Source organism: Electrophorus electricus, chromosome 12 (assembly GCF_013358815.1).
Source record: "Electrophorus electricus isolate fEleEle1 chromosome 12, fEleEle1.pri, whole genome shotgun sequence".
Lineage (NCBI taxonomy): Eukaryota > Metazoa > Chordata > Actinopteri > Gymnotiformes > Gymnotidae > Electrophorus > Electrophorus electricus.
The window spans coordinates 20,938,076-21,010,164 of NC_049546.1; the positions used below are offsets into that span (position 1 = coordinate 20,938,076).

At 37.7% G+C, this 72,089-nt stretch overlaps 4 protein-coding genes across 8 annotated transcripts; all 4 read right to left on the bottom strand.

The window, feature by feature from the left end:
• Positions 1-32,770: 32,770 nt before the first annotated feature.
• Positions 32,771-35,084, bottom strand: LOC118242257. Its single transcript, XM_035531977.1, has 4 exons — positions 34,877-35,084; positions 34,258-34,593; positions 33,779-33,895; positions 32,771-33,563 (listed from the first exon to the last, which is right to left on the bottom strand). Exons 1-4 carry the CDS (start codon positions 35,082-35,084, stop codon positions 33,364-33,366), a joined length of 861 nt encoding a protein of 286 aa, XP_035387870.1. The 3' UTR covers positions 32,771-33,363.
• A 981-nt stretch (positions 35,085-36,065) lies between these two features.
• On the bottom strand, positions 36,066-41,238 carry LOC118242290. 4 transcript variants are annotated; one of them, XM_035532345.1, is made up of 6 exons: positions 41,139-41,238; positions 40,626-40,973; positions 39,805-40,140; positions 38,477-38,593; positions 37,879-37,913; positions 36,066-37,755 (listed from the first exon to the last, which is right to left on the bottom strand). In XM_035532345.1, exons 1-6 carry the CDS (start codon positions 41,194-41,196, stop codon positions 37,633-37,635), a joined length of 1,017 nt encoding a protein of 338 aa, XP_035388238.1. In that variant the 5' UTR covers positions 41,197-41,238; the 3' UTR covers positions 36,066-37,632. The 4 variants fall into 4 exon arrangements, 3 of the variants coding, with proteins under 3 accessions (XP_035388238.1, XP_035388237.1, XP_035388239.1); XM_035532344.1 differs by having other exon boundaries at positions 37,870-37,913; XM_035532346.1 differs by having other exon boundaries at positions 37,705-37,755; positions 38,477-38,618.
• Positions 41,239-43,756: 2,518 nt separating this feature from the next.
• On the bottom strand, positions 43,757-46,579 carry LOC118242258. Its single transcript, XM_035531978.1, has 4 exons — positions 46,342-46,579; positions 45,440-45,778; positions 44,242-44,285; positions 43,757-44,118 (listed from the first exon to the last, which is right to left on the bottom strand). Exons 1-4 carry the CDS (start codon positions 46,577-46,579, stop codon positions 44,071-44,073), a joined length of 669 nt encoding a protein of 222 aa, XP_035387871.1. The 3' UTR covers positions 43,757-44,070.
• Positions 46,580-52,100: 5,521 nt separating this feature from the next.
• On the bottom strand, positions 52,101-56,795 carry LOC118242289. 2 transcript variants are annotated; one of them, XM_035532342.1, is made up of 6 exons: positions 56,777-56,795; positions 56,227-56,638; positions 55,573-55,920; positions 55,093-55,209; positions 54,841-54,878; positions 52,101-52,850 (listed from the first exon to the last, which is right to left on the bottom strand). In XM_035532342.1, the coding sequence occupies exons 2-6, from the start codon at positions 56,612-56,614 to the stop codon at positions 52,701-52,703; spliced, it is 1,041 nt and encodes a 346-aa protein (XP_035388235.1). In that variant the 5' UTR covers positions 56,615-56,638; positions 56,777-56,795; the 3' UTR covers positions 52,101-52,700. The 2 variants fall into 2 exon arrangements, with proteins under 2 accessions (XP_035388235.1, XP_035388236.1); XM_035532343.1 differs by having other exon boundaries at positions 56,227-56,603; positions 56,777-56,792.
• Positions 56,796-72,089: the final 15,294 nt, after the last annotated feature.

Genomic DNA, 72,089 nt, shown 5'->3' on the forward strand with positions numbered 1-72,089 from the left:
AACGTCAATAAAGTTTATGCTTAATTAGTATGATTATGATAACTCTTACTTTCATGATGCGTTCTAAAACGTTATTTTCGGTTCTTCTCTAATGTATATTATGTGTGCTGGGGACATTTTTGCAATCAAAATTTAATCTTTAAATATTTGAAATCTTACCAAGGACCCTCTCTATCTCATCTTCATAAGACAGTGTTACCAAGGACCCTCCCTATCTCATCTTTATAGAATAGTGTTACCAAGGACCCTCCCTATCTCATCTTCATAAGACAGTGTTACCAAGGACCCTCCCTATCTCATCTTCATAAGACAGTGTTACCAAGGCCCCTTCCTATCTCATCTTCATAAGACAGTGTTACCAAGGCCCCTCCCTATCTCATCTTCATAAGACAGTGTTACCAAGGCCCCTCCCTATCTCATCTTCATAAGACAGTGTTACCAAGGACCCTCCCTATCTCATCTTCATAAGACAGTGTTACCAAGGCCCCTCCCTATCTCATCTTCATAAGACAGTGTTACCAAGGCCCCTCCCTATCTCATTTTCATAAGACAGTGTTACCAAGGACCCTCCCCATCTCATCTTCATAAGACAGTGTTAGCAAGGACCCTCCCTCTCATCTGCAGCCTAGAATACAGGATGCCCCTCAGTTTACTCCATCTGTCATCCATCTTTGCAACAACATATTGCTCATGTTTGGGGATATAAAAAACAATTAAAAAAACAACAATAATTTGCACAAGTCAATTTTGGTTAAGTCCATGGACATTCATTAAAGGTAGTTTCATTAAAAATGTCATTATTTGGGGATTAAAGGTAACATATCACAGTACATACTTAACCCCTTCTAGTTATTGTGTAAAATCAAATCCAGTATTCTAGTGTACTGAACGTGCCTGAATGTCACCTGAAATAAGTTGTTCTAGACCACATATTTTCTGTATTCACATTTGCTGGGCTAAAATAAAACACTTCCTGAGATACATGATGACTAGTGGACTATTTAGTGTGTGTGTGTGTGTGTGTGTGTGTGTGTGTGTGTGTGTGTGTGTGTGTAACTGGTAGCCCCTTCAATAACTTCAAAAGCATAGCCCATAACACAGAATGCCATGCATTTAACACAGTCATTTTCTAGCCATGTTAGCTGGCCTTAAGCATGAACATAAAAGATGTAATGATACCAACACACACAGATTCTCAAAACCATTTGGTTAAAAAGATAACCCTAATAAGTCATGTTATTGGAGCCAAAAGTGTTTATTGTTTTATCTCCCTTTGGATTGGTTGGTTTACCTACCAGAGAATGCTGTAAGCTTCCAGCTTCCATGGTTACATTTGAGCTCCACTTAATGTATTGGTACGAAATTGTAAAATGTAAACAATATTTTCTAAAATTAGCATGCACATTTGTTTAATGTATATTTAGAAATGCTCAATTAAATGGCAGTGGTCAGATTATTATTGAGCTTCTGTGAAATGGCTACATTTATAATTATTATAATATTTATCCAGAAATAATTGCTTTTTGGGATATGTCTGAAAATCTCCCAGTTCATCTTATACATATACATATACATATACATATACATATACATATACAACAGAGGCTACTAGATTAACATACATGTACATATACAACAGGGTCTAGTAGATTAACATACACAAACATATACAACAGGGACTATTACATTAACATACACAAACATATACAACAGAGATTAGTAGATTAACAAACATGTACATATACAACTCAGACTACTAGATTAAGATACACAAACATATACAACAGGGTCTAGTATATTAACATACACGTACATATACAACACAGACTAGTAGATTAACATACACAAACATATACAACAAAGACCAGTAGATTAATATGCACATACTTATACAACAGGGTCTAGTAGATTAACATACACGTACATATACAAGAGACTAGTAGATTAACATACACGTACATATATAACAGAGACTACTAGATTAACATATGCATACATATACAACATAGACTACTATGTTAATATACACGTACTTATACAACAGAGACTACTAAATTAACATACATGTACATATACAACAAAGACTACTAGATTAACATGAATGTATGTTGATTTGCTTTGTTACAGACAAGAGTTGTAAATCAGGCCATGTGTTTATGTATAACAAAGTGTTAAAACCAAACTGATGACAAATTACAGGTGAATACTTTAAACTGAAATAAAATTGAAAATGGATTGCAATCCCAACCAATATATTTTAAAGATGTAAACAAATATAAAATATGCAGTTTAATATATCATGCATTGAAATATGTTACACAAATCCAAGTTTTCTTTTCCATTTCTCAATATGATACGTATTGTATCTTAGTATGATTAGACAGCTGTGAATGACAGTAAGTATGACTACTGTAAAAACAGAATACAGCTGTTTATGTCTACATAAACACTAGAGCAATGTCCATACAGAAATGGTTATTGTTACTTTAGGTAAATATTAAAAAAAGGTTTAATCATTCCATAATGAAACCATTATAATTAGATCATGAACACTGAACATTAAAATTAAAAATGAAAAAAGTGCTATAGCAACACAAACCCTTAAGACACTCACATACACTACCAGATGCAGTGCAGGATTAGTGCTGCAGTAAATAATTCATTTATAATTATGAGTCTAAGATGTCTAAGTGGTTGCTATCATGAGCACAGTATTAGCATATTCAAAACTCAGTAGGTAACACTCAGTATATCTTGATTTTCTTCTTTATTTATTTAGATATTTTAATTGGCTAATCTCAAAACAACACTTCATTTGTTTCCACCCCCATGTTCACACCTCCCACTCACTATTAACCATCCCTCCTCCACGCTCACAGGTCACACTAAACTATTGCTTCTGCTCCATGCTGTGTATCGTATGTTTGATTGTTGGATGGTTATTAGAGGGTCTGACCATTTGTCTTGAGGACACACTTGATTTGCCTGGACCTGTTGGACATAGATCTGTAATATAATCTAGAGTCTTTGTAATTAGCACATGTGTAAAGTTTATGCACACACAGCTTTGTAAAGTAACAAATACTCTCATTACACAGTATTTTTGTACAATATTTTAGGAAATTGTTAATTACACAATTTTCACATCACGTTCATCATTCAGCGTAAGCCCATCTTATTTCAGATAAAATGACACATCTGTGGTCTGAAAAGGAAGCAAATTATTATGCTTGATTATCAATGGCTTAATTTTGAAATTGAAAATCTCTCTTTTAAGCTACATTCTTTGACCAGAGACTGTTAAGTGAACCACACAATGTGACGCAGGATAGAGCTTCAGCTTTCGTATTGCAAGGTCCTGGATGATACATAATCCTGAAGTTAAACCTGGAAAAGAACAATGACCAACGGGATTGGCGGGGGTTCAGTTGTCACAGTACTCTCCCCAATCTCCTGGGATCCAGGCAGCAGTTTGGGACTTCTTCCTCTGGGAAGTCCATTAGTTGCCGAGGGAATAGCATTCTGTGGTGGTTGGTCATTGAGTAACTTTGGTGGCCCGAGTGCCGATGGGCACGGAGCAGGTCACACAGACCCCTCGTCTGTGAAACCCTAGAAAGCTGGTAGGAGGTTCTTTGATAACCATAAATCCACAGTCAGGTAAGTTTATGTCTACTACCTCAACATCTGATTTAAGATATGTTAGGTATGTATATCCAGCCCATTGGCAGTTGGAATCTTTAACCACTCTGATGTTGTCTATTCTGCCCACAGAGATTTTCTCTGAAGAAACTCTCAACAATGCTTCTCACATGATTACCAGTGTCTAATATGCAGGACACTGCTACCCTACCAATTTTTAGATCCACAACTGGACATTTCCCTACCACACGTTGAAGCAACCAGCTGCGTCTCATTTCAGTTTAGATGGACATCGAGGTGTTCACTCACATTGCCTGGCTCACAGCAGCAGGGGCGGATCATTTCCCTGAGCTGTTGACACTGGAGAGGACTCATCTTTCAGTGCATGGGGCCTGTGAGTATACTTTAACAATGTCTCCTGCTTCTCTGCACCTACAGGCTGCCCATTGTTAGTGGACCAATGCTGTGCTCTTGACCTCTCACCTGTTCCCCTTCCTTCATTTAAAAAAAAAAAAAATTTAGGGTAAGGTCACATACTGCACTGGTCAATTTATCAATAGCTCCAATAACTTTGTTCTGCTGCTGTTTGAAAATTACATCTTGAAACAGTGAGCTTTAAGGAGGCGGATGCATGTGCGGAGAAGAGTGAGATTTATTAGGAGAAAATCCAAAGTTGTAGTCGTCAAAGTAGTTTACCGATCAGTTTACCGGTCAGTTTACAGATACAGAGAGTACAAGGACACATGATAAACAAAAGCACACGAGGGTAAACAGGAGAAGCAGGCTATAACAAGGAGGCTAGGAATTACATAAACAGACATGAATCAACAAAACAATGGTTCTGCTCACCTACATACAGATACAGACTTTCAAAAACATCCAAACATACATCCATTCAGACATTCAATGAACAGCCAAGACACAGGGAACAAGATAGGGTTAAATACATGAACTTAACAAGACTAGAAACGAGGAACAGGTGTGGAAAAAATGAGGGGCAGAGAAAATGAAAGTATGGGATGGAACTAAAATACACAAGACAGTGAAACCATGGAAGCGAGGAGGGACCAACCATGACATCTCTATTGTCACATCCTGTTTGTCAGGTATGTGGAGCACTGGGTGTTCTCAGGTGATGTAGTTTCAGTAGCTTCTACTCTTTACTTTTCTGTTACTGGCTTTGCAGTCCTCAAATGACCAAGTCATTTGGCTTCATCATACCCTTCAGTGAGAGTGGATTGAGGTTTGCCTCTGACAACCTTCAAAGCTCCCTGTCTAGGAAAATTGTATTTACACCCTGTATGAATTGATCTGAGTAGCAGCTGAGTATTTCACACTACATCTGGTGATTGCTTGGTGACAGAATTCAGTATTTTTGACAAAGGAGAGAACATGAGAATTGTCATGGATGGCTTCGTTTCCATCTTGCTTACGAGCACAGAACATGCACAGCAGTCATGAGATACTACACTTGTCTCTAAATCTTAAATAAGTGATCATTTGGCTGTTTAGACTCATGTGTAACCTCAACTATTCTAAGGATGGACCCCATATCAACGAGATGAACAAATCATCATGATCATCCATAGTCTCTAACCCCCAGAATGCATTCCACCTCCTTAATGAACTCACATACTGACCTCCCATCCATAATAAGGTCACCACTAAACGGTTGAATATGGCACTCTCTAGGTACATACACATTTCACGATGTTGACCTCTGACTTAAATTGACATTTGCTGTCATAATTTCATTTTGTTTTCTACTCAGCTCCTGCATTTGTGTTTGCAAATCATCCACTGAACCTTCAACCTGACCACCTGCACCATCTAGAGCATCACTCTCATCACCTGATCCTTGTGACATTGCGTAAGGTTTTCAGTCCAAATTTACATTTCTTTAAGACCTTAAGAAATCCCACAGTTGTTCAAAAACAAGTTAGAAGGGTATCCTGGTTATGCTGGAGGCATACTCTTGGTTGATGGAGAGATGATTAGAAGATTCAGATATGCAGATGGAACCCAGTATGAAAAAATCTAAAGGAGCACAAGATCTTTGACTTGTAATTAGAACACAAACTGTCTGCTCTGATGTCTGTGGACACCCTGCAGACCTTTGTCCTTCATGTCTGAAATATTGATCTTCACCAGTTCTGTATTTTCATGAGATATTTTGATTTAACTATCCTAACTGGCAGACCCCACTCCTGGTAGCAGAATGTGTAAAGCAGTAAACGTAGCCAACACAAAATGAGAAATTAAAATTCTGCACTAAATCAGTCTAATCTGGATTCGATCTTAGCTCAGTGCTATGTATATGAGAAAGTAGAACAAAAAGTAATAGAATGTTAAATGAAATATAAAAAAAACACAGCAGTAGCTATTAGTGTATGTGACTGCAAACACTATGTACTATTCGCTCACCTGGTAGAAAGTTCTCCTAGAGCTGTTACTGCTTTACTGTAAGTATTTAGACATAGAATTCTCATAAAATAACATTTCTGAATGTTCCATTTTTGAACATTTTACATTATAACTGTCACTCTCAATACAATTCATCAGCACTCTGACCTAGACCTAAAACATGAGTAATATGTATCCATAGGTGCTTATGTGGATCTACTGTTGAAAATGTCAAGGTAAATCTTAATGTTCAAGAGAATAAACACAATTTGTCATCTGCTGCAGCAAAACGGCATCTTAGCCTCCCCTTCAATGTTCTATATGATAGGCACATGTATTTTATGAAGGAATTGCCTTATGCAGAAAAATCTAGTTTAACCATGTAAAGGACACTAAGATAAATTAAGAGTGTAGAGTGTTGGTTAAAACTTTGTTATATATGTGTAATATTTAGCAGGATATTAAGGGTTATACACATCGGTCTACTTTTGTACAACACTGTCTTCATTATGCATGTCTGTTGCATGCTGTAAATATTCACTACCACCATGGTGTGCTGGTCATTAGCATGGGTCTGGCACTGGCTGTGTCTGTAGTCTGGAATCTCACTGTTTGCTCCAGCAGCTGGACAAGGAAGTGCTGCAAATGTGAATTAATTCAGGTCAACAAACCTGTCAGTGATTTATCACTTGGTAGAATATCTGACATCTGTTTCCCTTTTTCATGACTTTCAAGGCAAAACAACCCAGTCAGACAACATCAAAGAGGGAGAGAGACCACGAGGCCAGGTATGCTACTGTATGCTTGTTTCACTGTACCTGGGTCAGTTTTCATTTAACCAAATTCACCCAGTTGAGTTGCACTTTTTTCTTTGCTACCTACTGGGCTGCAACACAACTTCCCTTGTTTGTGTGAAAAGGATCCTGGTACTAAAGAGGTCTGTTATGCTGCATTACAGGTCTCTGAGGACAAGATGCAGAAAACAGGGCATCAACAAAATGAGTACACCCATGTGAGATTCTGGCCTGTTTGAGTGCAGGCCAGTTATATCACAAAACAGGCAAACTCATTTGGTTCACTGATAAATCAGTCATTCTCAACTACACCATCATTCACAAAATCAAAGTTCTCAGATGGAGACACCTGTAATTCATCCTACAAAATCAGGCCCTGTTCAGACACACCACACTCTCCCGTCTGCTCTGTGAGAGAGAAAACATTGTCTGTCTGTACATGGCTCAGTTCAACAACAAACACAGACATATGTCCAGATAATTTGTGTTTACACTTGATGTATATGTGGATAATCCCTGTCTCTATTGTCATGCATGCCCAAGTGTACTTAGGTTGTACGACACAAGTGCCAACACAAGCCAACCCCTGACCCTTATGTTTCTATTCTGATAATAACATGGCCAAGTTTTCAGAGTAAAGGTTAAGGGCCTGTGAATTTGTAAATATTATTATTAATCTAAATTAACTTTATTTGAATAACTTGTGTGTCATTTTCTAAATTAATGAATATTATATGAACACACACACAAACACATGTATGAATGTGGGCATAAGGTAAGTTAGCAAATATTAATTAATTTAAAATAATAATTTATTAATGTAAATAGCCTTGGAGAGTTAGAGATCAAAATAGATTTTTATGAGAAAGGCTGTTCCTTTATAAAACACTTGTGGCTGTTATAGAAGAGAAAGCTTCTATGATGATCACTTTATTTAAAGCAAAGAGGCACAAAGATACTTGCTTGACTTGGCTGTTTTTGGGGTTCCTGACCCTTTTCCACTACTGGTAGGCTCTATTGGGTGGAACTCTCCATGTACAAAATTGCTCAGAAGGTTTCGTTTTATTATTATTATTATTCAGTTTTCTTTCTTTCTACAGCTCAGATTGTTAATGGTAGTGTTAGAGTGGAGTGGACCTTTTTATAGCCAGTAGCAGAGTCACTCAAAAACCAAACCATGCCAGATGGTATGTGATTGGCTAATGCTGTAACACAGTGGGGTTCACTATTTTATGGAACACTATTGAAAATATGACAACAGCCAGACTATCTTAAAAAGGTTTTATTGTGTATGTTGTCTCATATTTAATTTTAAAGTAAAAAACAAAACAACAAGAATAATATTCTGGGATTATGAACTATGAAAGTCTATGTTAGGATTATGAATTGTAGAAGTCTTTGTAAGATCTGTTTTGCTGGTCCCATCTGTAACTCCACAACATCTTTGTGGAATTTTGTTTTAGAATCTGTAAACTAGCGGCAGCTGTAAAGGAATTATCAGAAGTATCTGAAAGGACTAATCAGTGGTTGTGGATGAGGAGAGCAGGTTAATTGGGGAAATAAATAAACGTGGAATGGCTGAGGCCTTACAGTGTTTAGAGCAACATTTTCCCAAAATTTAGCAGAAACAATTGCTGTTTCAGAAACATATGTTGTGTAAAGTATTAAAAATCATATAAATAAATCAATCAGATCTACATTAATAACAGGGATGAGGAATTAAATATTACTAATTCAATATAAACAAAAATGATAAATTGAGTTCTTGAGGGAAAGAGGAAGGTGTCACGGTATGGCCCCTCCCCCCGAACGTCTCTTTGTGTGGGTGTGTGTTCGTCAATGTGGCCACGCCCTCCCAGTGTCTCACACCTGCTCCTCATTGTGTCATTAGTATACGTGTATAAATGGTTATCGTTTATATGTCTGTATTGTTTGAACCCAATAGTCTGCGTGATATGTCGAATGTGTTATATGTGCAAATAAAACGTGTATTCTTGTTTATGCGGCTCGTCTCTGTATCCTGCTGAACCACCTGGTCACAGAACCACCGACCGACGTAGGATGCCTGGGAGAGGAAGTAAACAAAGGAAGGGTAGGAAAGGACAGAAACGCCCTCCCACAGCCCTCACAGGGAAGCCCTCCATATTCCTGGGAACACTCCTGACTCCCACAGCAGGGGAGATTGCCACTGGGGGAGTTGGGGGGTGCCCTGGGTGTGGTCCAGGTACGGACCTGATGGGGTCATACAGACTCACGTCGGCCTAACGGGACTGGTACAATGATGATCCCCCAATGGAGGTGGAGGAGGTCCTCTATGGGGATTCACTCACTGCATGTGACATTCAGTCTATTGTCTCTGGGAACGACGAGCCTCCGGCATCTATGATGCCGCCCAAGGCTCTGCCCAGGAGGTATCACCTAGGCTCAAGCAAGCCAGCCCACGCAACATACCTGCAGGTGACCTCATTCGAGGAGGAAACTCCCTTCTGTAGGGCTCACAGCCCTGGAACCCGTGTACCCGTACCGAAACTGGGAGTGTATACATCCCTTTGAGTATTGGTTTCCTCTAAAGACTCTGCCTTTAATAAATTGTCACTGCCAAGCAGTGAGACTAAAACATTATATTGTGCTTTATGAGATGTACACTATTCACAACCTCTGGGCAAATAAAAAGAAACTATTAAAGAAAAACAATGTTAAACAACATCATAACTATGTGTATACTAATTATTAGATCTGAGCACCACTTCTAAATGTGATTGGGGCCTGATTTGCTGTTGGTTGTTCTTGCTACTCTATAGGAAATAGAAGTGCAGATAATGATCTCTCACCCGAAACAGGGTGGTGGAGGGGTGCTGGTTGGATTATATTTGGCCAGAGGTGCTCCACTCAAACCACTAAACCAGTTCTATCACCTTATTGCGAGAACGCAGTTTTAGACCGTGTGGTCACTGTGAATATAGACATAGGAAAAAACCCACAAGTTTAGACTGATAGTGTCTGATAATACACTTCCTATAGGCCAATACAGAGGTGAAACTTTTTTAACCAAAATATTCTAATGCTCAGTGTTATGAAATACATACAAAAAGAAAACAGTGCTACAATAATACATTTCCAGTAACATGGGAGCTCCTATATTAAGCTTGTACTAGCAGACACCAAAATGGCTGTAAATGACAGATACCAAAAAATTCTGCAAAAACACTATGACCCATAACAATAAAAAATAGTAAGCACACTTACAAGGAGATTGAAACACAGCAACATAATCTGCCTAAATAATCTTGTCTGTGTAATATAGATATTACATTATGAAGACACTTATACTCTGCTCCTGACAAATGTGTTATTAAATCTTGAGTGCTTCAGGCTCACAAACCTTAGAGCTGTCACAGCAAGAGAGTCATGCACATTTACTCACACACACACACACACACACACACACACACACACACACACACATACAAGTAAGTATAAGTAAGTAACATGAGTCTCATCCATGTTTCTAGGAGTCCTACTCTGGGTTGGATGAGTGTAAGTGTGTTTAAAACCTATCTGGCACAGAAGCAAACCAGGAAAAGTCCCCCAGTCAGAATAGAGCTTCTCTTTCTTGGGAGGAGGGGCATAAAAGGGGAAGTGGTCAGGATGTGGGAGGAGCCACAGCCACCAAAAGTAACTGAGAAATACACTACAAATTTGTCCAGACTCTTTATGGAAAAGGTACGGCTTCTCAATGGTCAAAGGTTAACAGAGCCCAAATGACCTCTGGTGGCCAAACAGATTATAAAAGGGGAAAAAAAGACCTGGGCCTTTTGTTAGTTGTGTTCTAGCGATTATTCTGATTTCCAAGATATAACTTTTAATTTTTCACTGCCAGCTTCATCCTGGTTCCTTAGGTTATAATTCCACAACACATGTAAGTTATTTTCTTCAGCCACACCCAGCCCCACTGACACCATTAATGTGTGATCAGTGCCACCAGTTCCATGTGAGCTCTACACTCTAAACCTCCAGCAAACACAGTGTTACTCTACATACATTTAGCTACTGTACTGCCCCCATGCAGCCAATCACTTCATAAACTATAAAATCCATCACTGGTCTCCCCAGAAACTAAAGTCATACCCAGCCACACTGACACTGTTAATGTCTATTCAGTGCTTACTGTTTCATATAGATGTGATGAACTACACCACCAAGTATTCCCAAACACAGCAGTTCCATGCTGGTCTCCACAGTGACTAAGGCCTTGTGCAGCCTCATTAATACATTTAATACATGTTCAGTGGCACTGGTTCTATTTGCATTATGCATTTCCCTGTCTAGCCTGTACTCTCCTCACCCACAATCACTGACTAGTGTGATGGAAATTATTATTCGATCATGTATTATCATGTGATTCATATATAATCATGTTAATCCTTTCTCTATGTAATCCTATATGAATAGTTTAGTCTGCACATTCTGTCTTTGTATATTGTGTGAACAAAACGACTGCTGAATCAGCTGCTTCGTGATCTTGCATGTGTCGTGCGACTAATGCTGATAAAGAGGAACTAGCAAACTGTGTCTGTCCTGGTGCAACAGAGCATCCTGGTATGTGCAAAAGTGTTTAGCGCGATAAAGAGCAGGAAACGGGTAAATAGGATGAAAGGACATCCCTTCCGGGATGTGAAGTTTAGGTATAAGGAGCAGAGCCAGTCTACCCCTTTAGAGCCTTTGCTTTAGAGCATTAGCTCTCACACAGTTGTGTTTTGTATGTCTTATTTTCTTTATTAAATTACTCTTTTAATCACATCTGACTTGCTGTTTATTCAAAATTCCACCACACTAGTCCTTTCAGCTACTTCCTATAATTCCTTCACAGCTACATTTAGTTTAAAAACCCTAAAACCAAATTCCATAAGCAAAGATGTGGCAGTGAGATGTTGCAAACATCTGTGGTACAGCATTATCCAATCATGTTCCACCAGGTCCAAAAATGCCAAAAAGAATCTGCATTCAAATAATCTGAACTGTATAAAAAAGAAAAAAATAAATAATAATAATTAAAAAAAAGATTTAGAGCAAATTTAAATACTATAAACACTATTCTCAAATCACCCCTTTCTTTCAGTGGTGGTCTGTTACTTTAATTTATATAGACGTTGGGCTCAACATGTTTTAAAGAGATCAGACACTGCAGGTTGCCAAAAAAGGTTGTAAGAATACAGGACAGAACAGGACCACGTGACTTTCGCCAGCCAATGAGGCTTTGAGTCATGAGACCTGAAAGCTCATGAAGTTTAATTAGTTTGTCAGTTGCTTTTTTTCAAATCGTCTCTTCTGAGGTCTGAGCGTTACTCTGCAATAATGATACCAGTCTGGATACTTATATTTTTGAGCTACAAGACATGTACGGTTCCAAATCTTTACCAGTGTTTATAAATACATCTGTTACTGTACTTTATGATGTTGGATTAATAATCAATATACATTATTTGCTTTGGATGAACTTTTGTCCACATTTTTTTCATTATTGACTGGTTTTAATTTTATAGGTCCTATTCAAACTACAAACGCTGCTAAACAAGAAGTCATAAATTTACCTGGGAAAAATATCACTCTTAACTGTACATTGAAAATGATATCCAGTGATGCTGTTTACATTTGGTACAAGCGAAGACTGAACCAGGAGCCTCAGCAAGTAGGAAACAACTCCAGATTTACTATCACATGGATTAATAGCACAAATGTTTTGACTATTCAAAATGCTACGACACATGATGAAGGAATTTATTTCTGTGAAATACCAAATGCAACAACGGTTCACTTTTCCTCTGCTACATTTGGCTGTGTAACAGGTAATTAAATGTTTTATTTTAAACTTCTTAACACTGGATTATAACTAAAGCACCAAGCACTTATTGTTTTAATATCAAAACTACAGATGTTTTATGAAGAAGCGAATTAAAATCCTGAATAAACACGAAGAAATTTCAGTCAATAAAGTGCAAAGTGATATAAGATACAAATTTTATAAAAGCACCTGCTAATTCTTTAGTTGTGAAGTTGTTCAAGCATGTGAAGGAACCCAAGATGAACTAAGAGCTGACACTGTTTGTGTTTTATTGATGAGGACAAAAAGCCAAACTAACAGAGTCTGATTGTGCAGGACACTGCAGGTTGGATTCCTCAAAAACAGACCAGTCAAGCAAGTATATTTCTTTTATCTTTAAATAAAATGATTATCAATGTTTTTTTTTAATATCATTCAAGTTTCTGTACGATAGTCGCAAGTCACAAAAATCTAGTACAATCATCCGAATATCACCAAGAAAAACTAAGATTGTACAGTATTTGTATTATATTCATCAGCCTATCAAGAGTAATCCACATTAGTGTGTCAAATTTCAGCATTAGAGTCAGTTCCCCAAGGAATTGTCAACTCAAGGCTTATATTGGAGAATAATTATCTGAAAAAATAAAAAAAAAACAAAATTATTATATATAACACTTTAATTTCACTTTAATTTTATATTCAACTTAATATTTATAAAAAATATTTTACAGTAAATCTTGTAGTGATCTGTCTTGGAGCAGTGCTGGGAGTGTGTGCAGCTGTTATCATTGCTCAAGCTATAATCATTTGTAAGATGAAAAACTCTGAACACGGCAATGGTAAGTGTTCATAAAGGGTAGGGGGCTCAGCCTATTCTAATTCATGACTTCATACTATTTTTATCTTTAAGAAATATTGAAATTATTGATAAGAATTTTGCAACAAACCTGGCATACAGGTAATGTTCTCTGATCCAATAACATTTAATTCTGTATTCTTTCCCTAACCACAGCGAGACCTCAACAAGGTAGTGTGATGGAGAAAACCACCAGTCAGGTACAACTTATGCACTTGTGTTTTCAAGCCATTAAATATATAAATATAATGCTTAGCAACTAGCCAATCATAGACATGACAACAGTAGATGTTACATTAGCTACTTTTTTTAATTAGCATAAAATGACATGCACCCCATATTAGAAAAGTCCAGATTTGAAAGTAAGGATTTCTATTTAGTGATGTGGGTCTACCGTGATAAAATATGCTGTATCTCACATTATGAATATTTGTTTAATTGCTTTGTTTCAGACAAAGCAGACAAAGCAGAATGATGAGCTACTATAATATTAGTCTAATCAAAAACAGTATTAAGATCTGTAAATCTTAAAAAGCAATTTACTGACTTTTATCAATTTAAATCTATGACATCTTTTACTAAGAATGTTTCTGGCTCAGCTCAGCTTCCTCTGTTTCATATCTGTGGAGCTGAAATAGTTTATAGCTGTAGTCTATTTATGGAATCATTGACACACATGCATGAAGTTATTGTGGTGGAGATGTATGAGACATGCAACACTGCACTGCTGTAGAGGAGGAGGAGAAGGCAACTCACTGTCTCTGTGTTTCAGACTAGTAGTCATATTCTAAATAAGGATACGAATGACAGTAATGTTCACTAAACAATGTTCATTTCCACAGCCACATGATACTGAAGAGCTTAATTATGCTGCCATTCATTTCAATGAGAGGAAAACCAAAAGAGGGCAGGTGAAGAGAGGACAGCCTGAATACATCATGTACTCTGAAGTGAAACGTTCAGGTCTTACTGACTATCATCTAGATTATTAGGTCTCTTCCCTTCTATAATCCTAAATGAAGTCTGGATACATTATCTCTTTACTGGCACATTCAGTGTTGTAAAGGAGGTGCTGTGTAACTCTGTAATCTCTAAATCTTTTCTCTCCATTCATCTGCTTTCTCATCTTTAAGGTATGTTGTGTTTCTGTTGGTTGTGCCACATTTGTCTTAGAGAACCACTGTGCTCAAAAGTGGGTGACAGATAAAGAATATCCACAATGTTATGAAGCCCCAGATTGCTGATGTAGAATTAAAAGAAGATTAGGTTGTGTGCCGTCTATGAAAATGTGTTGTTAGGATGTTTTAGTAAAGTAGCGAAAGGTCGTGATTTTTCATTCGAGATGCTTTGCATGTTCTATAGGCTGAACCGGACCTGTAAATTGGAACTGATTCAGATTAATAAAGAAAAAAAATGTGAACCAAATTTAGTCCAAAGCAAATAATCTAGAGATTAGTAATCAAGGTTTAGAAAGTACAGTAACAGTATTAGTAACAGTATAAAGTACAGTATTATCATTTATGCCTCTTTATGTTATAATATTATGGAATATTCTAAAGCATGCACGTTTTTAAAATGATCATGGTCCTTACATAAAATCCTGAATAAATACAAATAAATTTCAGTCTATAAAGTGCAAAGTGATATAAAATACACATTTTATAAAAGTACCTGCTAATTTTTCAGTAGTGAAGTTATTCAAGCAAGATGAACCCAAGATGAACTAAGAGCTGACACTGTGTTTTATTGACCAGGACAAAAACATGGTCAATAAATAAAGCCTAACAGGCTGTCAGGCTGACAGTGCAGGACAGTGCAGGTTGGATTCCTCAAAAACAGACCAGTCAAGAAAGTAGATTTTATTGTCTCTTTGCTTTAAAAAGTGATCACAGAAGCCTAGATTTCAAGAGTAATTTGCTTTTTAGTACAGATGCATATATATTTGTGTTTGTTTGTGCTGTTGTTTCATTTTCCCTAAAATCTCAGAGTGACACTTGTATCCTGCTTTGTATATTGCCCTGCGCAGTCACATAAGTTATGAATGATTATTTTGTCTGTATAATAATAACCAAAGATTTGGTTAAAAAGATAACCCTAATAAGTCATGTTATTGGAGCCAAAAGTGTTTATTGTTTTATCTCCCTTTGGATTGGTTGGTTTACCTACCAGAGAATGCTGTAAGCTTCCAGCTTCCATGGTTACATTTGAGCTCCACTTAATGTATTGGTACGAAATTGTAAAATGTAAACAATATTTTCTAAAATTAGCATGCACATTTGTTTAATGTATATTTAGAAATGCTCAATTAAATGGCAGTGGTCAGATTATTATTGAGCTTCTGTGAAATGGCTACATTTATAATTATTATAATATTTATCCAGAAATAATTGCTTTTTGGGATATGTCTGAAAATCTCCCAGTTCATCTTATACATATACATATACATATACATATACATATACATATACATATACAACAGAGGCTACTAGATTAACATACATGTACATATACAACAGGGTCTAGTAGATTAACATACACAAACATATACAACAGGGACTACTACATTAACATACACAAACATATACAACAGAGATTAGTAGATTAACAAACATGTACATATACAACTCAGACTACTAGATTAAGATACACAAACATATACAACAGGGTCTAGTATATTAACATACACGTACATATACAACACAGACTAGTAGATTAACATACACAAACATATACAACAAAGACTAGTAGATTAATATGCACATACTTATACAACAGGGTCTAGTAGATTAACATACACGTACATATACAACAGAGACTAGTAGATTAACATATGCATACATATACAACATAGACTACTATGTTAATATACACGTACTTATACAACAGAGACTACTAAATTAACATACATGTACATATACAACAAAGACTACTAGATTAACATGAATGTATGTTGATTTGCTTTGTTACAGACAAGAGTTGTAAATCAGGCCATGTGTTTATGTATAACAAAGTGTTAAAACCAAACTGATGACAAATTACAGGTGAATACTTTAAACTGAAATAAAATTGAAAATGGATTGCAATCCCAACCAATATATTTTAAAGATGTAAACAAATATAAAATATGCAGTTTAATATATCATGCATTGAAATATGTTACACAAATCCAAGTTTTCTTTTCCATTTCTCAATATGATACGTATTGTATCTTAGTATGATTAGACAGCTGTGAATGACAGTAAGTATGACTACTGTAAAAACAGAATACAGCTGTTTATGTCTACATAAACACTAGAGCAATGTCCATACAGAAATGGTTATTGTTACTTTAGGTAAATATTAAAAAAAGGTTTAATCATTCCATAATGAAACCATTATAATTAGATCATGAACACTGAACATTAAAATTAAAAATGAAAAAAGTGCTATAGCAACACAAACCCTTAAGACACTCACATACACTACCAGATGCAGTGCAGGATTAGTGCTGCAGTAAATAATGAATTTATAATTATGAGTCTAAGATGTCTAAGTGGTTGCTATCATGAGCACAGTATTAGCATATTCAAAACTCAGTAGGTAACACTCAGTATATCTTGATTTTCTTCTTTATTTATTTAGATATTTTAATTAGCTAATCTCAAAACAACACTTCATTTGTTTCCACCCCCATGTTCACACCTCCCACTCACTATTAACCATCCCTCCTCCACGCTCACAGGTCACACTAAACTATTGCTTCTGCTCCATGCTGTGTATCGTATGTTTGATTGTTGGATGGTTATTAGAGGGTCTGACCATTTGTCTTGAGGACACACTTGATTTGCCTGGACCTGTTGGACATAGATCTGTAATATAATCTAGAGTCTTTGTAATTAGCACATGTGTAAAGTTTATGCACACACAGCTTTGTAAAGTAACAAATACTCTCATTACACAGTATTTTTGTAGAACATTTTAGGAAATTGTTAATTACACAATTTTCACATCACGTTCATCATTCAGCGTAAGCCCATCTTATTTCAGATAAAATGACACATCTGTGGTCTGAAAAGGAAGCAAATTATTATGCTTGATTATCAATGGCTTAATTTTGAAATTGAAAATCTCTCTTTTAAGCTACATTCTTTGACCAGAGACTGTTAAGTGAACCACACAATGTGACGCAGGATAGAGCTTCAGCTTTCGTATTGCAAGGTCCTGGATGATACATAATCCTGAAGTTAAACCTGGAAAAGAACAATGACCAACGGGATTGGCGGGGGTTCAGTTGTCACAGTACTCTCCCCAATCTCCTGGGATCCAGGCAGCAGTTTGGGACTTCTTCCTCTGGGAAGTCCATTAGTTGCCGAGGGAATAGCATTCTGTGGTGGTTGGTCATTGAGTAACTTTGGTGGCCCGAGTGCCGATGGGCACGGAGCAGGTCACACAGACCCCTCGTCTGTGAAACCCTAGAAAGCTGGTAGGAGGTTCTTTGATAACCATAAATCCACAGTCAGGTAAGTTTATGTCTACTACCTCAACATCTGATTTAAGATATGTTAGGTATGTATATCCAGCCCATTGGCAGTTGGAATCTTTAACCACTCTGATGTTGTCTATTCTGCCCACAGAGATTTTCTCTGAAGAAACTCTCAACAATGCTTCTCACATGATTACCAGTGTCTAATATGCAGGACACTGCTACCCTACCAATTTTTAGATCCACAACTGGACATTTCCCTACCACACGTTGAAGCAACCAGCTGCGTCTCATTTCAGTTTAGATGGACATCGAGGTGTTCACTCACATTGCCTGGCTCACAGCAGCAGGGGCGGATCATTTCCCTGAGCTGTTGACACTGGAGAGGACTCATCTTTCAGTGCATGGGGCCTGTGAGTATACTTTAACAATGTCTCCTGCTTCTCTGCACCTACAGGCTGCCCATTGTTAGTGGACCAATGCTGTGCTCTTGACCTCTCACCTGTTCCCCTTCCTTCATTTAAAAAAAAAAAAAATTTAGGGTAAGGTCACATACTGCACTGGTCAATTTATCAATAGCTCCAATAACTTTGTTCTGCTGCTGTTTGAAAATTACATCTTGAAACAGTGAGCTTTAAGGAGGCGGATGCATGTGCGGAGAAGAGTGAGATTTATTAGGAGAAAATCCAAAGTTGTAGTCGTCAAAGTAGTTTACCGATCAGTTTACCGGTCAGTTTACAGATACAGAGAGTACAAGGACACATGATAAACAAAAGCACACGAGGGTAAACAGGAGAAGCAGGCTATAACAAGGAGGCTAGGAATTACATAAACAGACATGAATCAACAAAACAATGGTTCTGCTCACCTACATACAGATACAGACTTTCAAAAACATCCAAACATACATCCATTCAGACATTCAATGAACAGCCAAGACACAGGGAACAAGATAGGGTTAAATACATGAACTTAACAAGACTAGAAACGAGGAACAGGTGTGGAAAAAATGAGGGGCAGAGAAAATGAAAGTATGGGATGGAACTAAAATACACAAGACAGTGAAACCATGGAAGCGAGGAGGGACCAACCATGACATCTCTATTGTCACATCCTGTTTGTCAGGTATGTGGAGCACTGGGTGTTCTCAGGTGATGTAGTTTCAGTAGCTTCTACTCTTTACTTTTCTGTTACTGGCTTTGCAGTCCTCAAATGACCAAGTCATTTGGCTTCATCATACCCTTCAGTGAGAGTGGATTGAGGTTTGCCTCTGACAACCTTCAAAGCTCCCTGTCTAGGAAAATTGTATTTACACCCTGTATGAATTGATCTGAGTAGCAGCTGAGTATTTCACACTACATCTGGTGATTGCTTGGTGACAGAATTCAGTATTTTTGACAAAGGAGAGAACATGAGAATTGTCATGGATGGCTTCGTTTCCATCTTGCTTACGAGCACAGAACATGCACAGCAGTCATGAGATACTACACTTGTCTCTAAATCTTAAATAAGTGATCATTTGGCTGTTTAGACTCATGTGTAACCTCAACTATTCTAAGGATGGACCCCATATCAACGAGATGAACAAATCATCATGATCATCCATAGTCTCTAACCCCCAGAATGCATTCCACCTCCTTAATGAACTCACATACTGACCTCCCATCCATAATAAGGTCACCACTAAACGGTTGAATATGGCACTCTCTAGGTACATACACATTTCACGATGTTGACCTCTGACTTAAATTGACATTTGCTGTCATAATTTCATTTTGTTTTCTACTCAGCTCCTGCATTTGTGTTTGCAAATCATCCACTGAACCTTCAACCTGACCACCTGCACCATCTAGAGCATCACTCTCATCACCTGATCCTTGTGACATTGCGTAAGGTTTTCAGTCCAAATTTACATTTCTTTAAGACCTTAAGAAATCCCACAGTTGTTCAAAAACAAGTTAGAAGGGTATCCTGGTTATGCTGGAGGCATACTCTTGGTTGATGGAGAGATGATTAGAAGATTCAGATATGCAGATGGAACCCAGTATGAAAAAATCTAAAGGAGCACAAGATCTTTGACTTGTAATTAGAACACAAACTGTCTGCTCTGATGTCTGTGGACACCCTGCAGACCTTTGTCCTTCATGTCTGAAATATTGATCTTCACCAGTTCTGTATTTTCATGAGATATTTTGATTTAACTATCCTAACTGGCAGACCCCACTCCTGGTAGCAGAATGTGTAAAGCAGTAAACGTAGCCAACACAAAATGAGAAATTAAAATTCTGCACTAAATCAGTCTAATCTGGATTCGATCTTAGCTCAGTGCTATGTATATGAGAAAGTAGAACAAAAAGTAATAGAATGTTAAATGAAATATAAAAAAAACACAGCAGTAGCTATTAGTGTATGTGACTGCAAACACTATGTACTATTCGCTCACCTGGTAGAAAGTTCTCCTAGAGCTGTTACTGCTTTACTGTAAGTATTTAGACATAGAATTCTCATAAAATAACATTTCTGAATGTTCCATTTTTGAACATTTTACATTATAACTGTCACTCTCAATACAATTCATCAGCACTCTGACCTAGACCTAAAACATGAGTAATATGTATCCATAGGTGCTTATGTGGATCTACTGTTGAAAATGTCAAGGTAAATCTTAATGTTCAAGAGAATAAACACAATTTGTCATCTGCTGCAGCAAAACGGCATCTTAGCCTCCCCTTCAATGTTCTATATGATAGGCACATGTATTTTATGAAGGAATTGCCTTATGCAGAAAAATCTAGTTTAACCATGTAAAGGACACTAAGATAAATTAAGAGTGTAGAGTGTTGGTTAAAACTTTGTTATATATGTGTAATATTTAGCAGGATATTAAGGGTTATACACATCGGTCTACTTTTGTACAACACTGTCTTCATTATGCATGTCTGTTGCATGCTGTAAATATTCACTACCACCATGGTGTGCTGGTCATTAGCATGGGTCTGGCACTGGCTGTGTCTGTAGTCTGGAATCTCACTGTTTGCTCCAGCAGCTGGACAAGGAAGTGCTGCAAATGTGAATTAATTCAGGTCAACAAACCTGTCAGTGATTTATCACTTGGTAGAATATCTGACATCTGTTTCCCTTTTTCATGACTTTCAAGGCAAAACAACCCAGTCAGACAACATCAAAGAGGGAGAGAGACCACGAGGCCAGGTATGCTACTGTATGCTTGTTTCACTGTACCTGGGTCAGTTTTCATTTAACCAAATTCACCCAGTTGAGTTGCACTTTTTTCTTTGCTACCTACTGGGCTGCAACACAACTTCCCTTGTTTGTGTGAAAAGGATCCTGGTACTAAAGAGGTCTGTTATGCTGCATTACAGGTCTCTGAGGACAAGATGCAGAAAACAGGGCATCAACAAAATGAGTACACCCATGTGAGATTCTGGCCTGTTTGAGTGCAGGCCAGTTATATCACAAAACAGGCAAACTCATTTGGTTCACTGATAAATCAGTCATTCTCAACTACACCATCATTCACAAAATCAAAGTTCTCAGATGGAGACACCTGTAATTCATCCTACAAAATCAGGCCCTGTTCAGACACACCACACTCTCCCGTCTGCTCTGTGAGAGAGAAAACATTGTCTGTCTGTACATGGCTCAGTTCAACAACAAACACAGACATATGTCCAGATAATTTGTGTTTACACTTGATGTATATGTGGATAATCCCTGTCTCTATTGTCATGCATGCCCAAGTGTACTTAGGTTGTACGACACAAGTGCCAACACAAGCCAACCCCTGACCCTTATGTTTCTATTCTGATAATAACATGGCCAAGTTTTCAGAGTAAAGGTTAAGGGCCTGTGAATTTGTAAATATTATTATTAATCTAAATTAACTTTATTTGAATAACTTGTGTGTCATTTTCTAAATTAATGAATATTATATGAACACACACACAAACACATGTATGAATGTGGGCATAAGGTAAGTTAGCAAATATTAATTAATTTAAAATAATAATTTATTAATGTAAATAGCCTTGGAGAGTTAGAGATCAAAATAGATTTTTATGAGAAAGGCTGTTCCTTTATAAAACACTTGTGGCTGTTATAGAAGAGAAAGCTTCTATGATGATCACTTTATTTAAAGCAAAGAGGCACAAAGATACTTGCTTGACTTGGCTGTTTTTGGGGTTCCTGACCCTTTTCCACTACTGGTAGGCTCTATTGGGTGGAACTCTCCATGTACAAAATTGCTCAGAAGGTTTCGTTTTATTATTATTATTATTCAGTTTTCTTTCTTTCTACAGCTCAGATTGTTAATGGTAGTGTTAGAGTGGAGTGGACCTTTTTATAGCCAGTAGCAGAGTCACTCAAAAACCAAACCATGCCAGATGGTATGTGATTGGCTAATGCTGTAACACAGTGGGGTTCACTATTTTATGGAACACTATTGAAAATATGACAACAGCCAGACTATCTTAAAAAGGTTTTATTGTGTATGTTGTCTCATATTTAATTTTAAAGTAAAAAACAAAACAACAAGAATAATATTCTGGGATTATGAACTATGAAAGTCTATGTTAGGATTATGAATTGTAGAAGTCTTTGTAAGATCTGTTTTGCTGGTCCCATCTGTAACTCCACAACATCTTTGTGGAATTTTGTTTTAGAATCTGTAAACTAGCGGCAGCTGTAAAGGAATTATCAGAAGTATCTGAAAGGACTAATCAGTGGTTGTGGATGAGGAGAGCAGGTTAATTGGGGAAATAAATAAACGTGGAATGGCTGAGGCCTTACAGTGTTTAGAGCAACATTTTCCCAAAATTTAGCAGATACAATTGCTGTTTCAGAAACATATGTTGTGTAAAGTATTAAAAATCATATAAATAAATCAATCAGATCTACATTAATAACAGGGATGAGGAATTAAATATTACTAATTCAATATAAACAAAAATGATAAATTGAGTTCTTGAGGGAAAGAGGAAGGTGTCACGGTATGGCCCCTCCCCCCGAACGTCTCTTTGTGTGGGTGTGTGTTCGTCAATGTGGCCACGCCCTCCCAGTGTCTCACACCTGCTCCTCATTGTGTCATTAGTATACGTGTATAAATGGTTATCGTTTATATGTCTGTATTGTTTGAACCCAATAGTCTGCGTGATATGTCGAATGTGTTATATGTGCAAATAAAACGTGTATTCTTGTTTATGCGGCTCGTCTCTGTATCCTGCTGAACCACCTGGTCACAGAACCACCGACCGACGTAGGATGCCTGGGAGAGGAAGTAAACAAAGGAAGGGTAGGAAAGGACAGAAACGCCCTCCCACAGCCCTCGACAGGGAAGCCCTCCATATTCCTGGGAACACTCCTGACTCCCACAGCAGGGGAGATTGCCACTGGGGGAGTTGGGGGGTGCCCTGGGTGTGGTCCAGGTACGGACCTGATGGGGTCATACAGACTCACGTCGGCCTAACGGGACTGGTACAATGATGATCCCCCAATGGAGGTGGAGGAGGTCCTCTATGGGGATTCACTCACTGCATGTGACATTCAGTCTATTGTCTCTGGGAACGACGAGCCTCCGGCATCTATGATGCCGCCCAAGGCTCTGCCCAGGAGGTATCGCCTAGGCTCAAGCAAGCCAGCCCACGCAACATACCTGCAGGTGACCTCATTCGAGGAGGAAACTCCCTTCTGTAGGGCTCACAGCCCTGGAACCCGTGTACCCGTACCGAAACTGGGAGTGTATACATCCCTTTGAGTATTGGTTTCCTCTAAAGACTCTGCCTTTAATAAATTGTCACTGCCAAGCAGTGAGACTAAAACATTATATTGTGCTTTATGAGATGTACACTATTCACAACCTCTGGGCAAATAAAAAGAAACTATTAAAGAAAAACAATGTTGAACAACATCATAACTATGTGTATACTAATTATTAGATCTGAGCACCACTTCTAAATGTGATTGGGGCCTGATTTGCTGTTGGTTGTTCTTGCTACTCTATAGGAAATAGAAGTGCAGATAATGATCTCTCACCCGAAACAGGGTGGTGGAGGGGTGCTGGTTGGATTATATTTGGCCAGAGGTGCTCCACTCAAACCACTAAACCAGTTCTATCACCTTATTGCGAGAACGCAGTTTTAGACCGTGTGGTCACTGTGAATATAGACATAGGAAAAAACCCACAAGTTTAGACTGATAGTGTCTGATAATACACTTCCTATAGGCCAATACAGAGGTGAAACTTTTTTAACCAAAATATTCTAATGCTCAGTGTTATGAAATACATACAAAAAGAAAACAGTGCTACAATAATACATTTCCAGTAACATGGGAGCTCCTATATTAAGCTTGTACTAGCAGACACCAAAATGGCTGTAAATGACAGATACCAAAAAATTCTGCAAAAACACTATGACCCATAACAATAAAAAATAGTAAGCACACTTACAAGGAGATTGAAACACAGCAACATAATCTGCCTAAATAATCTTGTCTGTGTAATATAGATATTACATTATGAAGACACTTATACTCTGCTCCTGACAAATGTGTTATTAAATCTTGAGTGCTTCAGGCTCACAAACCTTAGAGCTGTCACAGCAAGAGAGTCATGCACATTTACTCACACACACACACACACACACACACACACACACACACACACATACAAGTAAGTATAAGTAAGTAACATGAGTCTCATCCATGTTTCTAGGAGTCCTACTCTGGGTTGGATGAGTGTAAGTGTGTTTAAAACCTATCTGGCACAGAAGCAAACCAGGAAAAGTCCCCCAGTCAGAATAGAGCTTCTCTTTCTTGGGAGGAGGGGCATAAAAGGGGAAGTGGTCAGGATGTGGGAGGAGCCACAGCCACCAAAAGTAACTGAGAAATACACTACAAATTTGTCCAGACTCTTTATGGAAAAGGTACGGCTTCTCAATGGTCAAAGGTTAACAGAGCCCAAATGACCTCTGGTGGCCAAACAGATTATAAAAGGGGAAAAAAAGACCTGGGCCTTTTGTTAGTTGTGTTCTAGCGATTATTCTGATTTCCAAGATATAACTTTTAATTTTTCACTGCCAGCTTCATCCTGGTTCCTTAGGTTATAATTCCACAACACATGTAAGTTATTTTCTTCAGCCACACCCAGCCCCACTGACACCATTAATGTGTGATCAGTGCCACCAGTTCCATGTGAGCTCTACACTCTAAACCTCCAGCAAACACAGTGTTACTCTACATACATTTAGCTACTGTACTGCCCCCATGCAGCCAATCACTTCATAAACTATAAAATCCATCACTGGTCTCCCCAGAAACTAAAGTCATACCCAGCCACACTGACACTGTTAATGTCTATTCAGTGCTTACTGTTTCATATAGATGTGATGAACTACACCACCAAGTATTCCCAAACACAGCAGTTCCATGCTGGTCTCCACAGTGACTAAGGCCTTGTGCAGCCTCATTAATACATTTAATACATGTTCAGTGGCACTGGTTCTATTTGCATTATGCATTTCCCTGTCTAGCCTGTACTCTCCTCACCCACAATCACTGACTAGTGTGATGGAAATTATTATTCGATCATGTATTATCATGTGATTCATATATAATCATGTTAATCCTTTCTCTATGTAATCCTATATGAATAGTTTAGTCTGCACATTCTGTCTTTGTATATTGTGTGAACAAAACGACTGCTGAATCAGCTGCTTCGTGATCTTGCATGTGTCGTGCGACTAATGCTGATAAAGAGGAACTAGCAAACTGTGTCCGTCCTGGTGCAACAGAGCATCCTGGTATGTGCAAAAGTGTTTAGCGCGATAAAGAGCAGGAAACGGGTAAATAGGATGAAAGGACATCCCTTCCGGGATGTGAAGTTTAGGTATAAGGAGCAGAGCCAGTCTACCCCTTTAGAGCCTTTGCTTTAGAGCATTAGCTCTCACACAGTTGTGTTTTGTATGTCTTATTTTCTTTATTAAATTACTCTTTTAATCACATCTGACTTGCTGTTTATTCAAAATTCCACCACACTAGTCCTTTCAGCTACTTCCTATAATTCCTTCACAGCTACATTTAGTTTAAAAACCCTAAAACCAAATTCCATAAGCAAAGATGTGGCAGTGAGATGTTGCAAACATCTGTGGTACAGCATTATCCAATCATGTTCCACCAGGTCCAAAAATGCCAAAAAGAATCTGCATTCAAATAATCTGAACTGTATAAAAAAGAAAAAAATAAATAATAATAATTAAAAAAAAGATTTAGAGCAAATTTAAATACTATAAACACTATTCTCAAATCACCCCTTTCTTTCAGTGGTGGTCTGTTACTTTAATTTATATAGACGTTGGGCTCAACATGTTTTAAAGAGATCAGACACTGCAGGTTGCCAAAAAAGGTTGTAAGAATACAGGACAGAACAGGACCACGTGACTTTCGCCAGCCAATGAGGCTTTGAGTCATGAGACCTGAAAGCTCATGAAGTTTAATTAGTTTGTCAGTTGCTTTTTTTCAAATCGTCTCTTCTGAGGTCTGAGCGTTACTCTGCAATAATGATACCAGTCTGGATACTTATATTTTTGAGCTACAAGACATGTACGGTTCCAAATCTTTACCAGTGTTTATAAATACATCTGTTACTGTACTTTATGATGTTGGATTAATAATCAATATACATTATTTGCTTTGGATGAACTTTTGTCCACATTTTTTTCATTATTGACTGGTTTTAATTTTATAGGTCCTATTCAAACTACAAACGCTGCTAAACAAGAAGTCATAAATTTACCTGGGAAAAATATCACTCTTAACTGTACATTGAAAATGATATCCAGTGATGCTGTTTACATTTGGTACAAGCGAAGACTGAACCAGGAGCCTCAGCAAGTAGGAAAAATGAAAACAAATAAACAGGCCATATTTTCCTCTTCATTCAACAACTCCAGATTTACTATCACATGGATTAATAGCACAAATGTTTTGACTATTCAAAATGCTACGACACATGATGAAGGAATTTATTTCTGTGGAATACCAAATGCAACAACGGTTCACTTTTCCTCTGCTACATTTGGCTGTGTAACAGGTAATTAAATGTTTTATTTTAAACTTCTTAACACTGGATTATAACTAAAGCACCAAGCACTTATTGTTTTAATATCAAAACTACAGATGTTTTATGAAGAAGCGAATTAAAATCCTGAATAAACACGAAGAAATTTCAGTCAATAAAGTGCAAAGTGATATAAGATACAAATTTTATAAAAGCACCTGCTAATTCTTTAGTTGTGAAGTTGTTCAAGCATGTGAAGGAACCCAAGATGAACTAAGAGCTGACACTGTTTGTGTTTTATTGATGAGGACAAAAAGCCAAACTAACAGAGTCTGATTGTGCAGGACACTGCAGGTTGGATTCCTCAAAAACAGACCAGTCAAGCAAGTATCTTTCTTTTATCTTTAAATAAAATGATTATCAATGTTTTTTTTAACATCATTCAAGTTTCTGTACGATAGTCGCAAGTCACAAAAATCTAGTACAATCATCCGAATATCACCAAGAAAAACTAAGATTGTACAGTATTTGTATTATATTCATCAGCCTATCAAGAGTAATCCACATTAGTGTGTCAAATTTCAGCATCAGAGTCAGTTCCCCAAGGAATTGTCAACTCAAGGCTTATATTGGAGAATAATTATCTGAAAAAATAAAAAAAAACAAAATTATTATATATAACACTTTAATTTCACTTTAATTTTATATTCAACTTAATATTTATAAAAATTATTTTACAGTAAATCTTGTAGTGATCTGTCTTGGAGCAGTGCTGGGAGTGTGTGCGGCTGTTATCATTGCTCAAGCTATAATCATTTGTAAGATGAAAAACTCTGAACACGGCAATGGTAAGTGTTCATAAAGGGTAGGGGGCTCAGCCTATTCTAATTCATGACTTCATACTATTTTTATCTTTAAGAAATATTGAAATTATTGATAAGAATTTTGCAACAAACCTGGCATACAGGTAATGTTCTCTGATCCAATAACATTTAATTCTGTATTCTTTCCCTAACCACAGCGAGACCTCAACAAGGTAGTGTGATGGAGAAAACCACCAGTCAGGTACAACTTATGCAATTGTGTTTTCAAGCCATTAAATATATAAATATAATGCTTAGCAACTAGCCAATCATAGACATGACAACAGTAGATGTTACATTAGCTACTTTTTTTAATTAGCATAAAATGACATGCACCCCATATTAGAAAAGTCCAGATTTGAAAGTAAGGATTTCTATTTAGTGATGTGGGTCTACCGTGATAAAATATGCTGTATCTCACATTATGAATATTTGTTTAATTGCTTTGTTTCAGACAAAGCAGACAAAGCAGAATGATGAGCTACTATAATATTAGTCTAATCAAAAACAGTATTAAGATCTGTAAATCTTAAAAAGCAATTTACTGACTTTTATCAATTTAAATCTATGACATCTTTTACTAAGAATGTTTCTGGCTCAGCTCAGCTTCCTCTGTTTCATATCTGTGGAGCTGAAATAGTTTATAGCTGTAGTCTATTTATGGAATCATTGACACACATGCATGAAGTTATTGTGGCGGAGATGTATGAGACATGCAACACTGCACTGCTGTAGAGGAGGAGGAGAAGGCAACTCACTGTCTCTGTGTTTGAGACTAGTAGTCATATTCTAAATAAGGATACGAATGACAGTAATGTTCACTAAACAATGTTCATTTCCACAGCCACATGATACTGAAGAGCTTAATTATGCTGCCATTCATTTCAATGAGAGGAAAACCAAAAGAGGGCAGGTGAAGAGAGGACAGCCTGAATACATCATGTACTCTGAAGTGAAACGTTCAGGTCTTACTGACTATCATCTAGATTATTAGGTCTCTTCCCTTCTATAATCCTAAATGAAGTCTGGATACATTATCTCTTTACTGGCACATTCAGTGTTGTAAAGGAGGTGCTGTGTAACTCTGTAATCTCTAAATCTTTTCTCTCCATTCATCTGCTTTCTCATCTTTAAGGTATGTTGTGTTTCTGTTGGTTGTGCCACATTTGTCTTAGAGAACCACTGTGCTCAAAAGTGGGTGACAGATAAAGAATATCCACAATGTTATGAAGCCCCAGATTGCTGATGTAGAATTAAAAGAAGATTAGGTTGTGTGCCGTCTATGAAAATGTGTTGTTAGGATGTTTTAGTAAAGTAGCGAAAGGTCGTGATTTTTCATTCGAGATGCTTTGCATGTTCTATAGGCTGAACCGGACCTGTAAATTGGAACTGATTCAGATTAATAAAGAAAAAAAATGTGAACCAAATTTAGTCCAAAGCAAATAATCTAGAGATTAGTAATCAAGGTTTAGAAAGTACAGTAACAGTATTAGTAACAGTATAAAGTACAGTATTATCATTTATGCCTCTTTATGTTATAATATTATGGAATATTCTAAAGCATGCACGTTTTTAAAATGATCATGGTCCTTACATAAAATCCTGAATAAATACTAATAAATTTCAGTCTATAAAGTGCAAAGTGATATAAAATACACATTTTATAAAAGTACCTGCTAATTTTTCAGTAGTGAAGTTATTCAAGCAAGATGAACCCAAGATGAACTAAGAGCTGACACTGTGTTTTATTGACCAGGACAAAAACATGGTCAATAAATAAAGCCTAACAGGCTGTCAGGCTGACAGTGCAGGACAGTGCAGGTTGGATTCCTCAAAAACAGACCAGTCAAGAAAGTAGATTTTATTGTCTCTTTGCTTTAAAAAGTGATCACAGAAGCCTAGATTTCAAGAGTAATTTGCTTTTTAGTACAGATGCATATATATTTGTGTTTGTTTGTGCTGTTGTTTCATTTTCCCTAAAATCTCAGAGTGACACTTGTATCCTGCTTTGTATATTGCCCTGCGCAGTCACATAAGTTATGAATGATTATTTTGTCTGTAGTTTTTTCTTTAAAATGCCCTGTACCTTTGCACAACACTATCTTTGGACAACACTATGCATGTCTGTTACATGCTGTAACCTTGTTACCTTTGCTAGCATTGCAATGTTGTGACTTTGCTAGTATTGTTACCGTCCAAGCATACACTCTGCTTTCTAGTTTTGACTGTCTCTCATCTTGCACTGTACTTCTGTGGTCTGTTGCCCGGTGAGGTGTCAGCTCCCCCTGTATCTCCTAGGAGGGAGGTCTGGGTAGAATGTGCACATACCTACATTTTCAGTTGTTGTTCTTTCTGTTGTTCCAGTCGAGTTAGGATAGCTGTTTAATATTTCAGTATAGGCGAGTCTACACCGCATTCCAGAGTATTATGCAAACTGGATTTATGTGTCATAAAGATTTAACTTTTTGTTTTTCACTTAAACTCATGGATGGTATTGTGTCTCAGGGCTCTTTGCATCAATGAAATCAATCTCAGACACCTGTGATAATTAGTTTGCCAGGTGAGCCCAATTAAAGGAAAACTACTTAAGAACGCCGTGCCACATTATTAAGCAGGCCACAGGTTTCAAGCAATATGGGAAAGCTAAAGGATCTCTCTGCTGCCAAAAAATGTCAAATAGTGCAGTGCTTTGAACAAGGTATGAAAACATTAGCTATTTCCCGAAAACTTAAGCATGATCATCGTATTGTGAAGAGATTTGTGGCTGATTCAGAGCACAGACGGGTTCATGCAGATAAAGGCATAATGAGGAAGGTTTCTGCCAGACAAATTCATGGGATTAAGAGAGCAGCTACTAAAATGCCATTACAACACAGCAAACAGGTATTTGAAGCTGTTGGTGCCTCTAGAGTCCTGCGAACCTCAAGAGACTTGCAGTTGTGCATAAACCTACTTTTCTGCTAGCCCTAACCAGTGCTCACAAGCAGAAACAGTTGCAATGCGCCCAAACATACATGAAGAATAATTTTCAAACAGTCTTGTTTACCGATGAGTGCCGTGCAACCCTGGATGGTCCACATGGATGGAGTAGTGGATGGTTGGTGGATGGCCACCGTGTCCCAACAAGGCTGTGGCGTCAGCAAGAAGGTGGCAGAGTCATGTTTTGGGCCAGAATCATGGGGAGAGAGCTGGTAGGCCCTTTTAGGGTCCCTGAAGGTGTGAAAATGACCTTGGCAAAGTATATAGAGTTTATGACTGACCACTTTCTTCCATGGTACAAAAAGAAGAACCTTCCGTAGCAAACTTATCTTCATGCATGACAATATCATGCTGCAAAGAATACCTCTGTGTCATTGGCTGCTATGGGCATAAAAGGAGACAAACTCATGGTATGGCCACCATCCTCCCGTGACCTCAACCCTATTGAGAACCTTTGGAGTATCCTCAAGCAAAAGATCTATGAGGGTGGGAGGCAGTTCACATCAAAACAGCAGCTCTGGGAGGCTATTCTGACATCCTGCAAAGAAATTCAAGCAGAAACACTCCAAAAACTCAAGTATAATGGATGCAAGAAATGTGAAGATGATATCAAAGAAGGGATGTTATGTTAACATGTAACTTGGCCTGTTGTTTTTTATTGAAACGGCTTTTGATTTCAGTAAATGTGACCTCTGAATGCTGCAAGTTCAACAAATGACCATTTTCAGTTCTTTACAACCTATAAAATGTTTTGAAACTCTGTTGTGCATAATAATTTGGAACAGTGCATTTTGAGTTTCTTTATTTTTGAAAAAATACTGTTATCATTAGGAGGTTTGTTCAATAAAATTTGATTTAAACTAACGGTTAATGACTTGAAAATTATACTGACTGTCATTTGCATTGACCATTTATGAAAATCAGATAAAAATATAATTTGCATAATAATTCAGAAAGCGGTGTAAATTGTGTTGTTTTTTTTTGTTTGTTTGTTTGTTTTTTCTTTGGTTCATAACCTTACTCCTAGGTCCGCAACAACCACCACCCACCCACCAAATAGAATAACAAACAGACAATTCAAAAGAATGATCTATGAAATAAATTTATTATTTTTATCGTGACATGAGCAGTTCCTCCATGTTTGAAAACAAGATAAGATTTATTAATAGTGTGGCCTCAGGGTGAGATTGTCATAAACAGAGCACAATTTGATTTTTGGATCCTACATTTACATTTCTTAGGATCAGTCATTTGCCCCTTATATCTGTACATACATTTTTCAGTAGAGTGTGCAGAAGGATCAGAAGCACAGATAAGAGCACATCATTAGCTTAAGCTCACTGAATGCTCGGGCATGTGTAAGCAGTCACATTATCACTTTACCATCATCTCACTACCAGCAAATAGAGCTTCATATTTAAGAATCCAGCACCGACTCTCAGTCTGTTTGTGCTGAACACTGTGATTGCAAAAGCCTGTGTTGATTAAGGAAAGGAATGCATGTGCATGTCATTGATGTCTGCATATTAAACAACGAAATTATCAAATTATAGACGTGGACGGAGACTATGCATGGGATTTAAATATTTCTAGTCAATATTTTCCCAAATAGAAATTAAAACATTTTACACACTGTGAAGCAGAACTGGTGCTGTGTAAAGGCAGTACTTGCTAAATTTGTAAATTATGCTCATCAGCAGGGCAAAGAGATTTAATCAAATAAGATTTGGTCAGTAACAGTAGGACATCTGATGTCAGAGTACATGCAGTCTTGAGTCTGTTCTTTCTCCCTGTGATTTCTTCCAGTTTTCCTCTTGTTAAAACGCAGGGCAGCATAACTCAGCTCCACACTATCATGGTCCTATTGCAATGAACACAAACAGACTTAGGTTGTGCCTTCATCGGGACGTTTCACCAATCTGTGCCTTTGCTGTTACCTGTCGCAGGGTCTGGAGGGCATATCTACAAGTCATTTTAAAGGTCTGTTCACATACAAGCAGGCTTATCCATCCATGTGCACTCCAGCCATATGATCTGGGTGAAAGAGCTAGATGAAATAGCTGGGTGTTGTCCTTCATTAATATGCTTAATCAGCTCAGTAAGCAGAATGGTGCATCACAAAAATGGCACATATGTCTGTTGTTTTATTACTTGCATGCTACAGAGCATGAACGTTGTGAGGTTCCCACTTCACCTAACACCCTTATATATTTTCCTTCATTACAAAGGGGACTACAATTAGATTCAGCTGTACTATAAAAAATTTAGTTCTACAATTAAACTTTCTCCTGCCATATAAATATTGTAACTGTAATTATAAATGCATGTTTCCTTTACTCACTGTAATTGTTGCTGTCAGTTTGAACATGCATTGTGTTTTTCTGGGATTAGAACTTGCAGAGAGTGGAGTTGAGCTCCTCAAGGTTCCTGTCTATTTTTTTCACAAAAATATTTCACTTTTGACCTACCACTTTTATCTCCATGCTACCTCTGAAACTTGAGCAAAACAAGTTTCACATAGCATAACATTACTGCTTTTAAATGCTTTTAAAGTGATAAGAGCAGACCAGAGCATTCGCACACATTTCCACAAAAAAATATTACAAAATATGAAATTACAATGTATAAGATATACCTGATTGATTTTTCTCACTGTAGCAGTGCTTTGTTTCTCTGGAGGAAAAAACAAAAAAACAAACAAACATCTATCTGGTTTCACTATGTGTAGTGAATATATATTTTACCTTATTGAATAAAACATTGCACATTGTTTTTTATTGACATATTTAAATATATGGTTCTTAAAATACATATAATTCTAAAATGTCACATATCATTTTTTTTTTCAAACGGAGAAGGCATATTCAGTTATTTTAATGAACACTTACCACTGCTGGGTCGACAATTTCTCCATTTACAAATTAAAATGGCTTGAACAAAGATCACAATTACACAAGCTCCCAAAGCTGCTCCCAGCCAGATCACTGCAGGACTCACAGTCTTGGCTGTAGAAAAGGAATGATCACAAAACAGCATGAAGTGTTACTATTCTTGTGGTAGTGTCAAGGTAAAAAGCTGAGATAGCTCTAACACATTAATCATAAATAATCTGCAAACACACAAATAGGCCACACGTGATCTTAATCTGTTTGTAAATATCAAACCAATTGAACAAAATAGTCTTTGGTGTCACTGAACAGCTCAGTGCTGCTAATTAACAGAATGATGGATTTAACGACTTCAGTTTGCACAACACTGCATTAATGTTAGCCTTATATTTAATACTGTGACTGTATTTCATCACATGACCAATGAATATAGAATTTTAAGAATTTCATACAATAACAAAAAGTATTTAGATGCTTACTCAAATCTACTGTCGTCCCATTTCCAAGAAGGATCTTGCCACAGGTGGCCACAGCGCAGTAGTAAGTGCCAGTATCAGAGAGGCTGAGGACACTCTTGGAGAAGTTGTACACACAGCTGTGTGGAGAAGAGCTGATCTCACACTGATGGCTGCTGTTGTGATGAGTGTAAATGATTTCAGGATGGGAGTCTCCTGCAGCAGCTCTGAACCAGAGCACTCGGAGTTCTGCTGTTCTCCTCTCAGAGAGGACGGTGCACTGCAGAAACACTGACTCTCCTGGGGGAACCCTCCCCAACACTGGACTTTGGACCGCCGATATGTTTAAATGAGCACAACCTAGTTGAAAGGATGTAAATAATTTTATACATATTTGGACCATTAAGGTACATCAGAGCATGCCATCAACTCTGCATGTATTTACTGAAGATGAATATTTTATACATAACAAAATGTAGATAAAAATAATAAGCAAAACAGTCTTATTGCAGAACTAATATCATCAAAATTAAAATGTCTTTTGTAAAATCACATTTTTCTAAGAATAATAGAAAATTCTCCAGTTAAAATTTCTACCTGCATGGCTTTAAACACATTGAATTAGGGGTTTGTGTTGTTTTACCTTTCACAGTTAAGAATGTTCCCATGGAAAATGTAACTTTTTTCCAGGTAGACATTCCATAGAAGTACATTCCTTCATCACTGATTTTCATATGAGGAATTGTAAGTGAAATGCCACTCGAGATTCTCTCCAGTTTGATCCCGGAACTGTGGAACTCAGGTGCGACTTTAGCCTCATTTGTTAATATATTTACCACCTCCTGAGGCATCGCTCCCATTCTTTGTTTGTACCAAACCATTAAACTGCTGTGGTCATTGTCTGAAAATGTGCAGTTAAGCGTAACAGCTTCTCCTGCCGTCACTGAGACAAATGATGATTGGTAAGACCCGACAGATTGAGCCAGAGCTTCAAAATAAATGTAAGTTAGATGAGCACAATGGGAAAAATTAAAAAGTTCAAATAGCTAAATATCTAATAGCAATTACTCTAAAGAACAGCTTCTATAAAGCTTTTAAGTAAACATGCCTTCAGAACTTACATATTTTGTAGACAGGTATAATAAAAATCCAGAGTGGAGTCATTCTTAGATTGACACTTGGTCAGACTGCTTGGAAGTGGTTAGATGTTAAAAGCTCTAAATAGGCTTTGCTTGTTGGACTCACGTCATTGGTCTCCACATGTCATGAGACCTCTTTCCTCCTGCATGTTTGTAACACAGCTTGGCCACCAGAAGTCAATGGTGAAAAGTGAAAAAAGCTACTCTGGTAGAAGTCTTGTCTTGATGTCACGGAACGCTTGCCTCCCCCAAGTCACGTGGTTGGGCCTGCCATGTACAGTGGGAGGGCTGTTCTATTCATCACCACACCTGCAAACACCTACACCTCTTCTGTCTAAATGTATATAAACCCATGGCAAAGAGTGTAAAGTGTTGGTTATTGTTGATGTAGCGTGTGGATGTAACGTGTTGATGTTTCATGGTAATGATCCATGGTAATGTTATAAGTTTTCGATATTGTTAACTGTGTTCATGTTAGTTTACTGTCAACCATTTCATGTTCGTATTAACATTTGTAATGCTTGTGAGTGCCGTTATCGTTCCATGTGCATCTGTAAATAAATGTATGTCCCAGTCGCAGGAGTCTGTGGGTCCTGCCCCTCGCCTCGGGCCACCACACGTTACACTTGAACATAGGAGGTTTATTACAATAATTTTATCAAAAGAAAGAATTAGATGCAATTGAACTGGGATAGAAAAATACACATATAATAAATAAAATAACACATGATTGACTTAAGAAATCTATAAATATTGTAGAAACTGAAAAAAATCTGTTTTCATGTCACTTGAGAAATTGTCTGGTTTAAAGATGCCATACAGAAATATCAACTGTTTCCCGAGCTTAACTTTGTATTTATGGATGTTTACCATTCTTAAATAGTCACACTGTGAATCACTTTATCTTGGCAAGTAAAATCTTTGTGGCCATTTCAAGCTTTCAAGTTTTTCTCAGGATGGATATATTCTGTGGCACTTTACATGTACATCATCAACTGGAAATATGAATCTTGTAGTTTGTTTGTTAATGGAGTCAGCAAGTTTAAAACAGCAGGAAGACTACACAAGCATGTATGATAAAGACAGGAGCATGTAGGATAAAGTCAAGGTTACACATTTACAGTGCTAGGTGCTCAGCAAATATAGCCAGAAGCACACCACTGACTAAAACCATGTCTCTGAAAAATCACTTTAGCCATTGGTCCAAATATTTAGACTGTACAAGAATGGATGAGTGTCTACAAAATTAATGCAATTCCAAAATGGTAAAAAGCCAAGCACTCTCATAAATAAAGAGTTGTATTCTGTTCAAAACTTCTCTATATAGTAAACTTCTCAAATTTTTGCTATATAGTAACATAGCAAATACTGCAAACTTTTACATCAAAACTTTGTTCCCTTAGAGACTTAGGTGACCACTCAGTGATAAAAACTTCTCATTCATTTTGAAATGAATGATACATCTGTTTATCGAAAAAATGATTTAATGATCAGAAAGCCAAACAATTGCCTTTTGTAGCCAGATGTTATCTTGTAATGAAATCAGACACTGGGAGAAAACTGTGAGAGAAATTTGCTTAAATGTAGGTGGGAACATAAACATATTTGGGTGGGGACAAACTGAGTTTTAAATTTGTAAACTAAACCAACACCTCATAAAAGAAGTGCTCAAAATAGGGATGTTGACTGAAACAGTCAGATAGACTGACATTTGTTTCAGCTGCTTGTTTGTTTTTTGTAGCTCTGTCACACCTCCAGCAGAACTTTAGCATGTGTGCATATAGGTCTTGTGTTTGAGTCTTTGTGGGTCGATGTTTGAACCCAATAGCCTGCATGCTATGCTTGTATAAACGTATGTGTTTGTTCGACGAATTCGTCCCCGCATCCTGCTCAGCCTCTTCAGCACAACTACATACAGTGACAGGAGGGAATTTTAGGCAAGTTTAGAGGAAAGCCTGTGGACCTCACCTTGTCTGTGGGAGACATTTTTGCAGTGAACTTACAACACATCATTAAATGTCTCCAGGCGTGTACTCTTGTTACGTCTGTTTCTATTAGATTATAAAAGCCTACCACCCACTTCCCTCTAACTTCTGCACAAGGTACAGGGTCTTAAACTGTACTCTTGCTGCACTCCTTCAGAGATAAGCTTCATATAACAGTCAGTCTCCAGTACAGAATGTCCCAGTAATGATGTACATAGTATTGAAGGTTTCCAAATTATGTTTACTTAAGGTACAGCTAGTAGAGAGCTATTAGTTCATTGGTCAGTAACAGTGGAGTACACACAGTCTTCAGGCTGTCCTCTTTTTTCTCTGCCTCTTGTGGTTTTCCTCTCATTGAAATGTAATGCAGCATAATTCAGCTCTGAGGATTGAGGGTCCTGTGGGATGGGCATAGGAGGTCAAACAGAACCAGTGACACTGCAGTGTAACTGTGACCTTGATTCTTTCATATATAAAGACATGGCATGTATGTACGGCTGTGTGACTCATACCTCTCTCACCTTTTTCCTTATTATAGCAGCTTGCTTAATTCTCACTGTAATAAAAAAAGTGCAATTCAATGGCTAGATTAGGATATGTTGTCTCCTTTATCCCTTATAGCAATTATCTATTTAGTAATTATGTATAATGTGTCACGGGAACCCCCCCCCCCCCCCCAAGTCACGTGGTATGGCCTGCCGCATGCAGAGGGGTTCACCCATGTTTGTAGCCACACCCCCGTGAAGACACGCACCTGTACCATGTGTGTTTGTCTATTTAAACCCCCATCAGTGCATGGTCATTGTTTGTCTGCTGATGTATGTAAAATACATAAGTGGTCATTTATTAGATGTGATTGTAGCCTGTGTTTAGTTAAATGTATAAGTCATGTCTGTCGTTAATGTTGTGTGTGAGTGCCACTGTTCTACATGTTTTATGTCAATAAATGTTTCACATCGAGGGAGTCTGTGCGTCCTGCTCCATGCCCATCGCCACTCGGGCCAGCGACAACGTTACATAATGAATATGAATATGAGATACATATGACCACATACAAATGTAATTTAATCTAATTTAAGGTGTCGTATAAGGTTTAGCTACATGTTAATAAACACTCACCACTACAGTGTTCACAGTTTCTCCTTTTGCAGATTAAAACTGCTTGAGCAGAAATGACAAGCACACACACTCCCAGAGCTGCTCCCAGGAAGATCATTACTGGATCCACAGGCTTTGCTGCAAGACATTAATTCTGAAAAAACTATACACAAAAGAACTTGGGATAAGGTCAGACACATAAAAAAACTGATATATTGGTGGTTTTAACAACATGTACTTTATCCACAAGGCTCTGCACTGTGTGATTTAACCAGATATTCTTATTATTCAGTACAAATAAAAGGGATGTCAATGGATTCTGTAAAGAATTCTAAAGACACTGTGCATGTTTGTATATTGATGCGGCACGGCTCCCTCCCCCCAGACGTCTCGCTGTTTGTGTGTGTGTGTGTGTTCATTTGCATAGACACGCCCTTCCCGTGTATCACGCCTGTTCCTCGTTTTATGTCGTTACTGTGCATGTATATAAAGTTTTGTTCTGTCGTTGATATTTGTCCGTGTTTGACCTTACGTTAGCCTTTGTGCTGCACTGTCTTCCTGTTGTGTGTTAAATAAACGTCACCATGTTCTACACGGTTCGTTTGTACATCCTTCCAAGCCTCCCGGGTTACATGTATGAAGATTGTTTTAAAAAATACATATTAATTATAATATGTTTATTTAATTATAATCATTTTTATTTAATTATTATAATTAATATTGTAATTAATATTTTAACAAATATCACATCAGCTTCACTGCCCAAAACAAAAGCAATTAAAGTGTATTAGTGGTAATAGTAGTGAAAATCATTATCATCATCATCATCATCATCATCATCATTATTTGAAATAGGTAAAGTAAAATTTAATGTTGCATTTACATATAAAAAACGGAAAACCTAATTGGCAAATGTACAATACCAACATCTCAAAATGTACTTCTCATGCACATGTAATGCATGGCCCTGTTGTACATGTAGTTTAACTCACAAATAAAGGAGCTGTATATTTTATCTAAGAGCTTAGGCGTTCTCAATTTTTCAACAACAGAATAACTGGTTTTGCCTGTCCACATGTGTTTATAATGTCTGGTTTTGCCTGTTCACATGTGTCTATAATGTCTGGGTTGTGTTTGTAATGTCTGGCTTCTTCTGTACATGTTATTGACATTAATGTTTCATTTACTTGATGTGCTGTTCTAAACTTTCTTAATGATTCCATCAGCTTGTCTTACTGCCAAATACTGATACTACAGCAACACATCTGATGATATTTGTGGAAAATCCTTCAAGATCACATTCACATGTCAGTAATAAATGTGACTTACTAACAAATTTAAACACTTACTCAGACTCACTGTCGACCCATTTCCAAGAAGGATCTTGCCACAGGTGGCCACAGCGCAGTAGTAAGTGCCAGTATCAGAGAGGCTGAGGACACTCTTGGAGAGGTTGTACACACAGCTGTGTGGAGAAGAGCTGATCTCACACTGACGGCTGCTGTTGTGATGAGTGTAAATGATTTCAGGATGGGAGTCTCCTGCAGCAGCTCTGAACCAGAGCACTCGGAGGTCTGCTGTTCTCCTCTCAGAGAGGACGGTGCACTGGAGAGACACTGACTCTCCTGGGGGAACCCTCCCCAACACTGGACTTTGGACCACTGATATATTTAATTCTGCATGATCTGTTCAATATATTAAATGTTTATAATTAAATGTTTATTGGTCTAATGAACATGGAAACAAAAATACTGGACTTTGGTCCACTGACATTGTTAATTCTAGATTCCCTTTTTGAAATAACACAGACTATTTAAGATCCCTTAGACATATACAAGATAATATACAAGAAATTACCAATAACAGTACCTTTTTATAATATTTTAATTGTAGTATTTTAATAATTTCGTTACTTATAAATCTTATAATAGTCTTATATTTGAATAGGAGTAAACTACATCAGACAGTGTAGTCAGTAGTCCTTACATGCACAAATCACATAGTCGCAATATAAAAAAACACAAAATTTGATATATATAATAGAGCACAATCTATATGTACCTGTGTCATACAACAGACTTGAGATAAATTTATTAGGCGATATCATTCAGAAAGAGCAGAGAATGCATGAAATTCTACTATTAAAGACATAGAAGAATTTGTTTATTACCTGTCACAGCTAAAAATGTTCCAGTGGAAAATGTGACTGTATTCCAGGTAGACATTGCACAGAAGTGCATTCCTTCATCTTCAGCTTTTATATGTGGAATTGTCAGAGAAATGCCATTCAAGATACCTTCCAATTTTAATCCTGAACTGAGAAATTCAGGTGAAATTTCAGCATCTCTCTTTTCTAACATTTTTCCAACCTCCTGAGGTATCTCTCCTGATCTTTGTTTGTACCAAATTACAAGATTAATACGAGAGTCATGTGGAAATGTGCAGTTAAGTGTAAGAGCTTGTCCGGATTTCACTGAGACAAACGATGTTTGGTAAAACCCCACAGCTTGAGCCAGAGCTTAAAAAAAAAAGTCACATGCAAAGTCAGATGAAGTCCAACAAGGGAAGAAATAACAAAGGTTTACTGAACTCATAGACTCATCAAATGTGTTCATTTATGATGACTAAAAACATCTGACAATCTGTAGCCCTCTTGTAAAACATCAGTTAAGTTTAAACTTACGTGTTTTGCAAAGAGATAAAATAAGAATCCAGACTGGAGTCATTCTCATAAAGGACATTACTGTTAATGAGGAGACAGCACTGACATTGTTGGCACTTGCTGCAAGATGTTCAAGATGTTCACCTCACTGGGCTCCACAAGTCACGAGATCTCTTAACATTTTCTTTCCACCTACCTGTTTGTAACCCAGTTTGGCCACAAGAAGTCAGTGGTGAAAAGATGTCAAAAAAGCACTCCAGGAGATGTATTGTCTTGTGTTGTCTTGTGTCATTTATACAATGATTACAATTGTAATATGATTAAAATTACAATTACAATGTATTACAATTTATTACAAATTACAATTTAGTTAAATTAAAGAAATTGTAGGAAAATGCAATTGAATCATGATAACTAATTACATATATATTACATATGTAAAGTATTTTTATCCTATCACATTACAGATCTTTAAATAGGCCAAATATATAAATATCAGAGGCAAAAGCAGAGAATAGTAGCTTTTTTCCGGTAGCTACTTGTATATTCATGAATGTTTACTATTCTTGAATAAATACTTTTTGTTGTTGTTTTGTTGTTGTTGTTGTTGTTGTGTCCCCAGTTGTATGTAAACAAGATCATCAATACATTTAGTTTGCAAACTTTCCTTCAAGACCTCTGTGTCCTGGATCACTTAGCATGCTATATTGAGCTGATAGTGTGCTGATAGTGTTAGATTGACTGTCATTGGAGTTCATATGTTTAAATCAGCATAAACACTGCAGAACTGCCTATGATGGTAAACATGATATTATGAGATTATGAGATTAACCAACAATACAGATTTACATCTTGGGCTAAAGCAATAATATGTTTAGTACACAATACATTAAAAAACATTCTAGTTCAGCAGAAATACTTGCAATATACAAAAACAAATATATAGCCACAATTTATTTTGATGTGGGTGGCATGAAGGAAGCAAGAGGTGAAGTTGAACTTTATTTTTCATAATCTTTAAAGTAGCAATGACGAGTCTAGGTAGTCTCCAGGATCGGAGCAGCGTTACACCAACAGACGATCGTGGTTCTGTCCGCTAGTGCGCAGCGCTGTCCCTCCGAACCTGTAGGAGTGTAAATAGGGTGCAGTGTTAAATGAGCCACAGGTGTCTCCTGTCAGAGGACAGGTGATCGTGAGTGGGGAAGGCAAGTGGTACGGTCCTGGTCTGGAGGGGGTGTGTCTCTCCCAGTAGGGGACCCGTCTACCATGACCATTAGATAATTCCAAAATAGAAAAATCCCGTGTGGTCAAAAATGTTTTATATTCACGTTTTTGTTCATTTTCTTTTATTCTTTGTAACGATTGCACACCCACACACACAGAAGAAGATCCAATTGCACCAGGTTTTATTTTCAGAAATCAAACAGATCTGTGGAATCAGGCAGGTAAGCGAGGTCGGGTTGGTCCAGGGTCGAAACACGGGGCAGAGTCTGGGGGTCTCGGTATCCCACATAGTGTTCGCAATACTTCTCGATGTGAACGCGGGAGAGGGAAGCTTATAAAGGGAGGCAGTAAAGAGGCGAATGAGAATCAGGTGTGTGCTAGAACACTGGTGAGTCAGATCTGGGGTGAGTGGGCGTGGCTGTGCAGGGCTGAGAGTGGTTACTGGGGTTCATAACATTCTACACAACTTGACTATAATAAAAATATTGCTCCAACAGCAAGTCTTATTTGAGAGAAAAAAATAATTTCTGTCAGTTTCATTTCTATATATTACAGAAGCTTTTCAAATGTGAGTGCATTTAAACTACTAAGACATTTTTAATTATTGTAGACGATAATTAATTATGTCAAGTTTGAAAACCTAGTAGAGATACTGATGCATCTGTGTGTGTATTTTGGAGGTCCCACACTAGCAGTAGTGTCTTGGCAGCTACGGCAGCGTTCATGAGTGCTGTTATGGGCATTGAGCTCAGCCTCTCAGTTTCCTTATCCTGCTGCTCTCGACCACAAACCACAGAGGCCAAGTTACAACTCTCAGAGCAGCAAAAGCACACACATGACCTACAACAGTGTCATAAGTAGCATTACTACAATTCAGGATCGCCCACTTCCACATCAAACCTTCATTGTCTTAAAAATGTTGGCGAGAACATGAAGAATTCCAGAACTCTCATTTCATTCTGATTCGCTGCTTCTCTTTATAGTAACGTTTACTGGTTGGCTGTTCTTATAAGAGCTTTCCTGTCACTTCCCATTCAGGCGCTCCTCCTCTTTTCTCTGTTGAGGTCAGGGAAGAGCTTTCACTCCCTGAAGACTAACACAGAGAGACTGAGGAGGAGCTTCTTCCTGCAGGCCATTCAAGCTCTGAATCAGGGCAACTGATGGAACTGATGAGACTACTCTGTATATGATAACCATGATAACACCACAAGAAACTGTTAAAACTAAAAAAAGGGAAATTGTAAAAACTGTAAAATTGTAAATGGTAAAAACTGAAAAATTGTACATTGTTTATATGCATATTCATACATTCCCTCTTCATTCTTTATTCATCTGGGCATATTTATTTATTCATTAATCTGCATCTGTTGTCCTGTTCTGTGTATTTTATGTATCTCTCCTCAGCCACGGTCAGAGCAGTCACAAAAAAGCATTTCACTGCCAGTTATACTGTGTATGACTGTATGTGACAAATAAACTTTGAACTTTGAACTCCTCGTGTCATCTTCTAAACTGTCCTATAAGAGCTCTCCTTCAGAGAGGCCTCACATGCTGCTAATGGTGTGCTGTACATGGGCGGCAGAATTTCCCCAAACTGTGCGTACCTGGGGAACGAGTGACAGAGAGCTAATGAACTAGTTTGTGGCCAGTAACAGTCGAGTACAGCACTTCAGAGTACACGCTGTGTTCAGGCTGTCCTCTCTTCTCCTGCCCTCGTCTGGCTTTCCTCTCACTGAATTTTTTTGCCAGCATAATTCAGCTCCTCAACATCGTGGTCCTGTATGGAGTGCACATGAAAGGTTATGAAAGCGCTGTTTGAGCCACAGGACTGCCGCTGTGACTGTGATCGCGACTCTTCATGTGTACAGGTGTGGCACATGTTCACCTGCCTGTGCATTACCTGACTGGTGGGTTTCTTTTTTGAAGTGTCTTGTTGAGGTCTCACTGTAGTGGGACAAAGGGAAATTCTTTGACTTCTCACTTCCTTTTTTCAATCTTTTTATTAAAACCACTTAATAAGGAATCATTTTGAGCAACAAATCCTTTCACTTTCAGGTGTTGTATAAGACTTAGGTGCAAAGCTTTAATAAACACTCACCACTACGGTATTCACAGTTTCTCCTTTTATGGTTTAAAACTGCTTGAGCAGAAATGACAAGCACACACACTCCCAGAGCTGCTCCCAGTAAGATCGCTAGAGGATCCAGAGGACTGGCTTTGATATAAAAATGAAAAAAACTGTAAGCAGAAGCACACATGTAAGATCTCAAATGTTCATCCAGGAAGCTCTTTGTGCAGCCAACCTCACCATCACAATCATCAAGTGTCACCAATAATCACAATCATTATTTACTATTGGATCACTACAGGATCCACAGGCTTTGCTGCAAGACATGAATTCTGAAAATACTGTTGCCTGAACAATAGATTTGGGTGAGCTGTTGTTAAGAGGTAATAATAATAATAATTATTATTATTATTATTATTATTTAATTTTGTTGTGGCTTTTTTAAATATGTGTGTAGTCATATAACAGAGACTGTGCAGCCTGGAGACAATTAATTTTAAGTGAACATCATCAACACTAAATAAGAAGTGTTTCTATGGTCTGTACTGAACACTACAGAACTGTCCATGACAGCAAGCAGAAGGGCATATAGGCTAATACCAGCAGCACTGATTTACAGCTCTTTGTGATGATCCAGCACGTGTCATATGACGGTCATAATCAAATGTCTGCGTCCCTCTATACCAATACCTCTTATCAATACTAATGTTCCATACCATAATTTCTCTGTAAAGAGCTGGTTCTAAAAGATACAAACAGTTAATCCTATTGCAGAAGTCTGAGATTATAGCATGTCTGCTGATGGTATACAATTCACATCATTTTGATCCAGAAATGATCAAACATTTGTGTAAAATATTCAAGACCACACATGTAATAATACTTAAAAAATATCAGAAAAAAACTTAGAAATTTTATTTCTTTGTGAATAACCCCAGTAAATGTAATTCTTACATTTAAGCATTTAGTTGATGTTGTATACCTTGTAGTTACTTGTGAAAACATCTTAGTAACATATTTAAACACTTACTCAGACTCAATGTTGTTCCATTTCCAAGAAGGATCTCACCACAGGTGGCCACAGCACAGTAGTAAGCACTTAGAGTATCAGAGAGGATGAGGACACTCTTGGAGAGGTTGTACACACAGCTGTGTGGAGAAGAGCTGATCTCACACTGATGGCTGCTGTTGTGATGAGTGTAAATGATTTCAGGATGGGAGTCTCCTGCAGCAGCTCTGAACCAGAGCACTCGGAGTTCTGCTGTTCTCCTCTCAGAGAGGACGGTGCACTGCAGAGACACCGACTCTCCTGGGGGAACCCTCCCCAACACTGGACTTTGGACCACCGATATGGTTAATTCTGGATTGCCTTTTTGAAATAACAGAGATTCTGTAAGGTCCCTTATACACACATAATATACTAGCAATAGCCATGTACAGTACAGTAAGAGCCATAAACCAATTTATAGTAAAGCAATCTAACAGAGCTCTCTGGAGGTCTTAACTTATTTACTTGTTTTAAACGTTATTCAGCTTGTACTGCAGTCCAGACATAGTTTTGACAAATAAGTCATTGCGTAACTACAGAAAAGTTGCTATCCAACCGTTCAAAAGAGAATCCAACTCAACTTTAAATCAGTGTAAATAATACATAGGATGTACGATTCTCTGGTAATTTTGCCATCTTTAAAGCACCTTATAAAGAAAGGACTTTAACCCTAATCCACGATGCCATAAAGGCTGCCAAAGAGCTCTGGTAGAGATTACTGCACTGCACAGACACTGCATTTTGTGCTAACAGCAATAAATAGTATTAATAAATGCACTGTATCATATCTTTAGTAATTATAGCACTCTGTCAACTAAATCCTGAAGAGGGATTTAAAAACAGCAAGAGTCATCTGACTTTAGATGAAAAAATTAGATGACTACCTGTCACAGCTAAAAAGGTTCCAGTGGAAAACTCAGTGGTTTTCATCAGAACTACACCACAGAAGTAAAGTCCTCCGTCGTCTTTAGCAGCATGTAGAATAGAGAAGGAAATGTTGGTCTTAGTCCTCTCTAGCTTCAAGTGTGACTTATTGTACTCAGATGAAATGATGGCTTCCATGAGTGGACTCTGTACCGCAATGTTGAGAATCTGCACCCCAGTCTGTTTGTACCAGACCATGGATTCTGCACTGTGCTTCTTTGCAACCGTGCACTGCAGAGACACTGACTCTCCTGGGGAAACCCTCCCCAACTGTGCACCACTGATATATTTAATTCTGCATGATCTGGTCAATATATTAAATGTTTATAATTAAATATTTATTGCCCTAATAAACATGGAAACATAAAATAAGCTATTTCTTTTCTGCAAATCATATTTGCAAAAAGGGTTCTATAATTACCTCTGATAACTTAGGGATTTTTTTTGTACAGAGTATTATTACAAATGTGTAAAAATTATCCTATAAGAAAAGCATCTAATAGTGGTTGGATAAAATTTATTTGCTTTATTACCTGATACAGTCAAAAAGGGTCCAGTGGAAAATGTAATTTTGTTGGACAGAAGCATTCCATAGTAGTATGTTCCTTCATCATCTGTAGTAGCATTTGGAATATGCAGAAAAATACTGCTCTTTTGTCCTTTCCACTTTAAAGCCAAATTTGTTGAACGCAGGAAAAATAATAGTGGCATCCATCCATGCTCCCTGCATTCCAATATCCTGAGGCATTTGTCCTGGTATTTGCTTGTACCAAAGCATATCTTCCCCACTGTTTTTCTTTCCTGCAAATGGGCACTGCAGTGTGACAGATTCCCCAGGCTTAGCTGAGACATATGGAGGCTGATAAAGTGTCAGAGCATCTGACTGACCTAAAAATGAGGTTTGACCTGACTTAGCTGAGCAAGCATGACAAATCTCAAAGAAACAGATCTAATAGTAACTCTAAAAAGCAACAAAATATTTGCAATCTTTTTCTGTGAAAGGTTTGTAAAACTTACATATGTTGTGGAAAGCCAAACTCAGAATCCAGACTTGGGTCATAATTGTGGGAGAATCGATGGCTGCTCAAAGCAAAATGCACAGATTTAACCAGCTGACAAGAGTATCAAGGGCTTCTGTTGCTGGAGCCATTAAGGTATTGATCTCATTGGCTGACACAAGTTCCTGTAAATTTTCCATGTTCTTCTTGTTACCCACATTGCCAAGCAGAAGAATGGGAAAAAAAAACAGCAGTAGAGATGCTACTCTATTATGTGTTTTCTTAGTTAATTTCTATGTAAACATTCTCCTACATTAAATACAACCGTTGTGGATAAATGTTCTCCCCCTTAAAACTGTAGTAAAGGTTTAAAAAGGTTAATTTTAAAATAATAGTGTTTTATTATTTTTGTTCTCTTCCTTTTAACTCATCCTATCAATTATTTTTGATCATTAATTTTATTTATCTGACATAGCACAAAAGTATAATGATGACAGTGTAACACGGTGACAATTGCAGTGGTAATAGGAACAACCCTGAAGAACAGTCAAATGGAATTTTGTTTTTTGGGGGTTTTTTTTTGCTTTGCTTTATTTTTGTATTAAATAAGAAATGTCAGAGATGACAAGGCCAAAGCCCCCAAAAAGCCCTAAAACAGGCTCTACTACCCAGGACTGTCTGTGAGAGAGACGGTTCTGCACCAGTTCTGCACAGGATGCCCCCTTGCAAGCTTCTTTCTGTAATAAATGCAAGCTATGCACACTTATATAACATCTCCAGCCTAACATCTAATGATCATAAGCAAATTCACCTTGATGAAATTATTTTTGTCTATTTCACTCACTTTTCTACTAAATTATACTATTTCAATACTATTATACTTTTATTTCAGTTATTCCATTTGAGTATAGTAGTCTGTTGTAAGGAGGGTAGGTAAAGTAGGATGTGGGGACAACTTTCATAAAGTGCAGACATACGTTTATTACCATACAAACCACCAAAGACGTAGAACACAGGCTATCATGGTGAAACACAGACACTCGTCACACATAAACAGCAGCCATGTATACACGCATACTAATGACACAACAAGGATCAGGTGTGGAACACAGGGAGGGTGTGGCCACATGGACGAACATATACACACACAAACAAACACACATGGGGAGACATTGGGAGAAGGGGCCATACCATGACATCTGTTTAATCCCTAAGAAAAGCAGCACTTTAGAACAATTGAGAAAAATAGCTGTTTGGCTTGTGTTTAGTTGTACTAGATTTGATGGCATGAGATTTTTTCATGTCAGTGCTCAGTGGGAGAGGGGTCAGTTACAATTTTACAAGTATGTTTGAAGACTCTGCTGTCCTGATTAATCCACTTTGCAGTCGTAAGGTTCGATTTGTTTCAGCTGCTTTAGTAAGAGGCATGCTTTGCTCTGCTCTCCTCGGGTCACTGGATGTAGTGGAGTCCTGGAACTCCATGGGTAGAAACCACAAAACCATTCATTCTAAGGAGGCATGGGTAAGGGGCCATCTATCTAAAGCCTACATCCACCTTACTTACCAACATAAGGACTTTAGGGTGTTGAGCAGAAGGTTGTTGGAGCTGCATCATCACACAACACACCAACACACTACCTGACCTCCTTTAGGTAGGCAGACGCATCACATCTGGTTCTCGGGCGAAACACTGCTGAGGGTGCAGTTGTTGGTATAGGGACTGAAAAGAGAAGGGGCCAGAAAACACAAAGTGCAGGTACATCAGTACTGAGGATCAGCAGACCTGATGTGTGTTTTCTGAGCCACACCAGCTGTCTTCATGTCTGTCAGGAAGCCTGGCATGGACAGATGAGTTTCAGAGTTTAAAAGTAGAAATGGAACTATTGCATGTATGCCTGGACTGTCAGCATGCTTTAACATGTAGTTCAGGCCCAGGGTAACGGCATTATAAACAGACTCTTGTCTTAAAAAAAAACAAGGGTTTAGGAGGAAAGCTGTAGTCAGTCCTGGAGGCCTCTATGTACTTTTCTTGTGTACTTAACAGTACATTGGTTTTCAATCTATAATAAATATTTTTCTTTTAGCCTCTTTATTCCCCTTTACTAGCCTGTGTGTGGCTTCTTTGTAGTCTAGTCTTTCCTGTTTTTTCTTTGCCTGCATTCAAGAAAGTCATGGTTTGTCATTACTGTACCCATGTTCTAGTCAGAATACAGCTTTTCTTCCATTTCCTCTGTCAGCTTGGTGTATTTGTACAGCCTGTTTATTCACACATGTGAAGACATGGTGTGGATTATAAGCAGTCCACTATCAGTAGGCCCTGGTTAAATTTTACTGCTGGGTTGCCAAAACCAGTGCACTACTGTAACATCTCCATGCCCACACATGTATTTCTTTTTCTTCTTTCTCTTTTCTTATATCGCCATCTATCCTTACTCATAGGTGGATTAAAGCATCACTCATGATGACATCACATGACATGACATGACCCAAATCATCTGGCCAATGCGCACACAGACTCCTGACATGACCCAGATCATCTGGCCAATGGGCACACAGAGTTATCAACAAAAAGGAAGAGCTCCACCTTTAATGGCAGTCTGGAGGGCTCTGTTAGGGGCCATGAGTGTCCTTCCTTAGACCCTCAACCCTTGAGTGTCCTTCCTTAGACCCTCAGCCCTTCACCTATGCTTGTCACTTGTCAGTATTATTGCCGCATTTTGTTTAGCTTTGTTTATTCATGTCAGCTTTGTTACATCTGTCATTTGATTAGTCTTGTTACCTTTACTAGCACTGCAGTGTTGTGACTTTCCTAGTTTTATTACCGTCCAAGCATACACTCTGCTTTCTAGTTTTGACTATCTCTCACCTTGAACTGTACTTCTGTGGTCTGTTGCCCGGCGAGGTGTCAGCTCCCCCTGTATCTCCTAGGAGGGAGGTCTGGGTAGAATGTGCACATACCTACATTTTCAGTTGTTGTTCTTTCTGTTGTTCCAGTCTAGTTAGGATAGCTGTTTAATATTTCAGTATAGGCTAGTCTACACCGCATTCCACAGTATTACACAAATTGGATTTATGTGTCATAAAGATTTAACTTTTTGTTTAACTTTTGTTTTTAACTTTTTGTTTTTCACTTAAACTCATGGATGGTATTGTGTCTCAGGGCTCTTTGGATCAATGAAATCAATCTCAGACACCTGTGATAATTAGTTTGCCAGGTGAGCCCAATTAAAGGAAAACTACTTAAGAAGGACGCTCCACATTATTAAGGAGGCCACAGGTTTCAAGCAATATGGGAAAGAAAAAGGCTCTCTCTGCTGCCAAATAGTGCAGTGCCTTTAACAAGGTATGAAAACATTAGATATTTCACGAAAACTTAAGCATGATCATCGTACTGTGAAGAGATTTGTGGCTGATTCAGAGCACAGACAGGTTCATGCAGATAAAGGCATAATGAGGAATGTTTTTGCCAGACAAATTCATCGGATTAAGAGAGCAGCTGCTAAAATGCCATTACAAAACAGCAAACAGGTATTTGAAGCTGCTGGTGCCTCTGGAGTCCTGCGAACCTCAAGATGGTTGCAGTTGTGCATAAACCTACTTTTCTGCCAACCCTAACCAGTGCTCACAAGTAGAAACAGTTGCAGTACATAAAGAATAATTTTCAAACAGTCTTGTTTACTGATGAGTGCCGTGCAACCCTGGATGTTCCATATGGATGAAGTAGTGGATGGTTGGTGGATGGCCACCGTGTCCCAACAAAGCTGTGACGTCGGAGGTGGCGGAGCCATGTTTTAGGCCGGAATCATGGGGAGAGAGCTGGTAGGCCCCTTTAGGGTCCCTGAAGGTGTGAAAATGAACTCGGCAAAGTATATAGAGTTTATGACTGACCACTTTCTTCCATGGTGCAAAAAGAAGAACCGTACCTTCCGTAGCAAAATCATCTTCATGCATGACAATGCACCATCTCATGCTGTAAAGGATACCTCTGTGTCCTTGGCTGCTATGGGCATAAAAGGAGAGAAACTCCTGGTATGGCCACCATCCTCCCATGACCTCAACCCTATTGAGAACCTTTGGAGTATCCTCAAGCAAAAAATCTATGAGGGTGGGAAGCAGTTCACATCAAAACAGCAGCTCTGGGAGGCTATTCTGACATCCTGCAAAGAAATTCAAGCAGAAACTCTCCAAAAACTCACAAGTTCAATGGATGCAAGAATTGTGAAGGTGATATCAAAGAAGGGATGTTATGTTAACATGTAACTTGGCCTGTTGTTTTTTTATTGAAACAGCTTTTGATTTCAGTAAATGTGACCTCTGAATGCTGCAAATTCAACAAATGAGCATTTTCTGTTCTTTACAACCTATAAAATGTTTTGAATATTATGTTGTGCATAATAATTTGGAACAGTGCATTTTGAGTTCATTTTTGAAAAAATACTGTTATCATTAGGAGGTTTGTTCAATAAAATTTGATTTAAACTCTAACGGTTGATGACTTGAAAATTATACTGACTGTCATTTGCATTGACCATTTAGGAAAATCAGATAAAAATAGCATTTGCATAATAATTCGGAACATGGTGTATATTTTGTTTTTTTTCTTTGCTTCATAGCCTTCCTCCTAGGTCCACAACAACCACCATCCACCCATCGAATATAATAACCAACAGACAATTGAAAAGAATGATTTATGAAATTAAAATAATAATTTTTGTGACATGAGCAGTTACACCACGTTTGAAAACAAGATAAAATGTATTAATACAGTGTTGCCGCAGGGTGAGATTATCATAATTATCTACAAAATGTACAAGCAGAAAAGGAATTAACAGAGCACAATTAGATTTCTGGATCCTACATTTACATTTCTTAGGACCAGTCATTCGCCCCTTATATCTGTACATTTTTCAGTAAAGTGTGCAGAAGGATCAGAAGCACAAATAAGAACACATCCTTAGCTTAAGCTTACTGAATTCATCTTTACCACTTTACCATCATCTCACTACCATCAAATAGAGCTTCATATTTAAGGATCCAGCACCGACTCTCAGTCTGTTTGTGCTGAACGCTGTGATTGCAAAAGCCTGTGTTGATAAAGGAAAGGAATGCATATGCATGTTGATGATGTCTGCATATTAAATAACCAAATTATCAAATTATAGACGTGGATGGGGACATTACATGGGACTTCAATATTTCTAGTCAATATTTTCCCAAATAGAAATTAAAACATTTTACACACTGTGAAGCAGAATTGGTGCTGTGTAAAAGGCAGTATTTGCTAAATTTGTAAATTATGCTCATCAGCAGGGCAAAGAGATTTAATCAAACAAGCTTTGGTCAGTAACAGTGGGACATCTGATATCAGAGTACACGCAGTCTTGAGGCCATTCCTTCTCCCTGTGATTTCTTCCAGTTTTCCTCCCGTTAAAACGCAGGGCAGCATAACTCAGCTCCACACTATCATGGTCCTATTACAATGAACACAAACAGACTTAGGTTCTGCCTTCACTGGGACGTTTCACCAATCTGTGCCTTTGCTGTTACCTGTCACAGGGTCTGGAGGGCATATCTACAAGTCATTTTAAAGGTCTGTTCACATACAAGCAGGCTTATCCATCCATGTGCAGCCAAAAGAAAGAGCTGGATGAAATAGCTGGGTCCTTCATTAATATCTTTAATCAGCTCAATAAGACAAATGGTGCATCACAAATATAGCACATCTGTGTGTTGTATTATTACTTGCAGCTCTGAGAATGCTACAGAGCATGAGGGTTGTGAGTTTTCCATTTCACCTACCACCGTTATACACTACCTGGCCAAAAAAAAGGTTACCACCTGAATTTAACTAACCAAACAGGTAGGAGCCTCCCATTGGATAATTACTGCATGGGTGATTATGTTTCAGCTGGCAACAAGTTATTTAACCCTAACTAATGCAGTGAGTAGCTTCTCATTTGTTAAACAACCATGTCAAAAGACACATCCTGTGGTCGTGGAAAAGATGTTAATCTGTTTCAGAAGGGTCAAATTATTGGTATGCATCAAGCAGAGAAAACATCTAAGGACATTGCTGAAACTACTAAAATTGGGTTAAGAACTGTCCAATGCATTATTAAAAAGTGGAAGGACAGTGGGGAAACATCATCTTCGAGGAAGGAATGTGGTCAGAAAAAAATCTTGAATGATCGTGACTGGCGATCACTTAAACGCAAATCCTAGAAAAACAACAGTAGAACTGAGGGATATGTTTAATAGTGAAAGTAACAGAATTTACACACACACAATGTTAAGGTAACTCAAGGGATTGGGACTAAACAGCTGTGTAGCCTTCAGAAAACCACTTGTCAGTGAGGCTAACTGGCAAAAACAGCTTCAATTTGCTAGGGAGCATAAAGATTGGACACTGGAGCAATGGAAGAAGGTCATGTGGTCTGATGAGTCCAGATTTACCCTGCTCCAGAGTGATGGGCACATCAGGGTAAGAAGAGAGGCGGCTGAAGTGATGCACCCATCATGCCTAGTGCCTACCATACAAGCCTGTGGGGGCAGTGCTATGATCTGGGGTTGCTGCAGTTGGTCAGGTCTTGGTTCAGCAATGTTATGTGCCCAAAGAATGAGGTCAGCTGACTACCTGAATATACTGAACGACCAGGTTATTACATCAATGGATTTTTTCTTCCCTGATGGCACGGGCATATTCCAAGATGACAATACCAGGATTCACTGGGCTCAAATTGTGAAAGAGAGGATCAGGGAGCATGAGACATCATTTTCACACATGGACTGGCCACCACAGAGTCCAGACCTGAACCCCACTGAGAATCTTTGGGATGAGAAGACTTTGCGCAGTGGTCCAAATCTCCCATCATCAATACAAGATCTTGGGGAAAAATCAATGCAACTCTGGACAGAAATGCAAGTTGTGGCATTGCAGAAGCTTGTGGAAATGACGCCACAGTGAATGCGTGCTGTAATCAAAGCTAAAGGCAGTCCAACGAAATATTAGTGTGTGACCTTTTTTTTGGCCAGGCAGTGTATATGTTTTATTACAAAGAGGACTACAATTAAGTTCAGCTGTATTTATTTCTACACTGAAACGTTTTCCTGCCATACAAATATTGTAACTGTAATTATTAATGCATGTTTCCTTTACTCACTGTAATTGTTGCTGTCAGTTTGAGCATGCATTGTGTCTGGGATTAGACCTTGCACAGAGAGATCTGAGCTCCTCAGAGTTCCTGTCACTATTTTTAGGACACGTATTTCACAAAAATATCTCACTTTTGACCGACCACTTTTATCTCCATGCTACCTCTGAAACTTGAGCAAAACAAGTTTCACATAGCATAATATTACTGCTTTTAAATGCTTTTAAAGTGATAAGAGCAGACCAGAGCATTTGCACACATTTCCACAAAAAAATATACAAAATATGAAATTACAATGTATAAGATATACCTGATTGATTTTTCTCACTGTAGCAGTGCTTTGTTTCTCTGGAGGGAAAAACAAAAAAACAAACAAACATCCATCTGGTTTCACTATGTGTAGTGAATATATATTTTACCTTATTGAATAAAACATTGCACATTGTTTTTTATTGACATATTTAAACATATGGCTCTTAAAATACATATAATTCTAAAATGTCACATATCTTTTTTTTTTCAAATGGAGAAGGCACATTCAGTTATTTTAATGAACACTTACCACTGCTGGGTCGACAATTTCTCCATTTACAAATTAAAATGGCTTGAGCAAAGATCACAATTACACAAGCTCCCAAAGCTGCTCCCAGCCAGATCACTGCAGGACCAACAGTCTTGGCTGTAGAAAAGGAATGATCACAAAACAGCATGAAATGTTATTATTCTTGTGGTAGTGTCAAGGTAAAAAGCTGAGATAGCTCAAACACATTAACCATAAATAATCTGCAAACACACAAATAGGCCACACGTGATCTTTAATCTGTTTGTAAATATCAAACCATTTGAATAAAATAGTCTTTGGTGTCACTGAACAACTCAGTGCTGCTAATTAACAGAATGATGGATTTAACGACTTTAGTTTGCACAACACTGCATTAATGTTAGCCTTATATTTAATACTGTGACTGTATTTCATCACATGACCAATGAATATAGAATTTTAAGAATTTCATACAATACCAAAAGGTATTTAGATGCTTACTCAAATCTACTGTCGTCCCATTTCCAAGAAGGATCTTGCCACAGGTGGCCACAGCGCAGTAGTAAGTGCCAGTATCAGAGAGGTTGAGGACACTCTTGGAGAGGTTGTACACACAGCTGTGTGGAGAAGAGCTGATCTCACACTGATGGCTGCTGTTGTGATGATTGTAAATGATTTCAGGATGGGAGTCTCCTGCAGCAGCTCTGAACCAGAGCACTCGGAGTTCTGCTGTTCTCCTCTCAGAGAGGACGGTGCACTGCAGAGACACTGACTCTCCTGGGGAAACCACACCCAGCACTGGACTTTGGACCACTGATACTTGATATTTATCATTTTTATTTAAATATCCTGTTAAGAATAAAATACATAGACAATAAGACACAGCTATATAGTCTATACTATATACACATTTAGATTTTCCTACCTTTGTAAACATCATAAGTCATAAAAAGTAAACTGTCTATGTCTTACATGCAACAAACCCTAAAATATTTCAACATTCTTTAACATATTTCATATAAGAAAATATACACTTGGTTCATAACATAATAATGCACAAAATGTGCAAGTTATTTGAAAATTATTTTGGTGTTAAAATGAATTAGGCCTTTAAGAAAAAAAAGGTTATAGTGGCCAAAAGGTATAACTTCTTACCTTTCACTGATAACAATGCTCCCTTTCCAAACACAATCTCAAACCTTCTAATGCCACAGTAATACATGGCTTCATCTGAAGGTTCAATGCTAGAAATGTTCAAATGACAGAACCCTCTTCCCTTCACAACAGTGAACTTTGGAGGTTTAAATTCACTGTAGTAAGAGGAAGTCTCTACTGATTTCTGAGTCATGGCCATTATACGAGGCTCCTGTCCTGTTTTTTGCTGGTACCAAACGATGGGATCGGTGTTGTCCTCTTCCAGCAGAAAGCACTGGAGAGTCACGTTCTCTCCAAATGCAGCGGTGGTCACAGAGTTCAGCTGATTGACACCTTTTGCCCAAAGAATGAAACCTTGGTTCATGCCAAAGGTTACTCTATAAACCATGTGCAAAGGTACTTATTTGTGCAGCTGAAAAAGACATGTATCTTAGGAATGCATGTGCCTTCGGCTGAATAGGGCCTAAAACATTACTGAACGTGTAAATATTGCTGAGAGAAAAACTTTGAAAAATGTAGCATAATTACTGCAAAAGCAGATGGTACTCACCTATTTCACTAGAAAGAACCGCAGTGAGACACATCGGGACCATTCTCCAGATGCCCAGGTCCTGTTGCATGGTGTGTTTGCTTGATAAAATGCCGAAAGGTCAAACAGCTTCATAAGTTGACGTAACTTATTTACATCACATACTTCCTGTGTTTTTCCTCCAATTAGAAACTGTAACAAAAATGCTGTACAGTCCCCTTAAAAACATTTTTTTGTGTCATATGTTGTTTCAGTTCTTCAAGTTAAGTTTTTTATTATTTCACACATTCGTGGGATAAGAGCTCTTGGATAGTTTTGTATAATAATATTTATTAGTATTTCGGACAAATTTATTATACAGTGGCAAACTATCATCATTCCACTGAAAACAGAGCCTTTCTCAATACTTCCAGTAAAAAAATAAAACAAAAAAAAAAAAAAGAAAGAAAAAGATTCAGCTCATTTTTTCGACATCACAAAAATGGCTTTAACCTATCATGGTCCAATATGCTAATTAGAATGCAATGTAATGGGTACAATACGCATAACATATTAATCACATGTCCCAGATCTTTAGGGATTACATAAAGTCCTATCCCCTAACTCTCCCCATTTCTCTTCACTACCCATGAATGAAACTCACTTGGAAGCCCATCACATCACAAACATTCATCAATTAGACATTAGAAAGTATGAAACATTAACTGCTACCATAGTGACCTTCCTGGTGACCAACTGGTACTATATAGCACTACTGATACTATATAGCACTACTGATACTGCATGTTCAGTGTCACCAGTTGCACATAGTTTTACATGTAAGTTTTACTGTAATCATACAGCCAAATAAACACAGCCAAACTAACACAGCTGAAAATCAAATCAGATCTGACTTGGTCTCTCTGGTGACTAAGGCCAGAGCAAACACCACTGGTACTGTTAATGCATGCTCAGTGTCCCTGGCTCCATCACTGCACTACTCACACTCAAACTCATTTACCCTGTACATACATTAAAACACACCAACAGTACCATACATGCATTAAGCAACACCACTGTTCACCTCCTACAACTAACACCACCTTTATAGTCCCTCTCTACACAGCTATAACTTACTGTACTCATTTATATTTCACCCCCAACTTCAACCACAGCAACCAGCTAGCACTTTTATCTACATATCTACCATCTATTTTCATCTGAAAACTCCAACAGTACAGTTTTATCCAGCAGCCTCTTAAGCTAAACTCCAGCAGGGAAGTACTTGACTACAGACCTACTTGTCTTTATCGTTACTGCAATACTATGTGATCGCCAATCGTCATCAAATGCATATTTCATCTTGTTCATATTTTGTGCTCAAAAGGAATCATTAGTTCAATAAAATAAACTTCGCTCACCCTCTGAATACAACACCATGTCCTGCCTCGGAGCAGTAAATTGTTTATCTACAACCAGTTTCCAGTCTCACAGTTTATCTCAATACTGGCACTGCTAACTTGTACTTACACACTAATCCTCTTTCTTTCTCTCACAAACCTGATAGAGCTTCTTCACACTTTTACTCCTGCATTTGAATAAGCAATCGAGTAACTGAATTTACTCAGTTGCTTTCTCTCTGTAATAGGTCTTTGTATTTCTGTCTGTTGTTAATACTTAACAGAGACCCAGTTCCTTTGCCTTATCTGCAGAATACCAAATCGTACCATTCCATTGTCATAAATAACCATACCTTATTTATTCAACTTATTTTTAGTCTCATTTTCAGTCCAGTCAAACAGTATTAGAATCAGAATCAGAGTTATTATGTTTTTCTTAATACTTTAATATTATTGAGTTTTCCAAACTATACCCATGCTCGAACAATTATGAGGTTCATTTAATGTGAGTAGTTGTCAGATTGTCAGGGGTATTAAGATGTGACAATTACTGTGGTCAGGACCTCTGTTTGCTAGCAGTAACATTAACTAGCCTTCAAACCAGATGACAAATATCATGCATAATGTTTAAATATAAAGCCGAGTCTTATTGACAATGTTTTGTCATATTTTGACGTGAGTCGCTCCTATTATTCTAATCACAGAGAATGACGATGTAAATCAAAACTAAAAAATAAATTAAAAGACTGAAAAGCTATACCTGTCTACTTCAAAGTTAATGTCAGATGTAATTTTCAATTTTGCTTGTTTGTCTCTTTTCTTAAAACTTGTAATTAATTTTCATTATATTTAATTTGATTATTATACCTTAGTTTTAGTCATGTTTCAGTGACTGGAGATTAATTTTAATTTTATTGTAATTATATTATGTTTCATTTGCATTCAACTAGTCACAGGGCAGAGACCCCACACACATGAGCACCAATCTCAGATCTCGATCATCCCACACCTAACAGTCCTTCCAATCACATCCTGGTTTACTTTCATCAGAATACTGATTATCACTTACACACACCTGTTTCCAAACCCCTCCCCCATACTTAAAGTCCTCCTCCACATGACACTTCAGGTTACCTGCTCATCCAGCCAAACACCTGAAGCAGGTCTCTGTGTTCTTGTTATTTTTGCTTGCTTTGTCTTGCTCTGAATTAAGCCAGCTCATTTGAATTTTGCTCATGCATTGTTTCTGTTTGCACAATGTCACAATTTTCATATTTAGTCATGTAGTCAGTTATTTTTACCTTGTCCAAATTATGCTTACCTTGTCCAAATTATGCTGACCAGGTCATACAGAGTTAAGCTAATCAGTGGTAGATTTGTTTAGAATTTATTGTTTGTGGAGTTTTTATGTGGTAGGTGTTCAGAAGGCAAAAGGAATACAACCACCACATATTCCAGTAGGTCTGAGCTCACTTTTTCGGTTCATCAGCATTTTATTACATCATTATTATAACTGTGCACTATTAGTCGACATGGGGCTTGTTCTGGGTTGATGCTGGAATTACACACTGAGCTGCTCTCATGATTCCTTCATCCATGTGAGAGCTGAGATGTGACCTGAATGGGAGGCAGGGTGGTGTTTTACCAGATCAGTTGTTGAGACTGGGAGAGTCACTGCTAAACTGAGACTGATGGCTAAGAGACTCTTTGTATCATTTTCTTCTCTTTTTCACTCCTCCACTGCCCCGCTCCTCTCTCTCTCTCTCTCTCTCTCTCTCTCTCTCTCTCCCTCTCTTTCTCTCTTTCTCTCTCTCTCTCTGTCTCTCTCTCTCTCTCTCTCTCTCTCTCTCTCTCTCTCTCTCTCTCTCTCTCTCTCTCTCTCACTAAGGGGAACAATAAAATTATAAAAAAGTATACTTGTGCATGAATGTTCCTTACATTTGATCTAAATGCAATTAGTCAATGGAAATATATAAATGTTAAATATATAAAAAGTAATATCTGTATAAATAGCATAAATTATATAATTTCTGCATGTATTATATTTATGAATATATTGAATTTTTTGTTATATCAGTCCAAATAGTGTTTGGTAATGTATGTCTTTTCAGTAAATAGTGTTGGTGTTGGTGTTGGTGTGTGGGGGGGGGTGTGAGCATTCTTGGTTTTACATTATTTCTAAATATCAGTCATTGAGAACATCTGGTTTTCAAAATGTTGAAAGGCTTTTAAAAGCTTTCAAATGTACATTTTTTTTCATTCTCCATCTGATTTTAATTATGTTAATGTTGTGTGTGGATTTTATTTTATATATATTTTTTAAAGCTTGTGTGCTACACTACAGTTTTACTACCACTTCATCTTTAATTAAAGTACACTGCAGGTTCTTCATGGAATATTCTGCATTTCTACATACTTATATACACATATGTATGCATATTATATATATATATATATATATATATATATATATATATATATATATATATATATATATATATATGTAATGGGATTGGCTGTGGGCTTGCGTGTGCGTGTATATGAAACCCAGGCTTTGATGTGCTAGTGGTCACCCCAGGTTTGTGTGCTGACGTGTTAAGGCTGTAGTTGGTGGTTTCACAGCTCTGTGCTGGTCTCTATTCTTTGCTCCCTCACCCACCCTCTATACCAAACAGTTTCTCTGCTTCAACTCAGTAGGCCACTTTGACCACCCCACATGACTTTCTCAGAACAACAACCCATGTTTCCCCCGTCAAAGTTTCCACAGGATGCACAGAGCTATTCTTAAAATGATCGTTTGTTTCAGAAACATTTCAGATGCTAAGCTGATCTATAATAAACAAAGTGAAAGTAGTTTTTGCTTTGACCTTCACAGTAACTTGGATGTTTGGGTATTTTGATCGGCTAGGTTTCTGATAATTCATCAGATATCTTTTACTTCCTTTTAAGTTCTTGCGATCTTATTTTTATATATTAATTCTTATGCATTTAACCCTTAGCTGAAAGAGAACATCTAGCATGCGAAAACCCACTTGGGTTAAACGTTTAACGTATTTGCGAGAATATAATTAAATATCAAAAGTAAAAGTTTAATTCCTCATGTTTGAGTGGGAGATTATTTCAGGGACACATGATTCAATGTGGGCAATTTATTTCTATCCAACCTATTTCTAATTTCAAATTACTATACTTAGATTTACATAAGGGAGAATGAAATTGATTAAATAGAATAAAATAGATCTGTTTTAAGTGTAACAGGCTAACAGAAGAAGTGCATGAACACCTAAAAATATTACAGCAGGGCATTGGTAGATAACTTGTTCTCTTCACCACCATTTTTTCATGTGTGTGTGTGTATATTTCTGCGCATGTATGTTAAGGTACATTATTGAATACCCCACTGCCCATGGGTAACGGATAATTATACACGCAGTTTGGAACTAGAATTGTGCAATATAATTGACTACTGAAACATGACCCTTTGTGACAAAACAAGTCTGAAGCAGGATGTGGGGATGAGGCACGTTGAGACAAATGTTTTATTTACACAGAACACCTACACTTAATACACATGCTAAAGTACATCAAACACCGACAAACATACGATGATACACGATAGATATATATACACACTCGACGATTACACACAAGAAGGATCAGGTGGGCGACAAGAGACAGTGTGGCACTACAGACTAACAATCACACGCACAGAGACATTTGAGGAGGAGGGAGGGGCCGTATTGTGACACCATTAGTCTGGATAAGTCATGTCAATCTTCAGATGCTCTTTCATAAATAAGTACAGGCAAGGTTTTGTAAATATATCATTTTACCTCATTCTTCCATTGGACATTCATGGGATCTGTTTTTGGGATGAATTGGCAAACATTAGAGACTCAAAAAACAGACAGACAGAACTACCAACAAGGTTTCCAACAGCAGACAGATAGACCAGAGTGTTGATTAGATCAACTACAAGATTATTGCCACACACACAGGTTCTCATGTGTCTCGCTCACTAGAAAGGCCATATGTGCCTTCATCCAGAACTCAGTTGAATGCTGGAGTTCAACTCTAGAAGCCAACTTATGAACAATCGCCAGATTCCCATAAAGTGTGATATATGCCAAGATGATGAACTGCTGTTCTGTGTAGAAGTATAAATGGGGCTACATTATAACATGAATGGTGATCTTCTTAAAAACAGAAGCGTCGTCATCACCCGTTCCGCTCAGTGCTCAGAGTCTCATGGCCTCATTCCTGTTTACTAGACCAGAGACACTCAAGCTGCAGGGTGAATAATACAAAGGAAAGCAGTGAATATAGCAGACAAATGCACACAGACACACACAGAGACACAGACACACACACACAGAGACACACACACACACACACACACACACACACACACACACAGTTGGTATATTGGTGCGATAAATATAAACATGAAACAACAGATTTATTCAGATATAAAAACCAAAGAACCATAAGAATGGTTTTCTAGTAATGAATATTATGCTATACAAAAAAAAATCTAAGATAATTGAAGTATATTAAATAATGAATATTATAGAATATTATGGTATATAGCGCAACAAAAACATTTACTAACCTTTTACATGTATGGCATTTGGCAGACACTCTTATCCAGAGCGACTTACAAAAGTGCTTTGTCATTTACTCATAGAATACATCCTAGTACTATACAGTAGGTTAGAGTCCAATATACTAATATACCAACACTGTAGAAATACAGGGATACATTACAATACACAATACATTACAATGAGTACTAGAGTTTCAGTTACTCATAGGAACAGGATTAGCAGTCATTTAAATATTCCACAAATAGTCTTCAGTCTGTGTTTCAGGACTGCAAAGAGACTGTGCTGTCAGGACAGCCAGTGGAAATTCCTTCCACCATCTGAGAGCCAGCACAGACCATGTATTAAGATATTTTATCTAAGGACATGTCTTGCTTTAACTCCCTCATGACTGACCCTGTGCATTGTGGATTAGTTAGTTATGGATTTGTTTTATATATGTGATAACAAGTGCACTCGTGTAAGTCTATGCAAAACACCTTCGGTGCAGACTATGCAGATAAGGAGAGATTGACTTTACTCACACAGAGCTACTCCAGTTCATCAATAGCTTCTGTTAAGTGTACTCTCAACTCATGAATGGTGATGCATGGTATGTTAGTGTCTAAGTGTTAGTTACACTAAAGGTATGTATGTACTTTAATTAATGAAGCCCAATAGTATAATACATAAAGTTTTTATTTATTTATTTATTTTTATTAGCATAATATTATTTCAATCTCATGTTTCAATCATTTATGGTCTATTAGTTTTTACATTTATCTGCTGTTTCATGCTTATCAAGTCAATATGTGCACTGTGTGTGTCTGTGTGTGTGTGTGTGTGTTACAGTTATTGTGTGTGTGTGTGTGTGTGTGTGTGTGTGTGTGTATTTAACAGTTATTTTTGCTGCTGCTTTCCTCTGCATTGTTGACCCTGCAGCTTGAGTATCTGGTAAACAGGAAAGTGGCAGCGAGATCTTGTCACTTTTGCAGTGAACAAAAACCACACCGATTGTTCCACTCTGATCTTCTTCTGTTGATAATTTCCATACTGTCATTCTACCTTTGGAGAATGTTTCTCACCAGATATCGCTGTACTCATGAGACATCACTGTACTCTTGTTAATAATATATCACCCCCCACTTTTTAAGAAACTTTTTTTAAATACATAAACTGTATAATCAATTTGCTGCTTTTCTCTCTCCATCAGTAGTGCGTTTCTAGCCACTGCTGTACTCTGGATGTTTGTGGATGTTGGACCACACTCATCTCAGCTGTGATGCTGACATGCGCAAAACTGCAGCACTAATGCTCCTGACACTAGAAAGAAACTTTTAAGAAACTAACCAATGATGACTTGCACAGAGGATGATTGACAATCTGCTGTTAGCACCAAATCAAATGGTCATTGTTTGAACATGCAAACGCATTGTGTGTGTATGTGTGTGTGTGTGTTTGTGTGTGTGTGTGTGTGTGTGTGTGTGTGTGTGTGTGTGTGCACGTGCGTGCATGTGTGTGTTTTAAACTTTTAATGGATTCATTCATACTGCTAAAATACAGTTTTGTTTATTATTTACTATGTAGACATTTGTCTCCATATATCTCTGTGTTCTGCTCAAGTAGGCAGTAGATCAACACCTCAGCCTCCCTCAGCTAGGCTTTGCTCTACTAATACATGTAAAAGACTCTCACACACCCCACAAAGGGTGAGAGTTTTGGACTTCATTTATACTTTTTTTGAGAAGGTAACATACAATGAGGGTAAAGGTAATTTAATGCTTTGAATGTAGCCTAATATAAAATACATTTTGAAAGCCTCTTCCTTAGCACAATCTGTATATTATCAGAGTGGTTAAAGCTTCCTACTCTGAAACTCCAGAGCCTGTTCTGGGTTCTACAAGATGCTTTTCTGTTGCATAGTTCATATTTTTATTCAAGGTCATATTTTACTCACATTCTAATGCCTTTGAAATGATTAGTTGCTTTAGTGCAGACAGTTAGTGCTGCTTTTAAATGTTTCTGTCGAGTTTGGTCACGTGCATGACAGCTAAGAGCAAAGAAAAAAAGAAGCAAAATCATGTGTCCACAACGTTCAGAGTGTAAGGTCTCACCCTGCGTGTGTCTGTGGAACAGCAGCTGAACAAAACTCGGCCTGAACTTCCTGAAAGTGTTGACAGTTTTAAGGTCAAAGCTAGTTTACAGCAGTAGCCACATCATTTCTGAAACTCTTAATCAAGAAGTGCTTATCAGTTGAAGTACATGGAGCTTAGATCCCACCTTGTGGTCATATACTGCATTTGCTATTCTTACATGCAGTTGTTATGCAAGTCTTTTAATGAGTGTTCTGAAGAGATGTCATTCACTACACTACTCTTTGTGTTATACTGAGGTCTGGTACAATTTGGGTTAATTTTTTTATTTTTTTTTATTATATATATATATATAGGACAGGAGAAGAACCTTATGGGGATACACACAGCCCTTTTCTGTTTGCTGTTTCTTCCCTTCACTGAGTTTAGCAGCTCTCTATTTCAAACTAGACTAAAAATGCTCCCACGTGCCTGTTTAACACATCTTCTGATGGTATTGGCTAATATTTGCATTTTTATTTGTATGTGCATGTGTGTGTTTAGAGCTTCTTAACTCACTTAAGTCACAGAAGAATAAACAATAAATAGAATAAAGGAGAAGGAGAATAAAATTGAGTGAAATGGAGGTTAACATAGAAACTAAAAGTATAACCAGCATCTACTCTGCAATGCAGCTCACGGTCTTCTCAAACCTGTAGAGTAACAGCTCTGTTTCAGCACCATGGACAGAGACACATCAACGCTATGATGCATCTACAAAGTCAAATGTTATAGAAATTTACCAGAAATCTTTGCAGACACTGAAATATTTCCACTCAGCCCACACAAGCTCTATCTTACACATGCAGCTTCAAAACTGTTATTTGTGAGTTAAAAGTAAGAAAGAAGTAGGCTGGAGGCTGGAGTCATGGTGCCAGCTGGTGGTTAGGAGTTAAGATGGAAGATCTGATGGAAGATCAGAGAGATTGTTGACATGTTATGCGGTACAGTAACACCACCAAGGTCACAGATTGATGAGTAACAGGGAAGGAATAATAAATTGGTTAAATAAATAAATAAATGGGTGATACTGGCATGTAATCGAGCGGTCTAGCCGTCTGCTGAGGTGTGGTCTGTCGCACTATCAGTACAATACTGAGCAGTAACAGAAGGAGATACGAGGAAAGTAAAAGAAACAAATGTCTTCTGTCTACTTCTTTCTTTTTTCTCCACTTTTTGTTTTTGAATTTTCCTTTTCTACTTTCTGCATTTAACAGAGAAGGAAGGGAGAAAAAATCCTCCCAACTAAAAACAATAAGAAAAGGAAGCTTCAAAAAGAAAGCACTCATGAGGATTAAAACTTATAAGATACTGTTTTGACTTATGCAACACTAACAGCAATATGTTATAACATATGTTATGTCTGCTGGATACACCAAGACTTAACAAAAGTAGCCCTTTTATAAACACGCAATCACCTGCAGGCGATCACGCTGATGACTGATTTCCAGTGCGTTGTCTTCCTCTGGTGGCGAGAAGGTGATCATACACCCAGTCAAGAATACCTCTCATGTCTTACTGTCTGATATATTAAGTGATTGAACAGTCTTCCAAAAGATCAGAGAACTGCTCTATGTTGCTAAGATACATAGAAACATCAAAGAGAACATGAACACTGGTACAAACATTATTGTATAATGTATTCCAAATGTCTTTTCTGGCCAGCCAGTCACCCACAATTCTGTGCTTTGATTTGCATAGTTGTTTGCAAGCTAACGCTAACCACCACATACCACTGAGAAATATGTGTCCGTCTCTTTCTCACAGACACAGTATATTAGAGGATTGTAAAGTAAGATCCTGCTTGTTTGCTGCACAGAGACAACGTCAATAAAGTTTATGCTTAATTAGTATGATTATGATAACTCTTACTTTCATGATGTGTTCTAAAACATTATTTTCGCTTCTTCTGTAATGTATATTATGTGTGCTGGGGACATTTTTGCAATCAAAATTTATTCTTTAAATATTTGAAATCTTACCAAGGACCCTCCCTATCTCATCTTCATAAGACAGTGTTACCAAGGACCCTCCCTATCTCATCTTTATAGAACAGTGTTACCAAGGCCCCTTCTTATCTCATCTTCATAAGACAGTTACCAAGGCCCCTCCCTATCTCATCTTCATAAGACAGTGTTACCAAGGCCCCTCCCTATCTCATCTTCATAGAACATTGTTACCAAGGCCCCTCCCTCTCATCTGCAGCCTAGAATACAGGATGCCCCTCAGTTTACTCCATCTGTCATCCATCTTTGCAACAACATATTGCTCATGTTTGGGGATATAAAAAACAATTAAAAAAACAACAATAATTTGCACAAGTCAATTTTGGTTAAGTCCATGGACATTCATTAAAGGTAGTTTCATTAAAAATGTCATTATTTGGGGATTAAAGGTAACATATCACAGTACATACTTAACCCCTTCTAGTTATTGTGTAAAATCAAATCCAGTATTCTAGTGTACTGAACGTGCCTGAATGTCACCTGAAATAAGTTGTTCTAGACCACATATTTTCTGTATTCACATTTGCTGGGCTAAAATAAAACACTTCCTGAGATACATGATGACTAGTGGACTATTTAGTGTGTGTGTGTGTGTGTGTGTGTGTGTGTGTGTGTGTGTGTGTGTGTGTGTGTGTGTGTATGTGTGTGTGTGTGTGTGTGTGTGTGTGTGTGTGTGTGTGTGTGTGTGTGTGTGGCAGAGGGCAATTAGAAATACCCACAAAATAATAAGCCTTAATATCCCAGTGTTATAAATTTTGCTCTGTCAAACTACCGAGTGGCACTATGTTATGTGCATGGAACTGTGGAGACTTCATAAGAACCTGGATTTTACGTTAAGATTACAATTAAGATTTACATTATGTTTCATTTGTAGAGTTTGGAATTATAATCACAGTGATTCATGACAGTTACTTTTTTTGCCAGTGGTGGTCTAATAGGAATTTTTTTCAGGACTCAAGAATGACTACTAATCAAGAGTAATCTTTTTATTACGAACCAGACAAACAGTAACTGGTAGCCCCTTCAATAACTTCAAAAGCATAGCCCATAACACAGAATGCCATGCATTTAACACAGTCATTTTCTAGCCATGTTAGCTGGCCTTAAGCATGAACATAAAAGATGTAATGATACCAACACACACAGATTCTCAAAGCCATTTGGTTAAAAAGATAACCCTAATAAGTCATGTTATTGGAGCCAAAAGTGTTTATTGTTTTATCTCCCTTTGGATTGGTTGGTTTACCTACCAGAGAATGCTGTAAGCTTCCAGCTTCCATGGTTACATTTGAGCTCCACTTAATGTATTGGTACGAAATTGTAAAATGTAAACAATATTTTCTAAAATTAGCATGCACATTTGTTTAATGTATATTTAGAAATGCTCAATTAAATGGCAGTGGTCAGATTATTATTGAGGTTCTGTGAAATGGCTACATTTATAATTATTATAATATTTATCCAGAAATAATTGCTTTTTGGGATATGTCTGAAAATCTCCCAGTTCATTTTATACATATACATATACATATACATATACATATACATATACATATACATATACATATACAACAGAGGCTACTAGATTAACATACATGTACATATACAACAGGGTCTAGTAGATTAACATACACAAACATATACAACAGGGACTACTACATTAACATACACAAACATATACAACAGAGATTAGTAGATTAACAAACATGTACATATACAACTCAGACTACTAGATTAAGATACACAAACATATACAACAGGGTCTAGTATATTAACATACACGTACATATACAACACAGACTAGTAGATTAACATACACAAACATATACAACAAAGACTAGTAGATTAATATGCACATACTTATACAACAGGGTCTAGTAGATTAACATACACGTACATATACAACAGAGACTAGTAGATTAACATACACGTACATATACAACAGAGACTACTAGATTAACATATGCATACATATACAACATAGACTACTATGTTAATATACACGTACTTATACAACAGAGACTACTAAATTAACATACATGTACATATACAACAAAGACTACTAGATTAACATGAATGTATGTTGATTTGCTTTGTTACAGACAAGAGTTGTAAATCAGGCCATGTGTTTATGTATAACAAAGTGTTAAAACCAAACTGATGACAAATTACAGGTGAATACTTTAAACTGAAATAAAATTGAAAATGGATTGCAATCCCAACCAATATATTTTAAAGATGTAAACAAATATAAAATATGCAGTTTAATATATCATGCATTGAAATATGTTACACAAATCCAAGTTTTCTTTTCCATTTCTCAATATGATACGTATTGTATCTTAGTATGATTAGACAGCTGTGAATGACAGTAAGTATGACTACTGTAAAAACAGAATACAGCTGTTTATGTCTACATAAACACTAGAGCAATGTCCATACAGAAATGGTTATTGTTACTTTAGGTAAATATTAAAAAAAGTTCATGAACACTGAACATTAAAATTAAAAATGAAAAAAGTGCTATAGCAACACAAACCCTTAAGACACTCACATACACTACCAGATGCAGTGCAGGATTAGTGCTGCAGTAAATAATTCATTTATAATTATGAGTCTAAGATGTCTAAGTGGTTGCTATCATGAGCACAGTATTAGCATATTCAAAACTCAGTAGGTAACACTCAGTATATCTTGATTTTCTTCTTTATTTATTTAGATATTTTAATTGGCTAATCTCAAAACAACACTTCATTTGTTTCCACCCCCATGTTCACACCTCCCACTCACTATTAACCATCCCTCCTCCACGCTCACAGGTCACACTAAACTATTGCTTCTGCTCCATGCTGTGTATCGTATGTTTGATTGTTGGATGGTTATTAGAGGGTCTGACCATTTGTCTTGAGGACACACTTGATTTGCCTGGACCTGTTGGACATAGATCTGTAATATAATCTAGAGTCTTTGTAATTAGCACATGTGTAAAGTTTATGCACACACAGCTTTGTAAAGTAACAAATACTCTCATTACACAGTATTTTTGTACAATATTTTAGGAAATTGTTAATTACACAATTTTCACATCACGTTCATCATTCAGCGTAAGCCCATCTTATTTCAGATAAAATGACACATCTGTGGTCTGAAAAGGAAGCAAATTATTATGCTTGATTATCAATGGCTTAATTTTGAAATTGAAAATCTCTCTTTTAAGCTACATTCTTTGACCAGAGACTGTTAAGTGAACCACACAATGTGACGCAGGATAGAGCTTCAGCTTTCGTATTGCAAGGTCCTGGATGATACATAATCCTGAAGTTAAACCTGGAAAAGAACAATGACCAACAGGATTGGCGGGGGTTCAGTTGTCACAGTACTCTCCCCAATCTCCTGGGATCCAGGCAGCAGTTTGGGACGTGCATAAGCATCTTCCTCTGGGAAGTCCGTTAGTTGCCGAGGGAATAGCATCCTGTGGTGGTTGGTAATTGAGTAATGTTGGTGGCCCGAGTGCCGATGGGCACGGAGCAGGTCACACAGACCCCTCGTCTGTGAAACACTAGAACGCTGGTAGGAGGTTCTTTGATAACCATAAATCCACAGTCAGGTAAGTTTATGTCTACTACCTCAACATCTGATTTAAGATATGTTACGTATGTATATACAGCCCATTGGCAGTTGGAATCTTTAACCACTCTGATGTTGTCTATTCTGCCCATAGAGATTTTCTCTGAAGAAACTCTCAACAATGCTTCTCACATGATTACCAGTGTCTAATATGCAGGACACTGCTACCCTACCAATTTTTAGATCCACAACTGGACATTTCCCTACCACACGTTGAAGCAACCAGCTGCGTCTCATTTCAGTTTAGATGGACATCGAGGTGTTCACTCACATTGCCTGGCTCACAGCAGCAGGGGCGGATCATTTCCCTGAGCTGTTGACACTGGAGAGGACTCATCTTTCAGTGCATGGGGCCTGTGAGTATACTTTAACAATGTCTCCTGCTTCTCTGCACCTACAGGCTGCCCATTGTTAGTGGACCAATGCTGTGCTCTTGACCTCTCACCTGTTCCCCTTCCTTCATTAAAAAAAAAAAAAAAATTAGGGTAAGGTCACATACTGCACTGGTCAATTTATCAATAGCTCCAATAACTTTGTTCTGCTGCTGTTTGAAAATTACATCTTGAAACAGTGAGCTTTAAGGAGGCGGATGCATGTGCGGAGAAGAGTGAGATTTATTAGGAGAAAATCCAAAGTTGTAGTCGTCAAAGTAGTTTACCGATCAGTTTACCGGTCAGTTTACAGATACAGAGAGTACAAGGACACATGATAAACAAAAGCACACGAGGGTAAACAGGAGAAGCAGGCTATAACAAGGAGGCTAGGAATTACATAAACAGACATGAATCAACAAAACAATGGTTCTGCTCACCTACATACAGATACAGACTTTCAAAAACATCCAAACATACATCCATTCAGACATTCAATGAACAGCCAAGACACAGGGAACAAGATAGGGTTAAATACATGAACTTAACAAGACTAGAAACGAGGAACAGGTGTGGAAAAAATGAGGGGCAGAGAAAATGAAAGTATGGGATGGAACTAAAATACACAAGACAGTGAAACCATGGAAGCGAGGAGGGACCAACCATGACATCTCTATTGTCACATCCTGTTTGTCAGGTATGTGGAGCACTGGGTGTTCTTAGGTGATGTAGTTTCAGTAGCTTCTACTCTTTACTTTTCTGTTACTGGCTTTGCAGTCCTCAAATGACCAAGTCATTTGGCTTCATCATACCCTTCAGTGAGAGTGGATTGAGGTTTGCCTCTGACAACCTTCAAAGCTCCCTGTCTAGGAAAATTGTATTTACACCCTGTATGAATTGATCTGAGTAGCAGCTGAGTATTTCACACTACATCTGGTGATTGCTTGGTGACAGAATTCAGTATTTTTGACAAAGGAGAGAACATGAGAATTGTCATGGATGGCTTCGTTTCCATCTTGCTTACGAGCACAGAACATGCACAGCAGTCATGAGATACTACACTTGTCTCTAAATCTTAAATAAGTGATCATTTGGCTGTTTAGACTCATGTGTAACCTCAACTATTCTAAGGATGGACCCCATATCAACGAGATGAACAAATCATCATGATCATCCATAGTCTCTAACCCCCAGAATGCATTCCACCTCCTTAATGAACTCACATACTGACCTCCC

What these genes read in the sequence shown, in the direction of transcription:
- LOC118242290 (XM_035532344.1), bottom strand. Translation starts at nt 41,196, where the DNA reads ATGTCCTTTATGAGAATGACTCCAGTCTGGATTCTTATTTTATCTCTT. An exon ending in TTTATCTCTTTGCAAAACAC is followed by an intron (nt 40,974 to 41,138) that starts GTAAGTTTAAAC and finishes TTTTTTTTTAAG; the next exon opens with CTCTGGCTCAAGCTGTGGGG. An exon ending in TAAGGAAAAAGGTGAGAGAG is followed by an intron (nt 37,756 to 37,869) that starts GTATGAGTCACA and finishes CCCATCCCACAG; the next exon opens with GACCCTCAATCCTCAGAGCT.
- LOC118242289 (XM_035532342.1), bottom strand. Translation starts at nt 56,614, where the DNA reads ATGGTTTATAGAGTAACCTTTGGCATGAACCAAGGTTTCATTCTTTGG. An exon ending in AGCATTGTTATCAGTGAAAG is followed by an intron (nt 55,921 to 56,226) that starts GTAAGAAGTTAT and finishes TATTCTTAACAG; the next exon opens with GATATTTAAATAAAAATGAT. An exon ending in CAGTGAGAAAAATCAATCAG is followed by an intron (nt 52,851 to 54,840) that starts GTATATCTTATA and finishes TCATTGTAATAG; the next exon opens with GACCATGATAGTGTGGAGCT.
- LOC118242258 (XM_035531978.1), bottom strand. Translation starts at nt 46,579, where the DNA reads ATGGTCTGGTACAAACAGACTGGGGTGCAGATTCTCAACATTGCGGTA. An exon ending in AACCTTTTTAGCTGTGACAG is followed by an intron (nt 45,779 to 46,341) that starts GTAGTCATCTAA and finishes TATTTCAAAAAG; the next exon opens with GCAATCCAGAATTAACCATA. An exon ending in TGGAACAACATTGAGTCTGA is followed by an intron (nt 44,286 to 45,439) that starts GTAAGTGTTTAA and finishes GTCCCACTACAG; the next exon opens with TGAGACCTCAACAAGACACT.
- LOC118242257 (XM_035531977.1), bottom strand. Translation starts at nt 35,084, where the DNA reads ATGCCTCAGGAGGTGGTAAATATATTAACAAATGAGGCTAAAGTCGCA. An exon ending in AACATTCTTAACTGTGAAAG is followed by an intron (nt 34,594 to 34,876) that starts GTAAAACAACAC and finishes CCTTTCAACTAG; the next exon opens with GTTGTGCTCATTTAAACATA. An exon ending in TGGGACGACAGTAGATTTGA is followed by an intron (nt 33,896 to 34,257) that starts GTAAGCATCTAA and finishes CCTTTTCTACAG; the next exon opens with CCAAGACTGTGAGTCCTGCA.